The 66,058-nt window shown below is 45.6% G+C and overlaps 1 protein-coding gene across 1 annotated transcript; it reads right to left on the bottom strand.

The window, feature by feature from the left end:
* Positions 1-9,436: 9,436 nt before the first annotated feature.
* On the bottom strand, positions 9,437-36,881 carry YWHAZ (tyrosine 3-monooxygenase/tryptophan 5-monooxygenase activation protein zeta). The gene is made up of 6 exons (XM_084279830.1): positions 36,842-36,881; positions 34,003-34,306; positions 17,089-17,212; positions 13,752-13,915; positions 13,565-13,660; positions 9,437-10,492 (listed from the first exon to the last, which is right to left on the bottom strand). The coding sequence occupies exons 2-6, from the start codon at positions 34,294-34,296 to the stop codon at positions 10,433-10,435; spliced, it is 738 nt and encodes a 245-aa protein (XP_084135956.1). The 5' UTR covers positions 34,297-34,306; positions 36,842-36,881; the 3' UTR covers positions 9,437-10,432.
* Positions 36,882-66,058: the final 29,177 nt, after the last annotated feature.

The raw sequence follows: 66,058 nt of genomic DNA, 5'->3' as shown, positions 1-66,058 counted from the left end.
CCCTCCTGCCCCAGCCACATAATAGGCACACAAGCCAGACAAACCCGAAGGGTTCTGCAGGAGCTGCCTGGCATTTACTCTGCTGCTCAGCAGTGATGAGACTGGTTACAAAAACAAGGGGGTTCAGAGCCTGCCTGCTCCTGACATGGGCTTTGCCAGCCATGCAGGGGATGCCCTTTTTTTCGGGCACTGCTTGTGCACGTCAGCTCAGCAGTGCTGCCGGGGCTGCCTGCTCCTGGGGACACAGGCTTTTAAGCACATACAGTGTGGGTTTGACGGGGGGTGTGGTGTGGGGGGGGGGGAAGTGGGGAGGGGGGGCAGGGCCAGCAGACAAGGTTGCACACATGAAACAGTGGGCACGAGTCAGGATATGGAGGGGCAGCTCCTCTAACTTCAGCCATCAAAATCTGTGGTGCATCTGTCTGCCAAAGGAGAGACAGGCATCTCCAGGAGGTGCAGTTTGCCCCATGCCTGTTACAGGGAGGGGTCACTCGGCCATGGCAAAGGTCCCTTGCTTTTCTGCTGGCTTTAGAGGGGGTGGCAGGGATTACCTCCAGCCCGTGCACCAGTGCCTGCTCCTGAAGGCAGGCAGAGGGGGCACTCCCACTCTGTCTCCTCTGTCAAAGGGTTAGATGCTTTATGGTTCAGCACCTTGCCCTCTTTAATGGCTTGATGTTGAGGGATACTGTCCATGCTCCATTAGGCTGGATGCAGTATTGAATTTGGGGAGCCCAGCGTCTTTCTCCTCCTGTGCCACACCCGATCATGCTGTCATGAGATGGGACAGCGATGCTGTCCTGTGAGCCAGGCAAAAAGAAAGATTGCAGGTATCTCTGGACAGAAAACACACACATTGCTGCTCTGCTAAGAGAGGGCAGGTCATTCTGTACTGCACAGAACGGTGTTTCAGTGTGGACTGCCAGCAGCACTTACTTGCAGGTGCCAAGGTTTAGTACTCGGGTCTCTGGCCATTCTCTGCTGAGGTTACACAGCAGCTGGAGCTGCCAGGCAGCCACAGACAGAGACACGAGCTCCATCATCGCATCCAGCCGCCACAGGGAACCTGTAGGTGCCCTGCACAACAGCTGAGAGCATAAGCCCCCCCGGACATGCATTTTGGATGCCTCTCTAGAGCCCAGGCAGGTTTTGTTGCCATTATCAACAGCACAAACATCTCCTAAGAGATTTCCCTCTTCTCTCAGGTAATTCTCTCTCTTCTGGCAATTCAGAGCAGAAACAAACCCTTCTCCTTGTGCTCCCTCCTCAGCTACAGAACCACCAGACGTCTACACAGCATCCTCAGGCTCTGTCAGAGAAGCAGCTGAAGGTGGCTGCCAGATACTTTCAACAGTAGCTCCTAAGTAACTGCAGAAACACTTGTTTTTCCATCAACAACAGAAGCAACATCTCCACTCTTTGAAAGGCAGATTTCACTTCCTGCTCACTGAGTGGCTGAAATGGCACCAGCGTATCTGATGGCTTCTCAATCTGCTTTGCTTTTTGGTTTTTGTTTTCTAATTCAGTTTTATCTTCAGCTGCACATGGTCTTAGCACAAGGAGTTGAAGTCTATGACACAACTGGAAACCTTAGCACATGCTACATGAAAGAAGAGACATAATTAATGAGAATCTAATATCACAAAAAATAGTATTACAGCACATTCTGTAGGGTTAACAACTGAAAATAAAATCATCAGAGTGTAACAGACATTTCTTGCATGGAGAAAAGGTCATCTGGCTTGTCCCTCCTGGACATCTTATTTCCTCATGAAAGATACTGAAATTGATTCTTTAAGTTGTCCTGGAACCTTGTTAGGGAGAGTGTGATGTAGCTTTTGCTCAGGATGTGGCATGAAGCCTGCTCCAAATTCATCTTACATTTCCTCAAAAACATCTGTGATTTCCTGTCAGAAGTTTCTTGCTTGAATAATAAATGTTTTAAGAAACTTTTTCAATTAAAATATCCCTTATATGAATGTCAAACCTGCCAGCTCTGCAGACTGAAATCCATCCTTTATCCAGGGAACAGGAGCAGGAGCAAGGCGGGCAGCCACCTTCAATCTGCTCACCAATGTCTCCACTGCGACCTTCAGGGACGGCTTTTAGGGACAGAGGAGAGAGTTCAGGCTTCCTCTTTATCCTCCCAAGAACATGTCATTTTCTATTCCTGCACCACAAAACTGGAGCACACCTGCTCCAGGTGTGCCTGCAGCAGAGCAGAGCTGGCCTGTTTGGCTGACCTCTGATGGGTGAACTTTGTCATCACCAGTCTGCGCTGGATGTTCGCAGCCGATCCATCCACCTCGGAGGTTTGTCACCCGCGCTGCCTTCGCAAGGAGAGGAGGAGCTGACAGGCAGGTGAAGGAGGTTGGTCCCATCACCCTCCAGGCTCAAACAAGCTGAATTTCTGGGGAATCATTTTGGAATATCCCATAAGTGACTGAGGCCATAAACACGTGCTCTGCCAGCGGCTCTGGACTGGCTCTTCAGCTCACCCACTGACTCGTCACTCATACTGTCACCTCAGACAGGGTTGTCTTGCTCCAAAGCTTCAGTGGCCATAATGTGTTAACTGACTAATCTGCAAAAATGGCTCAGGTGCCCATTGCACCCGCCCACAGGGACCTTCAGGGCCTCGTCCCCAAAACCAGCCTGTGCCGTGCTTCAGAGAAGCGAGTGGCAGGGGAGATGCATCCCTCAGAGCACAACTATGTTCAGCAACAGCTGCTGAACACGCCTATTGCCCGGTCAAGATGCTCCTTAGAGACAGGGAAGCAGCACAGCCTGAAAATCAGGTGTCACATAGGACAGGGACACCGAACTCTTGAACGTCTCTGGGCAAGAAGAGCATTCCTCTTCGTTTTGCAACCAAATACCATAGCTGCAGTGTCACCAGAAGAGAGTGAACAGACAATTCAGTAATTTGCTATCTTGTTTCATCACCTTGATAGGGCAAAAGAAAAATCTGGGAATTCAGAGACAGAGAAATCCATTTTTTTTAAAATTTTGACTTAAATTTCTTTTTAAGAAAACTTTGTGGCTGAAACCAGCACAGCAACTTCTTTTTCACTTCCTTTTGTTATCAGTCCCTACGTATCAGTAGGATAAAGGAGCGGGTGACTCATGGATCACTGTGGCTCTTTTACACTTATGAGGCACAACCTGGTGAGGCTGCAAACTTCATTGTGGTGATCATTCAAAGCCACCCTTGCTCCCCACACATACCAGTTTCCTGCCACCACCAAATATTCCCCATGGCATCAGTTTTAGCCTTTCACTTCACCTCCAGGTGGCATCCCAAATTAAACCCGCTTTGACTGAAGGCATCTTGGACCCACCCTTTCTATTTCCATGGGTTTGGAACAAGAAGTACTACCAAAAGTATCACCAAGGGACTTCTGTGAAGATTCCCCCCCCCCATTATTAATACATTTATCCCACCATAAGAAGACTCTCTGCTACATGCCACCCTATTTCCTTTCCCCCCATTGAAAATCCATCAGCCCCCTTTCCCCTTCTGCTTGCCAATTCCACACCTCTCTCCCAATCTGCTTCCCAGGGCTTCCTTCAGTGGTTTGTCCATCCTGGCAGTTGCTCCAGATAGCAGGAGCTGTGGAAGGCAGAGAACTGCCTCTGCTCTGCAGCTGGGACACGGGTGGTAGGTGACAGGTGGGTAGCTCTGGTGTGATGGCTGGAGGTTGTCCTTGGCTTGTACACACTGCGATCGGGACCATCAAGGCTGATTTTGGTTTTCTTTTGCAAGCATGTTCAAAGCCTTGGCCATGCTGCAGATTCAAGAGCAGGGAGGAATTATTTCTGGTGCATGTTCTATCACTGCAATGGGCACCGAAGCAAAAGGTCCCTTTGCTGACCCCTCAGAGTACTGGTTTTAAGCTCCTGCAGTAATGGAAAAGGAGAGGCTGTTGAGTCTGTGTGACACGCTCCAGAGCTCATCGGGGTTTTGATAAGAAAAGTAAAAATCTGTATTACACACTTCCTTTAAAACCCCTATCTGTGCAGCACGCCGTACCTTCACGCTGGTGATGTCATTTTACAGGTTCCCTTATAACCTCATGACCTGAACAGCAGGGTGTAGCAGCAAAACCAAGCCCAAATTTTAACCGAAATCCCATCACAGTTCTGTAAGCAACACGGGCCTGGAGTATGCTTAACACAGACTCTTCATTTAGAAAAAGGCAGGGTTGGGGGGAGAGGAAGAGCTCTGCTTCTCTCTGCAGGTCACAGTTGCCGAAGTCCAGGCCATTTCTCTACATCACATTCCATCTATAAATTCTCCTTTATCAAGCCCATGTGCGAACAGTTTGTGAAACGCTTCTCAGTCCTACAACCCCCCACTGACTGGGCTACTCTGTCCTCACTGAAGTGCCCGGGGGCTGGCTCAGAAGCTGGGTTGTGTAACCTCCTAGTGCTCTGAGGTTAGATTCTTGCAGCCTCACTTCCCTATCTCTCTCAACACGCAGTCCCTCGTCTTCTTGGTGTAGGGTTGTTACTGGCATTTCCTTCACCCGCCAAAGCTGCCGTTTGCATTTGTCTTAAAATGAACAGTCACCCTCCCGACCGCGTAACAGCACCCTTGTGTTCCCCAACCTTTAACACCAAGCTGTGTCCCTAGCCCCAGCTCTGCCACCTTCTCTGGCACTGCTTGGCACACCATGGACTTCAAAGCCTGACAGAACAGACTGGGGGTAAGACGGACAAAGTTCGCCATGCAAAAGTTCAGACTTCTTTAATAGCACCGATGGGCAGCAGGAAGAAAAACCCATCCTTCTGCCTTGGTAGGTCAGGACTAAAGTTTAAGCTGAGCTAGAATTTCAGACTGACCATCAACCTGCTTCGTCTTGGAGGAAATCACTCATGGCTGTTTGTCACTCAAGGTAACGGACTTAGACTCCTGTGAAGAGGTAAGCACTTTGCTGTGGGAACAGAGTCATTTTCCACTCCAGTGTGAGAACCTGTCACCCCTTCATGGCCACTGCTCATGGACAGGTGGCAGGATGAGAAGACAGGAGGGGAACGGTCTGGATTCACACTGAAATGCCTGACATCGCCCAGCCCAGGTGAAACCTCATCTGTAAGCATCAAGGAACCAGCCTTCTCTGCCTCGAACAGAACTGTGGAACTGAGTACAGAAACGCTGCCAGGTCTCAGAATGCACACACAGACCGTTTGCTGAAACTCAGAGGTTTCCCTACAAACCCTGCAGCCCCACAGCCTCTGGTCACCCACGGTAAGCAACTAACTGAGGCCACGGTACATCCTTGTCTTCGCTCAGAAACGCTCTCATTCATGGAATGCCACTGGCTGGTAATCCAGAGACAAACTCACTGACCTAGAAGGGTTCTCTGGTTCCTTTTGGCAGTAGGAGTTGGAATTAGATATGCTGATGCTAAACAGCTTAGCATTAACAGCAAAACAGCTTAACTACCCTGTCCCAGAAGGTTGAACTATAATGAGCCTCTTAAAAAATGCTCATTGCGATGGACGAGCACCAGGCTCTGTGGCACAAGGTTGGGGATCAGTCTTCCTCTCTGCTCGGTGTGAGGAGAAGGTAAAAAAGAATCTGACCCACAATTTGAACAACTAACGACAGTGAGAAGTGCTGATCCTGGTAAAACCACACCAACCCGACAGGTCCCTCAGTCCCAAACCCAGAGAGCAGCCTCAGCTTTTCTGCTTTGAGCCAGAGACTGGCTCACCCGGGACAGGAAATCTTTGGAGCACTTTCCTGTCACTCGTCCATCAAAAGCAGAGCTTGGGGACAGCTTCATTTTCTGGATTCACATCGAAGTTGTCTTTTGTCATGCATATTTCAGGTTTTTTTAAAGACCAGGTAATTGTTATGGCAATTAGCACCTGGCAGATTTAAATTGGGTCTTTTTTTTGTTATTTCAGACTAGGCTACAATAGGGAAAAAGCAAAGAACCCTTAAGGCAAATGATTTTGTTACATTAAAACAAAGGAATAAATGAATCAAGCAACCTTTACTGTACAATTAGTAACCTCAAGGGTCAAAAAGCACGTTTGGATCTGACTCATGGCAACCAGCAGCCCCTACAGCTGTAGCTGACAGGTAATACTCATTCTGTCCGAGGGTGGGGTGGGCAAAAAGCTTCTTTTCAGTTATATCCCCAAGATGAATGCCACACCCTTGATTCCAGCTCAAAGGCTGCAGAGATTGTGCTGAGTATTTTTTACTTTCAGCATGTTTCTTACTCAAGTGTTGAGGCACCTCAAGGCCACACCAGTGGGACAGGTATTTGGGTAACCACTGGTTCAGCCCTGGAAGCAGCTGCAAGCAGCACAGAGCCCTTTGCTGACCCTCCCAGAGCAACGGGGGAGAGAGTGAGAAAGGTAAAACTCACCTTGAGATAAAAGCAGTTTGATAGGGCAGCAAAAGAAGAAAGTAAGGTAAGTGATAAAAGAACATACCAAAGAAGGGACGTACATCTCACTGCCTCCTGAATAATACTCATTCCTGAGCCAAACTGCCTCCTGGCCAACTCCCTGGTTTTACATGGAGCATGATGTATATGCTATGGAAATACCTCTTTGGGCAGTTTGAGTCAGCTGTCCTGGCTGTGCCTCCTTCCAGCTTCATTAGGGGAGCAGCATGAGAAGCTGAAAAGTCCCTGACTGCTTGGCCCCAACTAAATCCATCCGTGTGTTATGGGCGCAGCTTTCATCCTACCTCCAAACCACAGCACTACACCAGCTGCAAGAACAACATGACTTTATCCCTGCTGAAACCAGGGCAGGGGTCTCCAAAAGGCTTCTTCCAACAACCTTTAGCTGTCCCTCAGAAGAAAATAAAGCTACTTACCATAAAAAAAGATCCCATCTTGGGAAGAGAGGCTAAATCTTGACTTCCAATACATTTCCTTATCCACAGAGCTGTCCTTCCTTCCCTCCTCCATTTAGAATCTGGAAACACCAGCCTGCCAGGATCCCTCTGAGACAGAAAGTACTGGAATAAGGAAGCATTCCCAGTCACACAGACAGTGCTTACCAACAGCAGGTGCAGCTCCCAGCCACCTGCCTTCCAAAGGACCCGAAGCAGAAGGCGGGTGCGAGGCTGCGCCCGGCCCCACAGCCGGTTCGGTTTGACGCCCCCTCCCACCTTTGGCTGCCCGGCCCCTCAGCCTGCGCCTGCGCCGCCTGGTGCGCAGCTCCCAAGGGCCACGCGGCTGCCGCAGGAATCGCGTCACGCACGGCGGCGTCACCACAGCGCCCACGGCTCCGGGAGCTCGAGGCCGCTCTGAGCCTTTTCTGCTCAACAAAGCCGGAGGTCCCACTGCAGACTGGGGTACGAGCTGCATGTCAAGCAGCAGCCACAGAGCTCTGGAGGGTCTTCAGTGTCAGCACGAAGACTAAAGCTGTGCACGGGTGGTGCCTGTGATCCTGGGGGAGGGGGGCTGACCACACAGTCCAGGGTTATTCTGTTCCCGTGATCAAGCATGTGGGTCACTCGAGCGGAGGGACCGAGGACATGAAGACTCAGAGGTGAACCTTCTGACCTTTAAAAGACCCACTTCAGTACTGAAGTTAAAGAAAGCGGCTCCTAACAAACACCCACACCAAACCCCAAAACCCACAGAAAACCCATACACCCCCAAAACCAACCTCCCCACCAAAAAAGCCCCACTGACCTCCTATGCAAGGTACATTCATATTCTGTGCTTAAAGGCACAAGAGCACGGTGTTTCTTCGGCTGTATTCCACCAGTCCTTATTTCATTATGAGCTTTTTAATTAAGGCCTTGATTTCTCCAGGTACGTGAAATAACTTTACAGAACCCTGCTAAATCAAAACTTTATCCAACTCATTTTGAATAAAGTTTAAAAAAACAAACCGAAAAGAAACAAAACTCAAACCCACACAAACAAAAATACTAAACCCCCCAAAAGGCACTTCCAGGTCATGTTGTTTTGTACAGCTTCAATTTAAATGCTCAGAGCAAAGTCACGATGAGGCTGGAAAGCCCAGCCCTTTCAGTGAGGGAAGCAGGCAGCATCTCCATTAAAGCCTTTCCAAGAGACATGGCTCACATTTGCTGCAGTGAGCGTGGCCTTTCCTTTCTAAAAGTGGATCCAACATCCCCAAAGGAATTTTTTAGTCATGGTTTGCCAGCTTGCCTTGCTTACAGCCTGGAATGTGGCCTTGTTTTGTAAATGTATTTGATTACTGCTTTTTCCTTTTGGCAAGCTCATTCATATATTAAAGTCATTGTTATTTTTTTCAGTGGTAATTGAGGGATATACTGAATTCTCCCTTAGCAAGCCTCATTAACCTTTGCCCTCCGCGTTCTTCCCTTCTTCCTGTTCTTAATCAGATTCTAATTTTTATTACCCATTATAACAGATTATTAGCTTTCAATTCTAGAAAAGGTGACTAGCGTGCCAACTACTTTAAGATTATCCTACCCACCTTTTCTACTGATCTCGACCCTCAAATTCTGGGACAACGGGCTCAGCTGCATCTAGAAATGGCACATCCCATCCTGAATACAACCATCAAATGTATTTAACTTTTTTTAATACAAAAGAAACTCTACACTGAACTTCTTAGAAGTCAGACCTGTGCCTTGCTGAAGTCCTCTGCATGTGCAAAAGGGTGAAGTGATGGTGCTCATGTTCAGTGACTTGGCTCATCTATTCTTCCAGGTATCAGGTTAGCCTGGTGACCCCAGGATAACTGTTACTTGGGTGAAGATTATCTAGAACTAGAAGATACTTACACTATGCAGGTGCAGCTCAATCGAGAGAAAGGCCACTCAAGCTTCCCTTATGTTGACTACATAAATACAACAAGAATATTTTAATACAGTTCAATTATTTTCCAGTAGTCTCAAGTTCTTGACAGAGATGTGACACTAAAAATTTCCCTGTAATTATTCCCGTTTCAAACCAAATACCCACATATGCCACAGTTATTCAGACCTCAGTGGGGATGAGGGAAGAGAGCACACTGTTACTCAGGGGAGCCTTTCCACAAGCTGAGGTGCAGTGTCTGAACCCTCTGAACTCGGTGGAGGCTCCTGCTCAGTTCTCTTTGGAAGAGCTACCAGCAGTGAGCTATGGGTGTCCATATAATGAGACCTATTCCAAAGGTCAGCTCTTAAAGAGCTTCGTATGCCTTTTGCTTCTTAGGCCCAGGGACCGTACACTTGTTAAAGTACCCCCAGAGCACCAGCTGGACAGTCAGGAAGCTGTAGGTATCTGAAAATTGAAATTAGAGCAATCTTAAAATCGGGTATAAAGTACTCAGTCTTGACTTCCTGGAATTAACTAAATGCCTAAATGTGTATTAAGATTTTCCACAATAAAAATACCTCCCTATTGAATTTGTGTGCAATACTACCATTGCTCTAAAATGTGTGGGAAGACAGATCACATGAAAGCTACACCAAAGGTAGTTGAAAAGTCCATTCATAAAACTTTTATTCCACTTACATCAACTTAATACACATGTTCTGAACAGTTATGCTTGGATTGTTCATGAAAATTTCGTAAGACATTAAACAAAGCTAGCCATCATCTCAAGTTATTTCCCTGTTAACTATTTTTACAGCACATGCATGTTAGGCAAGTATCAAAAAAAAATCACAAAAGCAAAAAACCTAAAAAAGTTAAATACATGGGCTTTTGTTTTACTGCTGTGCTCGATATACAGTGTCATTATGGATATCAAGCGATTCATTTTTTACTGCATCTTTACTTGTACATTTGTTCTTAGGTTGCTTAAACCATTTAAATACAAATAAAATGTGTAGCAAAAATAATGAAAGCAACAGCAGGTAACTTTACAAATAATGGAATGTGAACCGTTTCTCTGTCCTCCTCTAGAGAAAGTCGAGCGGGTTATCAAACTGCCTAAGGAACGCGTCAGCCGCAATCAGAGATGCACACGCCACCGCGACACCCCACAGGCTTCACGTGCTGGCGTGACACGCGGTACCTGTGGCACATCAGCTTCCCCACAGCCGTGTGTGTGTGTGCTCCAGCCCCACCACTCACCCCAACTACACCTGTGGCTGCAACTGATGATCCCTTTTTTCCATCATGACAGACCAATATGCAAGCAGTCGCCTTTGCTTGACATAGAAAGCTGTTTTAACACTGGCCTTGTGGGAAGCCACAATGTACCAAAAGTACTATGCCAAACATGTAAAACTCGTATAAAAATTTCACAACCCTATATTGGCCATCTCAGATGAAAACAGATAAATTCCCCAAATGTTAACTGGCTCTATTCCCCTAATATTAAACAAAACCACATGGGAAATATAGAAATCCAAATAGAAGTAACATAAACCTGTCAAATCGTAAACAAAAACTATTTGTGGGACAGCATGGATGACAAATGGTCTACTGTGTAAATTTCAGAATGAGGCAGACGGAAATTGGAAGGCTGGTTAATTCTCCCCTCCTTCTCCTGCTTCGGCTTCGTCTCCTTGGGTATCCGATGTCCACAACTGTTTGGGAAAGAAAAACGAGCAGAATACATAAGATGTTGACATTTATGAATAATAATTAGCGAGGAATTATTAAATGGAAAGCCTACTTAATTTCACAAGAGGTCCTACAAAGCACCACAGGGAAAAGCACACGTTAGTGTTAGTATTTTCTGCTCTCTTGTAAAGAGAAATAGGGAAACTGCTGTTACTTCTACACACCAGGGAACTGGAAATGCAGTCTTAGGTGAGTCAGCCCCACACTGCATTTCTTGAGGAAGTTCATGAGCAGTCCAAACCAAAGCCTCCCATCCACATGGCTCACTAAAATACAGTTAAGAGCAGGTAAGAATGAGACCTACACAGCAGAGACAAGAATCTGGAGCTAAGACCACTTGGCTTCCTGTGGATTTGTACTTTTTCCTCCAGAGAGCTTTATGCTTCTTTCTGAAGGAGCAGAGTTTGGAACACAGAGTTTCCAAATTTGAAGGGTGGGGCAAGGAGGGAAGAAATCATGCTAAACATGCAGTGTGCACAACGTTTCATTTTCAGCTCCATTAAAAAAATAATCCTACTAAGGATTCATATATCAAGATTCAGTACCAGCTAAGGAAACTGAGCATCAGTTCCAGAGCAACACGCAGGCCACAGAAATCAGTCTGTAACTACTTCTCCACACTCACTGCTGCCAAACGATTACCAGCCCCGTGTGATTTGTAATCTCTTCTCACTTTATGGAGTTACAGCAGCATTAACTGAATCCTCCACGCTCTATAGCATAAGGTGGCAAAACCCAAGAATAACTCATTCTCTATGCACAGCCTACTCTCTACCCACGCTAAGGTCTCACAAGATGCTAAAAAATAAAATAATAAAAAAATCTGTCATCAGAAACACTTTATCCTTTCCAGGAGTACAAGATAACAGAGAAACCTGCACAAGTAGCTTTGTTCTTGCTCTGAATGTAACACACGGTATCTGCACTGCATGTTCCTTGCTGAAGGCATTAAGCAACAAGCTCATTTACTGGAGACTGCAGCATATGTGCCAGTTTCTAGCCCCTGCACTACATTCAATACCACGTTGTTAGAATATTACGGTATTCTCCAGTGCTATCCTTGTAAGGAACAGTTAGTAAGAATGCTTCTAATTAGATTTTTATCAGGTGCTTCTATCCTAAATCCTCATCTCTGGAGTACCTAGGGATATGCACGCCTTTATTCGTTAAATAAAAAAGGCCTGATGGGTATGAAAGGAAAATTACCAATTAAAAGCACAGTTTAACACCATTTGCTGAGGAAAGAAACCCAACAAACCCTTAGGAGGAAGGGATGCCCTTTTTGTGTGTTTTGTTTTTTGAAGAAAACAAAGAAGGGATTATGTAGCAGTCCCAGTAAAACTGATTCTGACCCGATGCGTTAAACCCTCCGAACGCTTCCTCGCCCTCAGTCCACAATGAAAGTGAACAGAGACCGTTCCTCAGCTGTGCAAGACTCAGCGTAGGAAGAGTCAACAACTGAGGAAACCACTCCTGTCCACAACTGATCAGTGCACTGAATCACTCTCAAAAGCCTTTCTAACAGACCTGCCTGACTAGCGAAATGGACCTTCTTTACAGTTAGAGTTCACTGCAGTCTTTGTCAGCCCCCCCATACAGCCAAACTTCATTTTCTACCTTGAGAAGCTGTGTAAAAACATGGAATCCACAAGCTTGTACAGGTCACACTAAGGGCTTAAGGCAAAACACATCATTCACTCAAGAATATAGAATCCTGCAGCTGTCTGCAGCTTTGTCCCTTATAGTGGAAAGCTCACGTCACTTATCAGGCCTAGCACCGTAACTCTCACACTATGGGAGCTCAGTCCAGCTTTTGCTCTTACATGAAACAATTTGTTATGACAAGCTTTACATTATTTTTACTGGGAGGCCAGCAATTAAAGTCAGCTTCTATTCACTATTTCAATGCCACTCATTCAGAGGGCAGCTCTTGAGCGATCTCACAAAGGGTACAGTACACACATTGAGAGTGATGCCAACCCTGTATCTGTCTCCAATACAGAGGTTGAGAAATCTCTTCCATTTGTTTTGTAAGCAACAGCTGGAACAATCACAAGGAGTTTTCTTCAGTAGCGTTTAGTTGCCATTGTAGTGGAAAGGGCTCCCAGGAGCAGGGAAATAAGGTGTCAGAAACAGAAGCGGAAAATACAGCAGCTCTGATTTTATGCAACTGCACAACTTTGCTTCTACCATGTTAAAAGAAGCCCAACTCTTCTGTGAACGTCTGATGCCGTTGCCAGATGTAAACCCTCTTCAGACCTTGCTTGCAGCTCTCCCCTCCCTGCCCCCCCACCCCAGTGACGACCGGGGAGTGAACTGTGCCATTAATTACACTGTTGCATGTTTGCTTGCATTTACTGTTTCATTTGCTTTAGATGTTTATCTTTGCCAGTTTTAAAGGTCAAAGTAGATTAAAAAGGTCCCCCCCCAAGATGAAGATTTCGATTACTGACAGAGCAACTCAACCCAGCCCCATAATTTACACCACAGACAGCTGAGTCCAAGGAAAAGACAACAATTAAGCCAGTTGTTTTATGACTGCCATGGAAATAGCCTGGCTAGCACTGATTCCAATTTCAGCTTTCCCCAAATTAAAACCAAGCAAAAAATCCCAAACGACAGGCCCTTAAAAGGACTTGTGGCTCTGTGATTTTCATGCAGGATCTGTTCCTTGCACATGCAATCACACAGACTAAGCCATGGGGAATTGGACATAAGTTTTGAAGAGGCAAATGCAAGGGTATTCTCAAATGCTGCTTAACAAAAGATAATAGCTTTGCTAGTCACAGCCAACACTGCAGCTCCTCAACATCCTAGATTCCTTGAATAAAAAAATCATCTGAAGAGTTTGGTCATTTGTCATGTCAGAAACCCGCGTTAATTAGCATGCAGCAAAAAAGAAAGACCAGGCAGGAGAAAGATGTAAGCCCATCTGTAAGTAAATGACAGCTCCACAGCCAAGAGCGAACAGGACAAGGGAGTGCCACAAAGACATACCCCCTTATTAACAATAGGCATATTTTAACGATACTCACTGTCAAGTTGTCTCTCAGTAACTGCATTATTAGCGTGCTGTCTTTGTATGACTCTTCACTTAATGTATCAAGTTCAGCAATTGCTTCATCAAAAGCCTAGTGTTATAAAAACAAACAACTCCATTGGCCATGCGACAAAAGGTTATGCAAACAGCAGAAATGGGTTTTCTCTCCCCCTTAGACTTACCGTTTTTGCAAGGGAACAGGCTTTCTCCGGGGAATTAAGAATCTCATAATAAAACACGGAGAAGTTTAGAGCCAGACCTAATCTGATAGGATGTGTTGGCTGCATCTCCTTTTTACTGATTTCAAAAGCTTCTTGATATGCTTGTTGTGATTGCTCCACTATCCCTTTGGGGAAAAAACAAACACACAAAACCCACAACAAGTAATTAATTCACATACTGTATTCAGACACACAATCGGGACTGTGTTCACGCTTGCATGAACCAAGTATGTTGAGAGTGAACGCCTGTCAATGAGCACTTTGCCTAACAAACTGCTATTTTATGAAGATTTTACTAAATTACATTTGATTTTTTTTAAAAAAAGAAGTTGTCACTGCCCAAATCACAGGTTTGAGTCTCTCCCTGCCACCTGGTAACTACTTGCCTCTACAAATGTTTGCAGCAGCTCTGTAGCACTTCAGGAATATAAACCCCACAGCCTACATATAGAGGAACAAAACGGGTTTTAACTACACACAGGTCTGAGGCAATACTGTCATTTCAATGGCTTTAAATACCACAAAGTGTTACAGATCACATTTTGGTCACAGAAAACACTGATGAGCTTTGCCTATCATGCTGAACCCTTTCAGTAACAGTCACCTGTGAATTCCCATTCAAAATGTTTGGGAAATAACATGTGGCATACCTCAACCCCAATTAAGTACATATTTTTAAAAACTTCCAACAAAGTTCCATTTCCAGTGGAGATACAGAAAGCATTTTCACCTAACTTAAAACATTCCACTACCTGTAAACTTTGAAGTAAGTGAGAAAAATTAACAACAGGTCTCGTTTTCAGAGATTAACGTCCTGCCATTCTCTTAGTTGGTTCGACCATACATGTTGTGAATGCTTGGTGAACAAACCCTCCTCTATTGTGTCTACCAAGATCGAAGAGCTCAACAGTTCCCATGCTCACTGAACACACATGAACTTCGAGCAGATTGTGCCTGCGCAGGTCAGAGACCACAGCCCGCACAGCCCGCAGGCTGGACTATGCCCCTGGTGACTGCAGGAGGCAGGAGACACTGAGCACAAAGGGACCATTGTTCCTGCGCTCCCCGAAGCTCTTCACAGCATCTGAGGAAAAGGTGGGCAGGAAGTCACTCAATTCAGATGCGAAAGGATTCCAACCCCAACATTTGAACTAGAGAAGCTGCCAAGAGCAGCCAGTCACATGTCATCAAAAGTAAAGGAATGTCTGGTGAAGAACTCAAAACCAAATCAGTATCCAAGTCAGAAGCACCTGAACTCCGCATAAATAATTTTTAAAAGAGCTTTTTTTCCCCACCCCCCTCCTTATTTGAGAAAATACAATTAACTTTTGAACAGTGATTCTGGGAATTTAGTACAAAATATGATGTATTCTGTTAATTTTAAAATCAGTCACCCAGCTTAAAAAACAAAGTGGCTAGATTTTAACCCTGAATTCTTTAGCAAGTATACAGTTCCAAAGTTCAAGACTAAAATAGCAGGGTGAGGTACCTGCTTGACATTCCTCTCCACCAGACTGCAGTAAGAAAACCCCAGTGGAGAAAAGAAATCATCTGGTATATGAAGACAGAAATCCAGTTCCTAGAGTCTGAAGCTTTACTGTTGCTGTTATATACTGCAAAAGGCCAAAAGAATACTATCCAACTAAACAGGCATTATTTTGTAAACAATAATTAATTATCAACTGCTCTTCTTCAAGGTCACAAACAGCATACAGGAAAAGCCTGTGAGATGGAACACTTAAAGGGGAAAAAATAAAAATAGTATCTTAAGCTTCGGAGCCATAGCAACTATGAGCTAGATGGGCTTTCAAAAAAACTCCCTTCATCTGGAAACCCACTAGAAACTGCTCAGCCAGGAGACTTGGTTAAATAAAAATGAACTTCAAAGCCACTTTAAACATAGAATTTCACCATCTAATTTCAGAGCCTGCAAACTTAATTCTCAACAGAAAAAGAAACTTTGGGACTCAAAATATTGTACCTTCTACACATGTGAACTGAAAGGAAAATATAATTAGTCTCTGTACGGTAACAGAGCTAAAGTACTGGTAACACATAATTCTCCAGTCACCAAGTCACCAGGTCAGTTGGCACACAGTAAAAGCAGAGTCAAATAAAGTCCTATTATACTAAGACTCAGCATCTTTAACTCCCCTTTATCCGGCATCCCAGGGAAACTGGGCTACCCTACATAACGTGGCTGAAACTGACACCTCTGTCCCCCTGAAATTACTCCAAGTCTGTTTCACCTCTACACCCAACTCAGGGTAGCTTCTGTGAAGGTGTGCAGGCATCCCTCTGTATGGTACTGGGAGAACTAACCAGTTTGAGAGCAGCACAAGGCCACAGGGCCACCGCATGTTTAACCCTGACAATCCTAGGAAAAGGCTGAGTGCTGCTGAGCATTAGCTCAGTAATCCCAGAGGGTCCCAAGTACAAGCATTCAGATTTGTCTGTGCACTCTAAAGCATCCCATAATTCCACAGACTGAGCGCAGACTAAACTGAGACTGCAAGAAACAGCTCAGGGCTGGCAGAAACTACTGGACGGGGCTCTATGCTGAAGCATGCTGCTCTTCATGGCCACCAGTCCTAAACTGGTTCCAGGAGACAATGCTTTGCAACGTGCTGTACCTACACAGGATGTATAGTTCTGAACTGGAGCATGTTGTTAGAGTTTCTCCAACTGCAGCAGTTAAGACGCCCAATATATTAAGTGCCACCTTATATTAACTTTTCTAGGTAAATTTAGGGTGAAAGCAACTTACCTGCAATTATGTCAAGCTGCTTATGCAGGGATACAAGCAACTTAAAAACCAATTGTTAAGGCATCCATGGTTATGGAAGGAATTATCCTAGCAGTAAGGTTAATTTTATCAACCCTTTTCTTCTCCAGGTGGTTTATAGTCTCGCTGCTCACTGAACCTACAGACTTTTTGTATTCTGCAGAAATGCAGAAGTGGCACAAACAGGACTTCAGGAAGCTACAAGGCTTTGTCCCCCTGTAAAGAAGCGAATCAGTAACACTCGGCCAGGCTCCTGCATAAACCTTGACTTCAGTGATAAACCAGATGTGTGCATGCATAAACTGGAGATGGTTTCAAGGTTTCATGACTGAACACCTGTTCCCTCCTTACAACAGCACAGGCAAGTGGAAAATTCTGCAACTAATTTGAAAGCTAACAACCTATGTTTTCTGAAGAAAACAGAAGCCCATTACTAGAGAGATTTACATTATTCCAAGACTGGCAAAAGCAATCCTATGTGCCAGTATTTCTCCTCAAGCTGACATACGGTACCTTTCTTGTCATCTCCAGCAGCCACCTCAGCCAAGTAGCGGTAGTAGTCGCCTTTCATTTTCAAATAGAAAACTTTACTTTCTGCTTGCGAAGCATTAGGGATCAAGAACTTTTCCAACAGAGACTGAAAGAGAAACAAAGAACACTGTTTTCAACACACAAGACTTTTACAGCAGGTTGAACTAACAATGCAATCACACTGCAGTCTGTTTCAAAGTCAAGACAGCTTTGCTTTTTGCCCGTTTTCTACATACATATACAGGTAAGGAGAACATGTCCTGGATCACAGTTCTAGGTACAGAAAGGTATGCTAGATGCTGGGACTCCTCGGGGGTAGAAGGCTTTGTTAATCTAGCCATGAGCCCTGTGTGACCAAAGGAAGGGTTTTGATAAGCTGATATACAGCACCCTCACAGAACTAAGGCAACCCAAAGGTCCAGGCAGAGGGCATGCAATGCGAGAAAGTCTGCATCCACAGAAGATAATAAAAGGATTTGAAGGATCAGCTGTCAAATCAGAATCCCAAATATCTTACACACACAAGCACTAAATAAGCCTTGTTAACCTTGTTCCTATTACCTGGAATGCTGTACTGGCATGGCCAGCAAGAAACTCCAAGGTGAACCTGGATTCTTGCATTTCCAGACAGCCTGACGACTGCCAGCTGCATAGCACTGAAAAGGATCATCTATTTGACTTTATGTGCTGCCCTAAGAGGTGTTTCCTATACCTTCCAAAGCAAAACTCTGGAGTTATTCCACCAAATCCTCCCTGTGGGCTGCCAGTTAAGACCAGGTTTTTCTAGATTATTCTAACTGCTTATTAAATTAACATAGCAAGCTCCCAGCTGAGGCAGCCATATAATTTAGCAAAAGCTCTACTAGGATGAAAAGAAGAAAGTTAAAAAAAAATGAAATCACTAGCTCCAACACATTTAGTCAAATTAAGGTACAAGCTTGTCAAACTTCTTGATAATCAAGTGCTTAAATTCAGACTTTGAAAGAAAAGCCAGTTATTTAAAGCCAGAAAGAGTGCAGGAGAGCTCTTGAATACTCAAATCAGAAGCTGTTACATGTACTTTGCTAAGGCTATGGAGCAAATATTTTTTAAAAAAGAGGCTTTACTAAGAGTTTTTGGGTGTTTTTTCCTCCCCTGTAAATCAGATGACTGACATTTCAGTTCTGCCTGGCTTTAGCTGCTATTTCCAATGAGACCACAGAGCAATGGCTGCTTTACAGGACCTTCCCCTAGGCAGCACCCTGTGGGTTAAGCAACTACCTCACACAATGTACTCTCAGGCAGGCATACCCTGAACAGGGCAGGCTGTAACCACTGTACTGTGACCCAGGTACCCACGGTACCTGTGCTGCTTCACGGGCCAAATGACTTAAAGCTACAGAAAACCGTCTGTAATTCACAGAAAGAGCAAGAAGAGTGAGCAAGTTTGACTGAGTTGGTTGGTTTGAGTTCACTTTGGGGTTTTTGTTGTTTATTTTTAATTCAAGTACTGCTAATTAATTTAAATAAATAACGACTATTTAGCCTGGTAGTCTCAACTTGTGTGAAACCTTTCAAAAATGAAGTGACCTAATGATGGCTGCTCTCTCCCATCTCTACCCCAGCAGACAAGGTAACACAGAAGTCTAGCTGCCAGAAACAAACCAAAACACAACAGAAACCAGTGAAGGTTCAGCTATGCCTGTGCTCCAGTAAGACAGAAACCCGTTAGTAGACTTCCTTTATTAGTTTCAACATAACAGAAGGTGTTTATTCAATCATCTTTAATATACAGATACTTCCAGTACCAGGGGATTTGGTATACAGCTTCATTTTATAAGTCCACTGAAAGACATCAAAACATTACTGTGTGTCCTTGCTTCCCAGCAGAGAAAACCCTATGGCAACAAAGGAAACACCAGACAAGCACGTCGGCGGCAGCAGCATTTTTATGGAGCCAGTGAAACCCGCTGTGGAGCTGCCTCCTGCCAAGGGCACCCTTCTGGAGGGCATACTGCTGTGCAAGGAGAAGGGCTGAAAGCCACCTCTGTCCCCATGCAGCTGGCACGAAGCAGGAGGCTGTAAGGTAGATGGGTCACACGCTTCAGCTCTCTAACAACATACACACTCTGTTCTCACCACCAGAGTGCTTCAAGATTCACAGCTATGAGATGTTTTCATCAGTGCCAAGAAACTCTGACTTCAATGACAGCTGAAGGTTCCCAGCTAATGAGGAGAATAAGGCTCCTCATTAGTTTTCCTCTGTAGGACTGCAATTACACAGTGTGTCAGCCTGCACCCACCCTTCTGGCACCACGGGGAATTGCCCTCCATTAACTGGTCAGACCAAGATATTCTCAGTGGCTCTAGTAACAGGAATCATTCACCACCCAAACAGAAGGTTGTTTGATTAAGCTGTACAGCTCTGCTCACTCCCATAGCAGCAACCAAACTTCCAGATACAAGCTTCACTTGGGCAACAAATGAAGTAGAATTGTTTGCAAATCAATTAAACCCACAGTCAGAGAAGAGGAAAGATTAGCAATTTAGGAAGTCTTCCTAATCAGATAGATACTAGCACAGCAACAGCAGCTCGGACAGCACACAAACCTCATACCAAAAAAAAAGGTTTAAACCAATGTCACATTTAGAAGGCTGACAAAGAAAGTTCTTTTGAACAGCTATTCACAGCATACAGCCTATGCAAAGAGGCTCTGACTCTGAGCCTGCCCTGGTAGCATGCTCATATCTGGATGAAAGACACTATTCTAAACAAGCAACACGTAGGACTGGTAGGCCACATATCTTTGGGAGAATTTTATTTATGCCAAATTCTTCATAAACAGCAACAAAACCTGAAAGCAGATTAACACTTAAAAGCTAGCATGTGAAATTACTGAAAGGAGATCTCACTCCTATTATTTATCTAGTACTATATATTCAGCTTCTACTGTTTGTACCAGTCTTTTTATTTCAGGGTCTATTTTCTTTTACTGGCATAAGTAAACATCAAACACTCCTTTGAAACGAGCCTGAAGATTCAGAGTAGACTGATTTATCCTAGAGAGTGGCTGTGAAAGCTGCAGCCTGCATTAAGATGGTGGGGCTACAGAAAGTCGTATAGATGAGACCAATAAAACTACTGACCTTTTAGAGTTCAATAACAAAAAAGAACATAAAACGTTGGGCATAACAAAAGGCATAACCAATCTAACACTCTGCTATCTGCCAAACATCTGCTTATGGGGAATACTTGTTGGGGTGGTTTTTTTTGGGTTTTTTTTGTTTTGTTTTTTTAAACAGCTTTAACTGCAAGGCTTTCCTGGAGGATACATTTTCTTCAACAATGAGGAATATCTTACATTTTAAGTCCTGTTGATGTGTTCTGTTTGTCCATAACAGAAGAAACAGAAACAAGAACGATTTTGCTAGTACCACCAGTAAGTGCCTACCTTCTTTCTCCTTCACCAGGTGACATGATAATGTTTATCAGCACAGAGCTGATCACCATACTGGCCACTGAAGTGCTTGCAGCTAGTCCGAGACCGGACCCATAAGCTGATGTGTATTTACCAAGTTCACTAGGTGATCCTCATCATTGCAATGCATACAAACACTCTGACAACTGAAGCCCATACAGCACAGGTATATTATAGCTACATGGCATGTGGCTAAGCCCTCATGCTCGTTCAGGATGTTTGTGCTGTGGTGCCAAATGCTCATCCATTTTTGATATATACTAATGCGAACTAACTACAATTCCATGGGCAGTTAAATACAGTGCTTCAATCAGAATCTGGTTTAAGAAGCTGTTTCTACAAAACCAAATCACCACTCCCTGCCTCCCAAACCCCACAACTACTCAGCTGTAATTGTCAGAGCTTTTAATTTGATGGCAAGAATCTGAGAGCTGTGAAACAAACCATAGCACTGTAGCCGATCAGGCAGATGCAGCAGCATCTTAGAGCACTTCTCAGCCAAAACCTGCAACAGCTTGTACAAGTGCTTCTAATACTTTTCTAAGCAAAGTCATACACAGTCTTTCCAGAAAGACTTCATGGAAAATTAGCACTTCATTAAAAAAGCAGGAAAACAAAGACGCACGTACTAAGTCCGAATATCGACTCTTACCAACGTGCTGGCAGTTGAAAGATCAGGCTTCAACACCTCACATCTGCAGCTGTGATTACAACCAAGTTAAAAGCTTTCTGGTACTCTGGACTGGGCCAGACAGCACATTTGAACTCAGCAGATGACAGCTACGCTCAAACACACCACAAACAAGACGTCTGGTAAGTTTGGTATGTGCCACCGCTCTCAGCAAGTGCGCACTGAAGAAAAGTCTTTGTCTCCGAAGACATGACAGGGGCTCCATGCACACAGCTTCTCTGCTCTGCTGGAAAACTCCAATCCTGGCCAATTTTAAACGCTGAACTGGTAAGAGAGCCACCTTCTTCATTCTTACACAAGTTCTTTTGCCAGAGCAGGACAGTCAACGAACAGTAACACTAAACAAAATGCGTTGTGAGCCTGTTTGATGAAAGGCCCCAGGGACTTGTCCCTGTGGTTTTGCAAGACAAAAGGTAAGAGTTACCAGACTGGGGAGTGTGAAGGAAGCACAACAAGTAGTAATTCTCTGTAACCGGAAAGAAACCCCCACGCCCAACCCTCTACAAAAGGTCTGCCTGGTTCTTACTCAAGTAGACATGCTTCACTATGTCAAGTTGTGGTGAGAACTTCAGTTGAAGACAGGAAGCCACCCCGTAAAGACTTGAATAGTCCTTTCCTGACACTTGAAGCCTAAAACTAACCTTCTTTTAAAAGCATCTGCTTACATCTTTGACTTGTGTAGCCAGAATACTATGCCCAAATTCATCATAAGAGCATTAGAATCAATGCCTCAGTTTTGTCTTGATGTTCTGTGCATATTTCCATTTAATTAAGTCTTGGTCTTAGTACACGTTATTGTCTGGGAACTTTAGATAGTTATTAATGCACCCCAGGGTTGCACTAACTGCTCCATTTCTTATTCAAGGTATTTCACTCCTGACAAGCAGGAGAGTAAGAATAAAATCACCAGACTCTAGAAAAGTACAGTTGTAAACGAGCGGGTAATATATACTTAAAATACTTAATTTTTAAATACTAAAAATTAAGATATACTGTTGAATGAAAACTCTAGAACTGTTGGAGAATGCAGTGGGCTGGCCCTGGCTGGAGGCCAGGTGCCCCCAAAGCTGCTTTGTCACTGTCCATCCTCAGCTGGACAGGGGAGAGAAGATATAATGACAGGCTTGCGGGTTGAGATAAGGACAGGGAGAGATCACTCAGCTGTTACTATCATGGGGAACACAGATTTGACTTGGGGAAACTAATTAATTACCAAACAAATCAGAGTCACATAATAATAAATAAGGCTAAATCTTAAAACCTTTCCCCCCCACCTCCAACTTCTTCCCAGGCTTAACTTTACTCCTGATTTTCTGAACCTCCTCCCACAGAGTGGCATAGGGGGATGGGGAATGGGGATTGCAGTCAATTCATCATGTAATTTCACTGCCACTCCTTCCACTCCACATTCTTCCCTTGCTTCAGCCTAGGGTCCCTCCCACTGGACAGTCCTCCACCAACACCTCTACTGTGGATCCTCCATAGGGTGGCATGTCATAGGATCATTTTGGCTGGTAAAGACCTTTAGGGTCATCAAGTCCAACCATTAACCTACTACTGCCAAGTCCCTAGTACTAAACCATGTCCCTAAGCACCACATACATGGCTTTTCAGTACTTCCAGGGATGGCAACTCAACCATTTCCCTGGGAAGCCTGTTCCAGTGCTTGACAACACTTCTGTTGAAGACATTTTTCCTAATGCCCAATCTAAACCTCTCTGGCACAATTGGAGGCCATTTCCTCTCATGCTATCACTTGTTACTTGGGAGAACAGACCAACCTCCACCTGGCTACAACCTCCTTTCAGGGAGTTGTACAGAGTGGTGAGGTCTCCCCTCAGCCTCCTCTTCTACAGGCTAAACCACCCCAGTTCCCTCAGACGCTCCTCATCAGATTTTGCTCTCTAGACCTTTAACTAGTTCCGTTGCCCTTTTCTGGACATGCTCCAGCACCTCAATCAGCTCTATCAGACTTAGAGGAAGCTTCTAGCAGCTTCTCACTGAAGCCACCCATGTAGCACCCCAGCTACTAATAACAAAACCTTGCCATGCAAACCCAATACCTTGAAACAAAGAGATACTGCTCTCACACTGTTGTGCTGACTGAAACCAGGACACACACAAAAAAGCCAAGCCAGAGGACAGCCAAAATCCAAAAGAATACGCTGATAAACATTACCCAATTTAAACAGTATCAATTTTGGTCAGAGCTGACAAGACAGGCCTTGTCCTGCAATACTGAAAGACACCTGACATAGTTAAGACATTATTTCAATTTTGAAGATATATTACACAGAAGTATTAGCTGAATGTTAATTCATTTGTCAGCCACCTGTGATATATGGCATAGGGATGAAGACAAGACATGGAAGAACTCTTTGTTTCTTTAAATTCATGGAAGACATGAAGGAAGGGTATTTTTTAAGTTCAGCCTGAAACGTATTTCAAACTAAATGACAACGGCCTAATATTTTCATGATGTAAGCAGCACACCACTATCTTTCTCCAAGACATTGCAAGAACACAAGAAGGATTATAGTAGCTAAAAGGACTCTTGTGTCTTCTAACCTGCCTGTAACATTGCCCAAAAGAGGATGCCATTAAAAAAAAAAAACCACAAAGAAAGTATGAAAACGTCATGTTTCCGTTAGCTTCCATCAATGCCCAGGAACTTCCTGAGCCACATGTGGTTTCTCTGACTGTAGTAACCTCCAACAGGCTTCTCATCTGCACTCCACAGTCATGTCCAAACTCCCCTTACATCAACATAACCTTAATACCCACAATAGACCATGGAGAAGATGTTGGGTTTACTATCTGCACATGAGAAAGCAGTTCTTTTGTCTTAAACCTACTTCCCAGTTTCACTTAAAAAAAAAAAAAAAAAGAGTTTAGCTTATAAAAGCACTGCTATTCAAGTCTGCATTTCTTTTAGACTACCAGATTAACTTCCTATTTCAAACAGGAATCAAAAGCCCTCACTGCGCTTTCACACTATCCAGGTAGGTATTTATTTTTTTTCTTAAAGAAAGAAAGTGAGCAAGGGAGGAGGGGAAAAAAGCACAAAGATGTGATGGATATTAAGAAAAAGGACATCCAGCTGAAGCACAGAGCTAGAACAAGAAATAAAATTACAGTCTACTGAATCTCAACATTTAGCTTTCCAGGTGCATCGAGATTCACTTACTACCTGCAGCCCAGCGCACCAAGCTCCCTTCAGCTCCTACGGGCAACCACCTTTCCCTCCATGGCAGGAGACACAAACCTATCTGGACTATTGTTACAGTGCTGACTGTACAAGAGCTGACCTGCTCTTTTCTGACTACCTGCACAGCAGAGCAGCAGTATGTTAGAGAATCACACCTACGAAGCACCAGGTGTACTGAGGCAGGCATTCGACAACACCGGTCGGTGTTTCCAGGTACACACTTTGTGAGAAGAGGTACATGTCCTTGGTTCCATCCAGCACAGTAACTGTAGCACACCTTTGTTAAGCTTTTTACAGGCTTGTATTTTGATGACAAAGTGAAAGTAGCCCTGTGTCACACAAGTTAAAGACACCTACCGTTCCCACAAAAGCCTGGCACGTGATTTTCCAGGCACATGCTTTCTGCCTCAGCAACAGTTCAGAAAGCTACTCTGGCTGTGAAGCAACACGTGGAATCATCAGCACTGCACAGACTGGTGCACACACCACAAAGGGTTTAAACAAGCCATCCATGGCCAGCAGTTTTATTTACACACATCTACCTGAACTGTTGGGAGAAAAATGACAAATCCTTGTATTTGTAAGGGGGGTATTTTTTAGACAACCCCTTTGCAATCCCAGGCTGTTCTGAGACAGGCTCATTACACTGCTCCCGATGACCCAGAGCTTAGGATGAGGGCTCTGCAACTGCTGCCTCATGGGCAACCTCCAATCCTCTCAGGTAAAACCAAAAGGACTGTTCTGCTGTCAGCCTTCTACTCCAGCCAAAAGCAAAGCCTCTCGTGCTTAAAGTTAGCTACAGATTCCTATCTACTAAATTGCTGACTAGAAAAGGAATTCAAGAAAACCTGTCACGTACTGGCAGCTGCTGTGGCACTGGAGATCTCTCTGATACAACATTTGCTGAAGAAGGAAAGAAGCCTGCTGCTTGTTCTCAGTACCAGTTATTCTCCCCTCCCATCAAACTGGCTGCTCACACAGACAGACAGCAGCAGAAGTTCGAAAAAGGTTAGAAGACAAGGCTGGCTGGAAGAAATGAGGTGAGAATGATGAGCCTCAGCAGGGGAAGAATTCAGAATTTGGGACAAAGGACCTTCAGGGGGCAGGGAGGAAGAATTTGATTGCAGAGTTCATGCAGCGGTGGGAGATGTGACATGCGTAAGGACACTGGGATTGCTAAGAGCTGGAAAAAGGTACACCTGATTAGCAGCTTTGTTGTAGTCCATCTGGTGAAGATCTAGGAAGGAAAAAAAGTGGAAGAAACGAGTCTGGAGTAATACAAGGGTAAATGAAAAAGAACTAGGGGACTAATGGAGATAAAAGGGAATCCTGTATGGCAGAAAGAACGGCAAGAAATTTTAGCTTATGCAAAAAAAATACTACTAAAGCAGTCTAAACGTGTTTCTTTAGAAAAGAGAACAAAAGCAGTGTCACATATGGGCAGGCAGAAGAAAATATGGAGGAAGTAGGACACCCTGAAAAATCATCTTTGTGCCCACACACATGCTGGGGGATAGAACTAAGTCAGTAAGAAACAGGTATATGCACCAAAATGCTCAGAGGGAAGGAAGGTACAACACTTACAGACAAGACACATCACTGGTCTGCATAAAAAGACAGGGAAGGGAACGGAGGCAACGAGGAGGAGCATCTTGGTTCACACTTCCGCAGCCATACACATAACTCTCCTTGCAGATCTACCTTACCCAACTTAGGGAGTGTTGTGCCTTTACCAGCTTGTTCCTTCTACCACTTTGCTTTCCAATTAGTATTTATGGCAAGGAAAGCAAACGTGCTTCATCTCGGGGTGTACTCTTCAAGATTATTCAAAACACTTTTACAGTCCTTCATGCCAATCATCCCAGGTGTTTTACCAGTGTGCTTAACACACCACAGCGAAAGAACCGAATTCTGAAGCACATGCAAAAACACATCTCCAGTTAGTAACCACCTCATACAAAAGACAGCAGTCAGGAAGACACTCAATAGACAAATAAATAAGATTGAAGTATTTAACTCATTGAAGCATCAATAGACAAAACAGTCTCTACTGAGGATCAAAGCCAGTGTACAATTTTTACCATTTTCTTTTCTGCATCACCTCATTAATTTGTTTTCTAAATACTGGGAGCTTGCAACAAAGATGAATGATGCCAACCACACACATCGATCATTATTCTTTGAAGAAATAGAACATCTGAGAAACCTGAGATAATGCAACATCGAAAGCAACTGAATTGGATGAAAATTTCTGCAAGACAGGTAGGTCTAAGCGATAGCTATTGTGGCTGGACTCCAAACCAGAACACGTTCTGGCTTGTTTAAGACTATATGGCTTCAGTCTCTGAAGAAATAGTGCTAAAAAAGCCCATAAACATGACGTAACACTTCTTACCCTTGATAAGAAACAGAAGTATGAACCATTTATCTTTAGCAGTTTGCATCCCGAGCAGATCCAATACCTCCTGGGTAGACTATGCATCTATCAGGGGTTCGTGATAGCATACAATAGTAACAAAATCATTTTATTAGCAAAAATGCCACTTCAGCTCTGTAAGCCTACTCTGCACTGGGAGAATCTCGTCAGCTAGGATCAGACTCCTGTTTCTAAATATTTTGTTAACTACATAGACACAAAGGGTAACAACATCAACTTTAACAGCACAAGCTTTCTCTAACTGTTTCAAAATGGTAGTCATCTACCGCCTGAATGGACCACCAGCTTCAGGTTCAGAGCCAGCAGTCACTGCAAAGCACAAGCAGAGTGCCTGAGAACCTGTTTCAGAGATGTATTGCTGTTAAGTACGTGGTAACACGACAGAAGTTTCCAGATGAAACCAGAGATAGCACAGCATCTGTTTATACCGATGCAGAGATAATGCACCAATTCTGACAATCCTCTAAATTCTGCATTTCTACCACTCAAGGCTTTCACAGGCACAGTAGCAGTTGGTGTATCTACAAGCCAGTGTTTCTACCCTCAGCCTTCTAAGTAACCAACCAGTCAAACACACTTAGCAGCTTCACGAAGTTACAAGCACACTCAAATAAGGTCTTGTCTCAAGAGCAGGGAAGAAGGAGGAGGAGAGTATTCTGTCATCTCTCCTACATGACTGAACTGATCAACTAAATTTGTTTTGCTGCTTAGAACTGCTGATGAGCAATACATGCATGAAATACTTGAATACTGGAAGCTGCTGTCATATAAAGCAAGTTTTTACTTTTCAAAAGCATACAAGTACGAGCACTATGCACTTGTTTTTTAATCAAAGCCAATTACTAAGTGATAATGCCCAGTGGAATTAGTAAAGCAGACTATTGGTTATAGTAAAGATTTAATCTACTTCCAATAAATGCAATAGGATATAGCTACATGTATATATGTGTATACACACGTGTACACAGTTAATCTAAAAATCAGAGGTAACCGCATGTTTCAATTTTGTTTTTGCATTTCTACAGAGCACATTAGCAGATTTTTCTACACATTAAGGACACGTATCAACATCATGGATGCACTTCTTGCTAGGACTAGTAAGTACTAGCTCACCTTTGCTCCTGCAGCCCAACCACCAGTAAATTACTTCTTTGTGCTGGAATCTAAAATCCTTTCAAGCGGAGCTAACTGTCATGCATTTACAAACAATTACATGAATAATGCAGAATAAGTAAAAAGCACAAGTCATCTCACATCTGAACTGAGCCATGAATGATGTTTTAATTCTCGAAGATTCAACGTTTTTTCAACATTTTAATTTGCTTACAAAAATAAAGACCATTTGCTTTAAAAAAACCAATCAGGAAATTGCTCTAGTTTGGGCAGTGCTTTCACTGCTGGGAAAAAAAACCAAACCAAAACAAACCCCTAAACAAGAAAAAAAAACCCCAAGCCAACCCAAACTGAAAACCCAACAGCAAAAACCCAAAAAACCCTGAAGGGGTGCAGCTACAGCCAGGGAAACAATTAAAGGACTAACCAAGAGAAACCATGAAGTTAATGCAAATTGTCTCAGCCTCCTACCGTCAATATATGTGAGCAATTATACCAGCCAAAACTTAACTGAAAAAAAGCTATGCTCGGAGAGTTCATCAAAAGCTTAAATGATGACAGTCATCCTGGGAAGACAGCAAGCCCTGGCTACCTTTTGCTCAGCAGTATATAGAAGTTCATTCACAGAAGCATTTGTGAACCAGGAGCACTCACACATTTCAACATTCACTACTAGCATGTTACCAATTACCATCTTTTAATACAAATTTTAACACTGAGGTGACATCTTGAGCTCTACGTCCAGGTTTGGGCTCCATAGGACAAGAGACCTGGATATACTGAAGCGAGTCCAGTGGAGGCCATCCGCATGATTACGGGGCTGGAGCACGTGATGTACAAGGCAAGGCTGAGACACTTGGGTTTCTTCAGCCTGGAGAAGATCAGTAGATCTTACTGCTGTGTACAGCTGCCTTGAGAAGAGGGAGCCAGACTCTTCCTGGAAGTCTACACTGAAATGAGGAGAGGCAGCAGACCATTTGGAACATGAGAAGTTCTGAGAACATGGGATTTTTTTTGCCGTTTGACCATGAGTATAACTAAGTGTTATGACAGCCTGTCCAGAGAGGTTGTAGGCTCTCGACCCTTGAAGATACTTAAAATTTGACTGACAAGGCCTTGAGCGATGTGATCTAACTGGATCTGTTCTGAGCAGAGTTGAACTAAATGACCTCCCCTTCCAATCTAAATTATTCAATCAAAACAACTTAAAATAATAACTGTTTTTCAAAGCAAGTATTTTTTGGCACTGAACTCCTAACTTAACAGCCCTCTTCTGTGACTGACAATCTGCAAAAAGAAGTTTCTACAAATGCCTCCCGTTCTCTTCCAAAAACATCAGATGAAGGACACAGATCTCAAAGACAGAAACTAAGCACAGCCAAAACCAAAAAATTAACCAAGCCTGAAGGAGTCACAGAGCCTAAAGTAACTGAAGGTAGCAATTTTCAGTCAGAACTTTGAGTTTTCCTTAGTATCAAGTATCTTCAAAGGATAGAAGGTTGCATGCTATAATCATTTCACTCCAGCTCATAAGCAACCTACTCATCTGCTAGTCAGCACCACCCCATAGGTTAGCTGTGCTCTTTGACCATCAGGACACTTTGAACGTACAGTGGTTGACTAATAAAAAAAAATACATATCTGCATGTCAAAAAACATATGGCTTCCTGGAGACAGGAGTAAATTTCCTAATCCTGTCATTAAGAATTAGTACAGAAACGGGCTTTATAGATGTTAACATAGTAACTTATTAGATATTTGCAGTAATAGTCCCACAGTAATTTGAATATGATGGCAATGGGCATTAATTCTGTGGTATGCTCTTTAAAAAGCCATTTAAACACATTCTGAATGGAATTATCCTCCCTTCCTCCAGGGAACTGCAGCCCCATGACAGGTTACTAAACCTGCTCCTACACACCCCCAAAACCCAATACATATATGAAAGAATCACAAGCCTAAAGTCACTTAGTTGAGATTTAACCGCATCTTCTCACAACAATTACCACTTCTAAAAAGTGAAGAATCAATTAACAAATGCAAAGAAGCTTAAATCATAGAAGGACCCAAGGAGCACCATTTTACACTTTTGAGTATGAAGTTTGAAACAAGTAACAGTGAATAAAGCCAACAATTCCATCTTATTGACAGAGACCTGGACACCACCACTGACCTGCAGCTTTTCTGGCACGGAGGGAGTGGGGGAAAAGCCCACAGGGTTACAGTGTCATGCAGGGGACTACTGAGCTGCTGCTGCAAGTGCCAGCCCAGGGAAGAGAGCTAACTGCCTAGAATTACACTCACAGTGAAGATAGCCAGTCATGTTTTAAATGGTTAGTTTACATTTAGCTCATGCTGGAGACTGCCTTAAAGCTACTAGTGTTCAGAGCTCCCGAGAGCTTCTGACATGCAAGCAGTATTCAACATTAGCTATTCAAAGACCTCTCCACACATTCTGCTCCATACTTCAGAATCCTTATTAGCTGAAAAATTCATCTTACTATAGATTTAATTTGGACCACTCCAGCAGTTTGAGCTCAGTTTCCAATTAGAACTGTTTCCCATTAGCGGCAAAAAGCATTTTGAATACAATTTGGACCTGTTAGATTAGTAACAGTTTCTATTATGGAAACGATAAATAAAAGATTGTTATACTGGTATTTTAGACAGACCCTTCCCTTCTACTACAGAAAGTAAAACAGGATATAAAGCACACAGTTAACATGAGGAAAAGTACTTAACAGAAAGCTTAATTTCCTGTATCAATACACATTTTCTGAGGCTGGAAATTTTTCTATAATATTCAAGTACATTTAAGATGCCCAAGTATGGCCATGTACTTCCTCACACACACACTCACTCTACATTATTCTTGAAGAATTTGGAAATTCAGTTTTTATTGTTAAAGCACAACAAACTGCTACTAAGCACAACGTGTCACACTTATTTGCAGTTTATCAGCACTACCAGGCTCCAAATTAGAGTCAGTTATACCACACCTGAATATACTCCACTGTGTATCTGACAGAATTGGTGCTGGACCAACAAATTTTAGGTGTCTCTTCTTTGCAGAGCAGCACTGAGGCTGCAGCAAACAAGGGGAGTTGAGCTGCTTGTAGAGCTGCAGAGGTACTCTGCGGAGAGCTCAAGCGAGGGAGGATTGAGGAAGTGGCAAGGATGTAGATGCCGGCTTTCCCTGCTGCAAGGTCAGCGCAGAGGAGAAAAAGAAACAGTGGGACTGGCCCCGTGTAACTGCTGACATTTTTATCACCGAGTCTAGTAATTACAAAGCAAGAAGGAAGTCCAGCATTAATTGCTCTTATTCGCTCCATAAGCCAGTAGAAGAGCTGTGAACAGAACCCAGGCACAGTTCCGTACACGCTGCGTCTACTGCATCAGAGGAGCTGTTTCTTCCAATCCACCAGTAATTTGATTCCAGCAAATGAGGGAAGAGAGGAGAAGCTGCAGAGGAGCCAGCTTTGGCTACGTTCTCCTAGTCACAAACACATTCTCTTAATTGGCTTCCTCCCTTCAACACTGAAGTTAGGACACCAGTCACTTCCATGCTCAGCTGTGATGTAACACCCCAGGGTATTAAACATTACTTAAGAGCCTAGCAGCCAACTGAAGACACAACAACAACTCAAACAGATTCACAGTCTTAATAAAGGATAGAAAAGTTTCCAAGCTGCTCTTGTACTGTAATTGATAAGGCTCGTGACAGAAAACTTTGCAAGTTTGTTAACACTTCAGGTCTTATTAATGGCCTACTTCACACTGAGAGAGACCTGGTAAGCCTTGCTTTTCACTTCTGAACAGCTACAGGCTAGATCATGCTGTACAAAAATTGCAGAGGATCTTCTGTGGAAAAAAACCAACCCAACAAACCAACCCTAGTTACATATGTTTGCCTGTAGCACTGTGCAGACTCCTGTTCAGGAAAACCAAGTATGTTTCCACAGTTCATTTTTCCTCTGTCAAGCAAAGCGGATGTCAAATACAGCAACACGGTCAGTCTTCCTAGGCAAGCAGGCAGGGATGTGAACAGGATATTCCAGCAAAGAAACACGAGTACGTGTGCAAATATGAATCCAATTCAGTGCAATTAGCAACGTCATTTCAAAGCGTTTTAAAATCCTATCCCTTGAATTTTAAAAAAGTTTATCTTTCTTTTTAAATTTAAGTCTAAAAAAAGTAGTTTTATTACTGCTAATCACTGCCTAAGGCATTGTTTCTTCTGGAGAGTAATTTTTTCTTTATGAAAAAAAAATTGTACTGGCAACACTAAAGATTAGTAAGACATGAGCTGTCTAAAAGTAGTAACATGTCAAAGAATAATAATTTCTTTGAATAATCTATGTATTTCATTAAATATAAAGAGAAAAATCAAGTCCATTTTGAGATTCAGAAGATTTAACCAGATTCCCCACCAATGTGCACCCTCCCCCCCAGATACTTCAGCTGCTGCAGCAAACTGGAAAGCTGGGGCTTTGTTTTTGTGTATCATGTGTACAACAAAAGCCAGTTTCACCTCAATCTGGTTTCCATTATCAGGAAAAAAAAAGTAATAATTGCAAACACCAAGTTCTTCTAAAAGGAGGTTTCTAAGCCCACCAACTTAAAGTGATTTCTTTAAACCCAACGTGGTTTACAAAATGATTTCAGATCACTCTGAACAGAAAGCATCCACTCATGAGGACTTTTCTAGTAATAAACTCATTAGTTTGAAAAAGAAATAACAAGAAATTAGAACACCCAATTTGGACCCTTATTTCCCTGGCTCAGGCACTTAACACAAGAACTAGCAAATCAGCTTTTTTCCTAAGTGCAAGTTGGCATTCTCATTTTCATAGTGGAAGTTTAAGAGTTATCCTTACACAAATAACCACACACACGAAACTGGGTGTGGTAGAACAACCATGGAAGCCAGCCTAAGCTGGAAGCCAAGGTTTGGAGTTACCCATACTGACTTTCACACACCCTTGGAGAACCAGTCTTCTAGAAGCAATCATTGCCCATGCCATTTGGTTATCTGACACAGCAAGCAAAATTTATGCTACTCCTTGATCTTAATTTTCGTTTGGCATCAGATCTTCGAGCCCATACTTGGTTATTTAACACTTCCCTCGTATCACATGTCATTCTGTCACCTCCAGGTATGCGATCCTTCGTCACATATGGGATGACACAGCAGCAGGGTCTACAGTCCAGAGGACAATTCTATTGCTGACAGTAGCACCTACCTCACAAGCGGTCCCAGGCCTGGATATCTATTAACTGTGTGCTCACTGAGGCACCACAGGCAGATGCAGTTGAAAAAAACCCCCTGACAATCTGGAATATGCATTTGTAAAAGGTTTGGAAATTCACCAGCCAGTCTCACAATAAAAATACAGGGTTGTCTGCTGGGTACATGCTCGTTTTGCCATAGCTACAAGCCACAGGCAACACCCAACTTGAACACCCCTTTTAGTTTGCTACTAAAATTCTGAAGTTTAAGAGGGTCTCCCAGCGTTTCTACTGTCTCTTCCTGCAGACAGTTTTCTGCATGGCTGAGTCATAACTAACATTACATCATCTTGCCCAGGGAGGGGCACAATTTCCGTAGAGTAAGAACTACCTCTTACAACTAGAGCAGCACATTTAAACTGCAGAAATCAAAGCGGCCTAGGATGAAAACATACTGCACTCTGGGAGGAGGAGAAAACCCCAAACTAAACCTGCATCTAACTCAGTCTTGATTAAATATGTTGACTTTTCATGCCTATTACTTTGTATACGGTAATGTTTCAACAGCTCTCCAAATTCACTAGCATTCCTAACTATAATGAGTTGTATATAAATAATCAATACATTAGAAGGAAAGAAAAGTCAGGAGTTTTTTAAAATAGCTAGATGACAGCTTTACAGACAGGCTAGAAGCAGTCCCAGCACCATTTACCCTGCAACTCTTAAGTAAAAATGGATCAACAGTTTCATTATTTCTCACCAGCACATCATTGCAGATGTCTCTTAGCTCAGTCTCAATTTTCTCTCTGTATTCTCGAGCCATCTGCTGTTTTTTCTCAGCGCCTTCCGTCTTTTGTTCAATACTTGAGACGACTCTCCAAGATGACCTACGGGCTCCTACAACATTTTTATAGGCAACAGAGAGAAGATTCCTCTCTTCGTTGGACAACTCAGCTCCTTGCTCGGTCACAGACTTCATGCAAGTTGCCATGTCATCATATCTTTCAGCCTGCTCAGCCAGTTTGGCCTTCTGCACCAGCTCATTTTTATCCATGCTGATATTTCTAAAAAGGAAAAATAGTGAAGCATTATTCAGACATCAACCAAAGCCAAAGGTGTTTTAACTTCACAGGCAGAGCAATGACTCTCTTAAGGAGTGTGGAAATGTAAGAAGGACAACTGTAATCCAGAATGCAAGGCATAAAACAAGCACGCAATGCCTAAACACATGGATAGGTGGATTGAAGAGTTAAAGTCACCACTTCCTCCTGGAAAACTGTTAACTTGAAATTATGTTATTAAAATAAATGCAAACCAAACCATCCAAAGGTGAAGTGAAAGCAAGTCATTCCTATTTTATGCACACAAATGATACCCATTGTTTGCCATCACACTCATCAGGCTACGTTTAAGCTGCAGCATCAACTGCATCCAGTTATCAATATAACGGAATTGACAATAGCAAGTTTTTCCCAAGAATAAAGGCTAGACAGACTGTAACACCAAGCAAACTCCACATGCCTTAACAGAATCTTAGTTACATGCAGTAAGACTTAGCATAGGGATCTGCAAATCAAATCCCATGCTGGGCATTACAGAGCACATGAAATACTGAAATTTCAAGCCGCACATCCTTCAGTAACGTTAATCATTTCCTATCCCAAAATGGGATACAGTAGACAGCCTGAGCTGGGTGCTGCTGCTCAGCCTGAGAGGTTATGCTTTCAGAGACAAAAGGAAAATTTACTATTTAAGAAATACTCCTTCTAAATCATAATTTCAGGTAGCATAACCTGGCTGAGGTGCTTCATAATCAGCACTGAGAAAAATAAATTCAAAAACCAGCTCTGCTAAACAGAGGTATCGGGGTTTGGATTTTTTTGTACATCAGGAAAGATGTACAGCTCCTCCCTCACTCCCCATTCTTTTACATCTCTTGACTCGATCATTCTGAGGCCCTGGCAGTGTGCTCTGGGACACGCCATCCTTTGAAGTTTGACTGGATTATTAAAGCAGGAAGCAATTTTGGTCATTGTAGGCTCTATGTGCTTCTAAACAAGCCACACACAACAGTCCAGCCCTTCACCATGTAAAGAAAAAGACAAAAAGGCTCACGGTTAAAGAAGTCGCCGCAGACAATAGCGGCACTGCCATCCATGTGGGGACAAACTGGGCATTTTTTAACATTCCAGTCACCCGAAAGGCAGAGTTTCCGTAGCTCTTACCCCCAGCATCGGGGCGCAAACTCAGCGCGCTCGGCAGCGCCCGCCAACGTGCGCCTAAAACTTGACCGCGCCGCGAACGGCGGGGTTAAGGAGCCATTTTAAGGCACCGTTTTGGCTGCGGCTATTTACCACCCGGCGCGATCGGGACCAAGCGGGGTCACAACGCCGGCCCCGACGCCAATCTGCAGGGGCACCGGGACGCCCGCAAGCTGCCACAGCCGCATCCCGCCCCGGCGGCCGGGCCTCCCGCCGTTCCCGGCGGCCGAAGGGGACCGCCCGCGGCGCGGGCTGGGCGCTGCCCGCGGTTACCCCGCCCGCGAGGTGACAGCAGAAAATGGAGCGGCCCCGGGGGGGGGGGGGGAGGAGCGGGCGGCGCGGCCCCCCGGGGCGAGGAGGCGCACCCCGGGCCGCCCCTCCCCGCGCTGCGTCCGCCGCATCCGCCCGCCGCGGGGACACCGAGCGCCTCGCCGGCCGCCTTTGTCATGGCGGATCGGCGCCGGAGCCCTGCCCACTTCAGCGCGCGTTAATCCCGCTCACCTCCGCCCAGCGCCGGGGGCGGCGGCGGGGGAGGATGCCGCGTCCCCGCCCTGGCAGCGGCTGGACGAGGGGAAGCCCGCGGGCCCAGCCCCAGGGGACCGGGGTGGGGGAGGGAAGGAGGGGCGGCGAAGGAGGAGCCCGCTCCCGTCCCAGGGGAGCCGCCGCTATCACCCAGACCCCTCTGCCGGCGCGGAGGGGGGTGGGGGGGGAAAAGGATGGGCGGAGGCGGGGAGGTGGGGGGCCGGGCAGAGGGGAGGGAAAGCGAGCCCGACCGAGGGGGGCGGCCGCTGCGGCTCTTCCGCGCCCGGGCACCGCTCCCGGCGGGAGACCACACCCAGCGGCGGCCGCCCGCGCCCGGCGCGCCGGCCCCCCGCCCCCGCTCGGCGGAGGCGGCGTCCCCCCCCCCCGCCCCACTGCTCCCGCTCCCCCCCACGGGCGCAGGGTCGCCCCCGCCCGGCGCGCCACGGGCGAGGCCCTCACCTGCCGCCCCCTCCCTCGCCCCGCCGCCCCCAGCCGCTCTTTTCTCCCGCACTCTCTCCTCGCCGGCGGGGAGGGGCAGCCGCGGCCTCACCTGCGCGGCCCCCGCTGCCCTCCGCGGCGGCCCCCACGAGGCGGGCTGCCCCCGCCGCCCCACTCCCTCCCCACGGAGCCGACCCGCAGCTGCCGGCGAGGCTGGAGGAGGGGGCGGGGGGCTCTTCAGGAAGGGCTCGGCGCTGCCCGCCGGCCGCCTCGTTCGCCGCCCCCTCCCCCCGAGCCCCCGGGGGCGGGGGGCAGGGTCCCCGGGGCGGCCGCCCGGCGCGGGGGCTGGAGGCGGGGCGGCGCGGCGGGCCCCGTTACCTGTGCGCGGCGGGAGCGCGGCGGCGGGTGTCTCGGGGCGGGCGGCCGGCGCGGACTGTGCCTGTCTCGCGGCTCGCTGCGCTGCAGCCTCTCTCCCAGCGCCACACACGGCGTCTCCGCCAATCACCGCGCCGCAACGCACGAGCAGCGCACCGCCCGTGACGTCAAGCGGGGCCATGGCAACGGCGAAGGCGCGAGCACGAGCCCGCGCCTCCCCCGGCGCGCCACAGGGTGGAGGCCTCGCCAACCGCCGCGGGCGCCGGCGGCGCGCGGGCCGGGGGGACACGCCTAGAGCCGGCGGCCCCGCCCGCGGGCGCGCGCCTGTGCCCCCGCCCCTTTCCCGACTGCGGAGGAGAGCGGGGAAGGTGCGGGGGGGGGGGAGGGGAAAGGGGTGTCCGCGCTGCGGGGCTGCTGCAGGGCCGGGCCGGGCCGGGCCGGGCCGGGCCGGGCGAGGCGGCGTCCCGCCCCTCTCAGCCTTGGCTTCTGACACTACATCCGCCGCCTCGCCCGGCCAGGCCCGCCGCTGCTCGGCTGGGAGCCCCCGCCTTCCCCGCTGGCCGGTCGAGCAGTGCCCGGGCCCGCGGCACAGGGCGCCCTGTGGAGACGGGGGGTGCGGGGGGCGGCACCGCCTAACGCGGCCTCCCACCGGGGCCGAGCTTTTCCGATCACCCGCCTCGCCTCTTCCCTCCCCACCCCCCCCCCGGGGCCTGGTCGTGCGCCGGGCACCCTGCTTGTTGCGGGGCCGCAACACGGGGCGCCCGTGCCGGAGCGGGGTTTGGTGGGTGAGCTCCGGGCTAGCCAAGGGACGGGGACCGGCTGCTGGGCGGCCAGCTCCGGCATCGAGCCGCGGCCCCAGTTCCCAGTCCTTCCAGGGGTGGGAGGGAGCTTGTGTGTTGGACAGGAAGGATTCAGAAGGAGCCTGGGCAGCGGCACCCCAGAGCCTGGAAGGAGCCCGGGGAGCGGCAGGGTGGCCAGAGGTACCTGCCCGGGACTGGTGGAGTGGGCGCCCAGCCGGGCTCTGCAGATGTACAACGGCCCTCTTGTCAGCCTCTGCCTTGGAAAGGCATCTGGGCCAGCACCATGCAAGCGCTGATGAGAACATGCTGGTAGGAGTAGGGCAGCTATGAAAAAAAAAAAAAACCCATCGCTGTTATTGGAAATGATTCTTTTTTTTACTAAAGAGTGTTTCCCAAAGGTGTGCAGAGCCTGTGCTCGCTTGTCCCCTCTTTGAACAGCACGCCCCAGCTTGAATTCCTGTCTCAAGTATGCAGTGTCCTGACCTCTCGGATGCTTTCTCTTGGCCTCTGGGATCAGCACTGTCTTAACAGGATTAGAAAAGAAAATGGAGAATAAGAAAACAGAAGGAGGAAGCACCTCGCTGTGCTTTTTGAAAAGCGTCAGGTAGGATAGAGGGCGTTGGGAGATCTTCACGTCATAGCTGGCAGTGCCAGGGAACAGGAGTGTCTCCAGCAGGAAAGGGACGTCCCTGCCCAGGGGTTTTGCTCCAGGCTCTGGTGCCTCTGGGACACCCCGGGGAGCACTCTGCCCCATCCCTTTTCAACACCAGGCCTGGTACGAAACCTTGGGCTCGGTCAGGCAGTTGGTTACTGTATCCCGGCTGTGGGCCTGTAACTGGAAATGAAGTGGCCGTGGCTTTCTGAGCGACTCCCACTCGGATCACAAATACTTGCTTGACTAATCGTTCAAATCTACTCATGCAGAAACAGCCCCAGCACAGGGCGGACATGTATTCATGTAAACAGAGCCACAGAAATCTCTTGGTAGGGCAGGATGGGGGAATGGTATAGGAAGAGCGAGGTGCCTGCTTCCCAGAAAGCAAGAGGAAGTTACGAATCTATTTATGTTCTTGACAAGAGGCTGACCAGGACCAGGTTGGTACGGTACCAGAGAAAACAGCATCAACAGGTTCTTCTGCAGACGTGCTGCCTCGTGCCTCCGAGCCTTGCCTGCGTGCCTCTCCCTGTCTTTTCCAGGTGCTTCTGCGATAATGTTCCTTGTTCCTCCTGCCCTGCAGCGACGAAGTGACTGTAGACCTGACAGTGCGATGGAGTGACCAGAACGGGGGGTTGTTTCTGAATCTTCCAAACGCAACCCTGTGTTTTGACTCAGTTATCAGAGATGTGCTATTTTAAGCTCTGTGTGACACAGTTGACTTCTTAAGAAGAAGGCTTTTTTCCATTTACCCTTACAATTGTATCACATAAAGAACAGCTAGGTTTTCCGTGGTGGCTTTATACCTACAGGGTTTGTTTATGGATCTCTTACTACCTTTTCTCATGGCCTAACTTGTATTTTGTTACAATGTACGTTTTTTTGCTGTGTAAGTTTTGTCCAGCAACTTGTTACCTTAGGCACTGATGTCTAAGTGGGGTATTTATTTCTCTCTATTTTTAATTTCTGGTCAGTTCTAGTGCCTTCCAGTTACTTCAAGTTTTAATGAATTTCACTCAGGTTCTTGTGGAATGTTGCTGGAACACTTGTGAAGAGAGCTAAAAAAAAAGCAAAGTGGGCAATATTGGGTGGAGCAGAATTTACTAGCTGAGCCAGGTGAGAACATCGCCGTCACTTAATTTAAATGTGAAGAAGAATATAACCTTCCCTCTTACCTTTCTCTTACTTCAACCTTCCCTTCATTGGGGTATATGGATGCAGAGGAGTTAATTTCTGAAACAGGCATCGTAAGACTCAAGTTCGTAATGTGTTCCAATACACAATGCTGCTTCATCTTATCTGCCTTTATTTTATGTTTTTTACCATTATTTTCCACTTTAGGAAGCGATAGGAGGAGAGCTTGAGAGCTGTACTTGAACACAGATGGTATGATGGCACAGCATTTGCTGCAACTTGCCTCAAGTTATGTTACAGGGTTCATTTTTAACATAAGCTTTAAACCTTTATTTTGTAGAAAAGTCTCACTGAAATGGCAGCCACCCAAAACCAGACTATACATTTTCAGAGGTGCTTGAATGGTTTTGCCGTAACACGATGAAAAATTAACTGAAATAATAATCTTTAAAAGTGCACAAAGAATCCCGATGGGGGCACAGGTTAGATGAAGCACAGGTATGTGCTGCTTTTTGATTCTCCAGGAAATACTGGGGGAACCCCTCATGAAGTGGGGTTCTGCAGAACTGTAGGCAGCCTTGGTAGTTTTGTGGAAGGAGAACATCAGCCTTTCCACTCAGTCCTTTCCTTTATTCCTGGTTTTGGAGTGAATGGAAGGTCTCCCCCGGCAACCCTACCTGCCACTAACCATAGTTTGTGTTTGCTGGCAGCCCCGTGTGTCAATAGACGCTGCACTCGTTCCCCTTTAAGGGAGCTGTTTCTGCCAAACACCATTTCCACTCCTCTGGATTTCAAGAATGCTGCCATTTGAAATGGATCCAAGGAATTAGACATTACTCACCTTTGCATATGCCATCTCTTGAACAGATACTGTCCTGCTGTCTTCTATTCTTATATTTCCTGCACTTTTCCCCCAGTGTGGAATGTTTTGTTTTGTCTTGCTTACTGCAGTTTTGACCAGGGAAGTTGGTCTCTTAAAAAGACGGGCTTTGAGCACTTTCCCTTTTCTCCAAATGTATTCTCCCTGCTGCTCTCCACACAGCTTTTTGTTTGATGACTTGCACTTTCACTATCTCAGGCTGCCAGGCACACTTGTCAGCAGCGAGGAGCAAAAACTCATTTCTGGAGTTAGGCACATTTGCATATAAAAGTACATATATGTGTGTTTATTTACAGTCATTCTTTCTCATATGAAAGGAAGAAATGGAGGGACTGGGGGGAGGGAATGACCTCAAATATCTTTTATCCTCTAACACAGCATTTAATTCTTCTTCCCTCCCATCCTCTCTCCCATACATGCTTTGTTATTCTTCTCTGTGCTTAACCATGTTTAATTAAAAACAGAGCAAGGCAGGGCTATCTGCATGCTAGAAGAGGACAGCAGGGGTTTTGGGGGGTTACCCTTGCTCAGGCCAGGGGGTCTGTAGGAACAGCTCTTACAGGTCGGCAGATGCTGTCAGGACTGGAAGGCACAGGACACGCTTGGTGCTAACCAGGCTGCTGCTAGAAAATGGAGATGTTCTGACTGACCGGGTTTTTGGTTGGTTTTTTTCTCTCCTGGGAACAGGAAAATGAGGGAAGACAGCCTAGCAAAGGGCATTTCTCCAGAGACCAGGAGATGATTCTGCAAATCTACGGCCTGCGGGGGGAAAGAGGAGTTGGCAGCTCTGTTGTGTGCTCTCCTGCGGTTCCCAAAGCTGCTTGCTCAAAACCCTGACTGATGTGACTTTGTTACATCCCTTTCTGTGCCCATTCTTAGACTCCATGGTCATGCTGTCTATAGGAATATCCAGTATCTGTGCTTCTGTAGGGCTTTCAGCTTCTTGCCCTCCACTTAGCGAAAGGAAGATGGTTGGAGTATTACCACCTTTCTGGAATAAAACATTCATTAACACTTTTAGGAATCTATCCAAGCTATCTTTATTCCTTTCCTTGGCCACAGCCTGGGATTTACAGGCCAAACTTCACGCCTTGCAGGAGGGACTGAGATCTTTCATTCCTCTCCTTTGGAGCCGGATGGTGCTTTTGGATCAACTGATACCCTTCATCCCAGGGGCACTCTTGTAGGCTGACCCAGCAGAGACACTTTAGTGATTGATGGATGCATTTTAGACTTTTCTTTTTGTTTCTTTCCTTCTCCACTCCCACCCCACCCCTCCAAAAGGTCTAAAATGTGTCAGATTCTGGCTCCCTGCCAGGTGCCTGTGGTAAAACCTACGAAGGGTGGGTAAGGCTGCTATTGTCCATCACTGAGTGGAAAGTAGTTAGAGCTGCTGGATCTCACTCGGCCTTTCTGCCCCATTGAAAGTGCCCTCAGAACGTTCTCTAGCCTTCTCACCTGCCTGTCCATAGTCTAGTTTTATAAAAAACGTCACATTTAGCTGAAGAACCAAATTACCAGTGGATCCTGCATAAGAAATCCTGTACCTTGGATTAAAATCCTCAAATGATTTTGTATATGGACTGCTTTAAGTACATATATTAGAGAATTGGTGCATGGTTGGATGTGTCCCCAAGGATGATTCCTCAGATTGGACTGTCAGTAAAATGCAAAGGTCATTTTCACAAAAATAATTGAAAAACTTTCTGCAAGCATCTTGTCACCAAAGTGACAAGTGTCCAAAAAGGATGTCAGGATACCCACCAAATAAATGGCATATAAATGATGAATTGTAACTTACCATGTTCCCTGATTCTGAAAAAGAGAAGGTAAAATGGCAGCTTCCTTCACAGAACTTCCCACCAAATGATGGAGATAAATCAGCACTGCTTTTTACTTCCTACTGACCTTTCTGAGAAAGGAAGCTAGATGCTGTTCTGCCTGGTTTAGAAAGAGCTCCTGCAAGGTATGAAAGGCTGTAAGTTTGTGCAGGGGTCACTAAGAGCTGAATTTGATCTAAAGCGCTTTTATTTCTGACATTTAGTGCATGAGATGGGGAGAACATCAGGGCCTGGCCAAATGTGAAGGGCTGCAATAACTTTCAGGGACCAGTTGCTAGAAGGAGGGTTTGAGAGGTCTGGGTGGCGAGCCTGTCATGGACACTGTAGGTCCATATACGGCTCTGAGCTGGTTCCTTTCGTTGTCACGTTTGAGTGTGTTAGTGACACACTGAATGTAGAAGTGTGCAAATTCTGAAACTGCTGAGAGCCCATTTGAACCCTGGCACCTCGGCATTCCTTCGGGTGCGTCAGCTCTCCCAGAAAAGTCAGCTTGTGTCTGTGCCCGAGTTGGCTCCACAGTGTTCGGCAGTGTCACGTAAAGGGTGTGAGTCTGACGTGTGACACACTGAGGGGGCCCTCCTGCTGAGTCACAAGGTTCAGGAGGGACCCCCTTGCTTTCTCAACTCCTTCTCAGAGAGGAGCCTGGGTGTGGGTGGGTCCAGTTTTAGTCCCAGACTTGGCCAATGGTTTATGTCTAAAGGATTTTTATGTAAAACCACGTATCGGTCAATGTTTGCCCATCAGAGCCCCCAAAGGACTTTCACTGAGGCAGCTTTGCAAAGCTGAAACCCACAGAAAGTTTATTCAAGCAACAGATACAAAGAGTTCAGAATTGCCATTGTTAAACACACTCACTGCAATGCAATATATGACTCTGATTGTAAGGAAAGTGCTATCCTGGGGACTCTTCACGGAAAAGGTGAAGTCGCAATGTGTCCCTGTCTTGGGTGGAGGAGTAGGAGCACAGCCCTCGACTGCCTCTTTGGGGTCTTCAATGTCTTCTCTCCCCCCTGGGAGTAACTTCTTCAATACACTTTATACCCTGACCTTAGCTGTCCCGTCCCTGGAGTGACATTTAACGTGATGGAGAGTTGAGTAGTGTAGTCATACATGTTTAGCATGTGCTTGTATTTGATCATTACCGTATTTAGGGGTATGAACTTTAATACTCATTTCATGGATAACGAATCAAAAGGTCTCACTCTGGTCACCGTGGCCTTCAGAATCCTGTGTAGAAACCATCTGTCTGTTTATCCTGCAGTCTGTAGCCAAAACAGGGCTGTCCTGCTGCCATAAGACTCCCTCCTTCAGCTGCTTCTCACACCAACATTGCAGATCTCCATCCAAAATATTTGCATAAGAGATAAGTGGACATTGGTGTTTTTAACCTCCTAGGTGCATTTCTCCCAGGTGCAAACTCAAAAGCAGCATGGGAGAACCGAGTTCATCACTCCTGAATAAGGTTGATTAATCAGGCTATTTTGAGATGCAGCTAAGGAGTGTTTTAGGAATGCTGCTGCAGTCATCAGAACCGTGGAGAAATCAAATGAAATATCCCCAACATCAGCAACAGACAGGAGATTTAACATGGGTGTTTGAAAACCCTTGGCTAGGCAGAGGCCTGCAAGTGCAATGGTTTTCCACTTAGACATTATGACTTTATTATCTTCTCCTACCTGATTGCCTAGTGATACATGAAAACACTGTATTCCCACGTGTTTTCTTCTCCATTTCTCTCTACAGGAAGCAAGACTGATGGTGGTGAAATGGGCGTGCTTTGCCCTGGGATGTGTGAAGGCAGCTGGCCACCCGCTCCGCTGGGCACACCCACTGAATGCTGGAAGTACGAGTCTGAGTGAATTTAATGTGGTGTGGGTACATTCACTACCTTATCCCAATGTTCCACACAGGATACAATTACACCCCGAAATACGGAATCCAGAGTAATTCTGTTGGTTTATAGATGGAAATAGTTATTTTCTCTTTGCAAGCAACAGCCACTGGGATTTGGGAACTTGGAAATCTTTTTAACTTGTTTTCATTTCCGTTATGTCTAACTGCTCTTGAATGAGCAAGATAATACTTAAAAGGTGTTACCAGAAGAGACAGGATGTCTTGAAGCAAACTTGACACTAACATCATTCTGCTACACCTACTTTGATTTATTTGTGAACTTATTTTTTATTTATTTACACTTACTAGCTAATGTTATTTTAATGTTGATTGTCAGGAAAAAGGTTCAATAATGTCTTGTTTCAAATCAGTCCTGCCACTTAATTCCAGAGCATCTTGTCTTGTGTGCATTAATCCTGAGGCTGTCTCTTATTTTTCACATGATCAATTATGTATTCTCTTTACATTCTGTAGAAATACACCAGGGCTGCTAGAGTCGAAGGCATCAGAAAAAATGCTGAGGTGCAAGGTACCAGTCCCACAGGGTAGGCCCTGGGTATTTCTGGAGGACCTTAAAAATCACAGATTCACAGAATCATAGAATTACAAGGTTGGAAAAGGCCTTTAAGATCATCAAGTCCAACCGTTCCCGTCCTATGCTAAACCATATCCCTAAGTACCTCATCTACCCTTTTTTTAAACACATCCAGGGAAGGTGACTCAACCCCCTCCCTGGGCAGCCTGTTCCAGGCCCTGGTGATTCTTTCAATGAAAAATTTTTTACCTAACATCTAATCTGACCCTGCCCTGGTGCAGCCTCATGCCATTTCCCCTTGTCCTATCACCTGTCACCTGGCTGAAGAGACCATCGCCCACCTCTCTGCAACCTCCCTTCAGGTAGTTGTAGGTGGTGATAAGGTCTCCCCTCAGCCTCCTCTTCTCCAGGCTAAACAGTCCCAGCTCCCTCAGCCGCTCCTCGTAGGATTTGCCCTCCAGCCCCTTCCCCAGCCTGGTTGCCCTTCTCTGGACTCACTCCAGGACCCCAATGTCCTTCTTATGATGAGGAGCCCAGAACTGGACACAGCACTTGAGGTGTGGCCTCACCAGTGCCGAGTGCAGGGGAACAATCACTTCCCCAGACCTACTGGCCACACTGTTTTTGACACAAGCCAGGATGCCATTGGCTTTCCAGGCCGCCTGGGCACACTGCTGGCTCATATTCAGTCAACAGTCACCCAACACCCCCAGGTCCTTCTCTGCCTGACAGCTCTTCAGCCAGTCTCCCCCAAGCCTGTAGCGCTGCATGGGGTTGTTATGTCCCATGTCCCCCTCTAGACTTGGCATTGTTAAACCTCATCCCATTGGTCACAGCAAATGAAACAGTGTAGTTGCTACAGGATACAGGGAAGCTCTCACTGTAAACATTTGCCAATAAAAGCATCATTGGGTAACGTATCAAACCTGTGTTTTTATAAAGTAATCCAAGGAATTATTAATAAAGTGAATTGTGTATTTGGTGATCATTCATAGTTAAAAATGGCACGATACAGCACCTCAGTGGTCATTTTACGAGGTGGCCTAGGGCAGAAGAATTTCCTTAATCTCTTAGTGGTATCTGAATGGTTCAATAGAGGTATGGAGGAAAGAGAACTTAATGTATTTTATTTAGATTTTCACAAGCCCTTGGTAAAATGATCAAATTGGGCTACTAAAGAAATTCAAGCTGTAGTTTTACAGGGGCAGCTTAGGTCCCTGAATATGTATGTAAGTAATTTTGTTCAAGTGATGGGCCTTAATAGCATTTATAATCTCAAAGGTTTGCTTAATGCAGTAGGAACTTAAAATCCCCACTGGTAAAATCGCTCAGTTCCCTTGTTTTTGCTGCTGAGCATGTGCAAAACCATCTTGGCAGCTCCAGGCTGCTAAGCCCCAAAGAAATACATAAAATAAGCATTTTCTTGCAAGTTTCCTCACAACTGCCTGTCAACTTCAGTTTTGCATCCCAGCAACCAATTTCAACCCATTTTATTTTATACTGACTACATTTATCACAATTTATTTTATATTCTTGATAGGATATTGAAAGAGACTCTCAGGGCCACAGATTGCTGCTGAAATGTTAGACAACATTTGGCATGAGCGGGATCAGAAATTGAAACCTGGCATTATTTTTTTTTTTAGCCTGGTTGCCTCTGAAATGAGGTTTATGAGATTGTGTTGTTTATCTCTCTGTACATTCAGCAATTCCCCTTAAAAAAAAAACTTTGGGACCCAATTTCAACCAAATTTGAAAGATGAGCTGAAATCTCAAGATAAATAAGGTCTGTGAAAAACTGCAGCTGTACGGAGGACAAAGCGCGTAATTAGATGCCTGGGCTGTGGCAAAGGCAGGTGGGAGCCAGCCTTTATATAGCCGTTGAGAGCCGCCAGCCTGCCTGGGTGTGCTCAGAGGTTTTTGATTGAGCATAGCACATCACATGTGCCCTGTGTGGAGAGTGGGTTTCGGAAGAGAACCTGAGGCTGTTGGTAGAGGAGATTTTCAGAGACAAGGAACACAAGTCCATGAAAACAATCAATCAGACCCCACCTCGCGTGTTGTATTTCTTGCAGAGCAATTCAGTTCTCTTTCCCTGCCTCTTCTTCCTCTTTCCCACCCTTAACACCTTTTCCCCTCCCAGAATACTATCTTTGTATACCCCTTGTTCTCCTGGCTCAGCATCAATTCCTGTAACTTAACCGGCCTAAGGGTTCTGTCTGATTTAGTAATGAGGTCTCAGGTGTACCCTGGTGGGAGCCCGTTAATGGCTGTTCTTCATCCAAAAAGTTCAACCAGGGTCTTCGGATTTGCTCATGTAGAGCGTTGTAACAAAACTAACTGGCACTGACCCCTTCCTTTCCATCTCACTGGAGGATCTCTTGCTTTGGAATTTAGACTCATGAAACATTTGTGGATTCTTACTGTGTCCCCCAGCCAGCTACCTGACATTTCAAAGACCCAGCTGTTGTGTAGTGGGACTGATTAATCTAGCTTAAAAGAAGCTAACTAAAATTAAACAAATTATATATATATATATATAAATATAAAATTTACTATATATATATATATTAAATTTATACACACATTTCAAATAGTATATAGAACCCAACATCACAACAATTTTAGAATATTCCTGTAAGGTATGGAGCCTCATGACTGTCCCGCAGGGTCTGCATTGCCCTAAAAAATTGTGTGAGTTGTGTATTTTACAAATTAGCTTAGCTAGAGAAACAAAGAAAAATGCCTTGTCTCCTTTTTGTCTTTTCTGTCAGGTTCTTCCTCAAGATGGATAACTTATCTAGCATGGAAAGTTTTTGTAGCTCTTCTCTGGTCAATTATCTAAACAGGACACAATTGAGCTGATGCCAAAACAAAGAATAGACACATGCACAGTACGGGGCTGCAATAAACGCTGCTCTTCTGCACAACTTCCCAGCTTGTGAAACCTGCCTGGTTTTGCATAATAGATAAGCCCCAGGAAGTATAAAATTAGTGGGAGTGCTTGCAGCGTGGCCAAGTTACAGTTTCACAGTCGTTTAAAGGTCAGCAGCAAACTGACATCTACACCCAGTCCCACAGGATAAGCCCCTGCAGGGACAAAGCTCAGACACAGGGCCGCATGATTCGCCTGTGGCCCTATGGAAAACCTGTAGGCTGAAGAAGGGGCTCAGATCCCACCCTGTCACTTGCAAGTCAGGGCCAGCGTTACCAAGCCAATCTTGCTCATCCTTTATTGGGGACAGACTTTCAAACCCAAGCTTTGAGGAAGGATTTTTGAAGCAAAAACTCCAGGCTTAAGGTCTCACAGGGCAGGTATTCTCCCCCCACACCCCCTCTCCAAAATATCTGGATTTTCTTTTTCTTACTACTTCACTTGAAAATGAGGTTTCAATGACAGGAAGGTTAAACTGCTGGAGGAGGCTACCGAGCTACAATGGTTATTATCTCTCAAATAGTTAAAGTCTCACTTTCTCAGTTAAATTTTTTTCTTTTTTTCCCCTAAACTTGGCAGGCTTCTGGCTGGGCTAATGAAGAGTGCGGCGAGGCTGCAACCAAACGATCTCTGATATGATAAGCAGCACGAGAGCAGCGATAATAGCAGTAGACTAACTTCAGAATGCTGTGAGTTCCTCTGAGCTTCACTAACAGATTTGTTGATCAGCTCCAGATTTTACAATGTCATTTTTCTTCTTCTTTAACAGAAAAAACTGTCACCAGAGCTGGTTGCAGCTCACGCCTGCAAATGCAGAAAGTTGTATGGAGACAACAGCGTGCAGGAAGACTTGCTAGGCCACAGATTAAGAGGCGTACCAGTGCAAATTTTCAGAGAAGATGATCTAGGGAAGGATCAGAACTCAAAAGTGATGACTGAGTGCTCTTCTACAGAGAATAGATGGAGGGACAAGACTTGAGGGAAAAAAAATAAACCCCCAAAAAAACAGTGTAGAAAATGTTCCACCTGCTGTGAAAATAAAAAGAGTATTAAGTCTGAGGCATGTCCAGTTTCAGAATTTGGCTGAAGAAGCAATAAAAATCACTACTGCAGCTGAAATCCATAGATGGTCTTAAAGAATGGAAAGAGAGAATGGTAAGGTGCTGGCACGGGCTGCCCAGAGAGGTGGTGGATGCCCCATCCCCGGTGGTGTTCAAGGCCAGGTTGGATGGGGCCCTGGGCAACCTAGTGTAGATCCAGGACTGGAGGTTGGTGGCCCTTCCTGTGGCAGGAGGGTTGGAACTCTCTGATCCTTAGGGGCCCTTCCAGCCCAGACCTCACACCCTATGATTCTATGAGTCTATGATCTGTACTGCATCCTGTGACTATCAGAAAAGCAATGCTGGGGGATGTTGATAAGCAGGTTGAGCTTTGACAAGGTGGAGCTTTGGAAATGTCCAGCTAGAGCTCTGGTTGATGTTCAGGCAGGAAATTCTCCAAATGTCCTGAGAGCATGCTTACATCCCTAAGTCAGTGCAGTGCAGTATATGCTACTGCTACTTGACACAGTCCAAGAAGCATTCCAAATTATTTATTTTCTTAATCTGCTACAAATGGCTGGCAATATGGCAACATGGTTAGGAGTTCTGTTTCTGATGACTTTTTCAAGCTCTTGGTGCACAGGTGCTTGATCTACAATACCAAACCTACCCCTCAAACAGCTGGATGCGGACTCGGCAAGGACTCTTCCTGCAAGTCCTTGGGTAAGAAGCCAGGCTGACAGACGGGTACCTCAGCTGCAAATCCAGAAGCCTCTCCTGGCACTGGCATAGTGTGCCACTCCCAGGAAGATCTGGGAGTTTGCTAAGCATGTCCTGCCTCCGGCTCACACTCCCTGGCACCGCTCCAACATTCACAGAACAACTTACATCCCCAGCGTATCACCTCTCCAAGTAAATAAAGCACAGCAGCTCAAAAGGCCTCTTCATTCCATTGGATATATGTGGGCCTAAAGTGCTCTTTTTCTATGCCACCATGCTTTGCTCCCAACCAAAAATCCCCACCATGATCTTCCTCCCACAGACCAGCCTTGCTGGTGATTTTGGCCTGCTCCTCCCTTCCACAGTGCTCCACAGCAAGCTTCTTACTCTGACAAATTCTCCCTTGGCAACAATATCTCCTGCTGGGTCCCTCCCAGTCTGTGGTCATGGCTACTGGGGCGTGGAGTGTTCTGCCCACCTGAGTCAGAAACGCTTCCCAACTCTGCTGAGAGGGTAAGGAAGAGCGTGGCTGCTGAATCGTACCCGGGCACCGGGACAGTGGCAGCAGAACGGGCAGGATGTGAGAATACCTGGCCCCAACACCGCAAACTCTCACATTAGTTTTTCAGCTCTAACAGCCTGCAAACTGCTTCAGATTTCTGAAGCCGTTCTGCACGTTCATTTAAAAGCACACCTTCTGCAGTTAAAAATCAAAGCAAAAATAAAACTGCTTCTTTACAAAAAGATGAGCCCCCTGTTATGTTTCTGGGGTGGAAAAGAATCCCCAAACCAGATCAGAAGAGTACACAGTATATTGATTACAGTTGTTTGGATATTTTTACAGATCTGAAAATGTTTGAATGCATTTCAAAACAAAGGAAGCACTTTTTTCTTTTTTCTTTTTTTTTTTTATTTGCTCCGAGGGCTTTAAAATCTAAATTCTATCTTCATGTTTGCTGGATGAGCCTCTTCTCTGCGTCTTGTATACCGAGCGTCCTCAATAAGATACTCTTTCTCTTGGGGTTTTTTTGTGGAGGGTCTTCATTAGTCAGAATGAAACACTTTCAGTGAGTGGCTGGCTGCTGAAACCACAGAATCATCAGCACTGCAAACCCAGTGTTCATGGGAGGTGCAGTACCAGTGGGGGCTTGCTCTGTAACTGGGGGTGGGGAGGCATCTCTGCTGGACCAAGTGCATGTGCTCTTTTCCAGTCACCCCAGTTGCATCTTCCTCAGGGCACGTGCTGATAACCGTCAAGTTAACGACCCTGTGCAGTCGGCTGCCTGCAGTGCTGAAGGGAATGCTTTTATCAGGTTGGGGGGCGTTAACACATGGTTTCCTTGTGAAGATGAGAGCAGCAGGTTTCTGTGGATATTTGTTTCTTCCCATCTTGCTTTTATGATGAGGTAAGTCAAGGCCTGATTTGTTATCTCCAGGGTGGTTTCAGTCTTTCACCATCCTGCTTACTGCTGTGAGGAAGGTGCTCGGGAACCCTGATACTCCTCAGAAAGGGAAGCTGAGTTTGTTTTACATGGTAAGAATCACCAAATGCGACACAGAAGAAGTCCTTGGGGCACAACGAACCAGATCTCCTCGCCTTGGCTGTGAACTCTGGCCAGCAGATGAGCAAGTTGTATTTGCTCTCAGGATCAATGTTCTATCACTAATTTTTGGACAAGTATGATAGTTTTAGCAGGGCCTAAAGTTCCTCTTTTGGAGTCTGCTAGCAAAGTTGTGTTCTGAAGAAAGGGGTTTGTCTTCTCTCAAATGGAGGACTGAATTTAATCTGAATCCCCTGTGTCCTGCGTGAATGCTCTTCCCACTGAAGTCTGGGGTTAAGGTAGTGGGGAAGAGAAGGTAGGCCACTTCATTCACTGTTTGAAAGGAAAACGTGATACCTGCTTGTTCTTGTCCCAGTTCCATCTTAAGGAGATGCAACTGGCTCTTAACCCCTGGCAGAGAGAGATCCTTCTCTGCAATCCAGGTGCAAGCACAGTGAAGATGTCCCATTAGAGACATGGTGTCGGGTATCTGGAGGCCAGGCCTACAGCAGTTGGATTTCAGGACATGACTGTCACCGCTCCATTGGGACTGCATCATGCACAGTGAGTGGAAGGCATCCCTCTACATAGGCAGAGAGACTGTCCTCTGGGAATTACCAAAATCTCGCCAGAACTTGCTATGAGGTAGGTGGAGAGGAAATGGAGGTTTCCATGTTTCAGGCTGAAACAACATGCTTATATACAGGCCTCTGTTCGCCATCTTTCTTCCTGTGCTCTGTATAAACAGGAATCAGTCCCAGTTAGAAGGCAGCAGCGTCTGGAATGGGCTGCACATTGTTATTGTTATTTCCATAACAATTCCCTGTAAAGATGTCAACCTGTGCTGAGACCTAGTTAGGTTATAAACACAGCAAGCTGGAATCCGTTGGAGAAACAGAAAGATAGATGACTTGCCTGCAGTCAAACATAAGTCAGAGGCAAAAATAGTACCTTGTCTCTGGACTGAAAAACCAGCATGGAATCAGCCTGGTGGGTCTGGTGCCTCCCGCAGCTCACAGGCGGACATGAATATTTTGGGCTGAATTGGGATCTGATAGATCTAATTGAGCCTTAGTTATAATACATTAAACAATTAAAATAATGAAGATCAGGTGCAATCACATTTCAAAACAAAGAGATTTAGCAAGATTAGACTATTAAAACTGTACAGATGATGCCATTAATCTTGGAGGAGGTCCAACATAAACGATACAACATCTAGCCAGCTGGGAAAGATGGTAAAAGGGGGGGCTAATCGCAGGTTCCCAGTATAAAATGCAGGGGAGTAAATGGATTTTCCCCTTCCGTTTTGCATCTTTATTTTTACACAAGAGCAAAATACTGAACATAGCAAAACATGTATATGCGTGCACATGTAATACAGGTGTGATGGCTGTGAGTCATGCACATTTGTGGGCTTCAAGGAGGCAGGGAGCTCACAGCTTGCAACGTGTGCTGAATGGTATATACTACTGTACTTCCCATTTATGTTTTTAAGAGTTATTCTGTTATTTATAGCAGCTTTAGCACTGATGAAGCTGGGTTTGACAGACAGCTGTGGGAGCAGAAGTTGTTCTTCGTCCATTAAACAGGTACAGAACTTTGGGAGATGAGAGGGGGCTTCGGGCCCCACGCTCATTCCTTTCCTGGCCTCTCCAGGGATCTCATCCTTACAGTTATCAGCAGTAATGCGTTTATGACACTTTGTCACTTGTGAGAAGAACCCGCTGGGTTGTTTGTGGGCAGGCATTTGTGAAGGCAGGCTCTCCCCAAGAAACCCAGAGCTGGTGGAAGGTCCTGGAGCCCGGGCGCAAAGCCATAGGGAGGGAGTGCTGCAAAACACCCCGAAGCTGTTTGTGGGAGGCAGAGCACGAGGAAGAACGATATGTAACAGTTGATAATGGAAAAGCAGGTAAATGTGACCAAAAGCCTGGCCTGTGGTTCACAGGTAAAATGATTTTACCAGAAAAGGAAATTCTTTTTAAAAAGCCAAGGAACAAAGACATTTGAGGCCTCCTCTGGGAAATAAGGATGAGCAATCTAAACTGCAGCTTTTCTTTGTATAATCGAACACTGTATTCCTGGAGGGATCTTTTTATTTGGTTCTTTGCTCTCTCTGATTCCTCTCGACAATGTACACAAGCTGCAGTACAGAAAATAGAGATAGTTGGGGAGAGAGAACACTGCGCCGAGAGAATTTAATTAATAAGTCCTTGTGGGACTGTGGGTGACTGTGGAAGGAACGGAGGAACATGAGCAAAAAGAAACCCTCCTAATGTCTGAGTTTATTAAATATTTCATTGAAAGAAAGCAAAAGAGCTACCAAAAGGGGTTTATAATTCTCAGAAAACCTAAAAAAGAGTGTTAGGCAATGGATTCTCTTTTCTCTTTCAATTTTCCTTTAGACAATCTTAGTACCGCACCACTTTCAAGGAGGAGAGTTTGGGCCAAGGATTTAGCAACAGACATCTGAAGACCTCTGAAAAAGTGAGGGACTGAGGAAATGGAGCAGAAGGAAAGACTCGCTCTCTTTTTCAATGACCGCCACCTTTTCCAGGTTTTCAGGGGACACGTCTGAAGTCCTGTGTGGGTGGGTGCCATGCACGGCCAGAGCCAAATGCTAGACACCCCCTGCTCTACAGCAGACGGCGGACAGACAACAGCAACACTGCTTTATCTCAGGCTGACCCAGGAATGAGAGATTTTTGGCATACCGATCTTGACCTCTCTCTTCTGCTGTCAGCTGTTACCTCACAGTGCCCTTGGGCTGGCTGAATGTGCTCTCACTGACACTTTTAGTATTGTCCCCTGCCCTGGGGCTTGTGTTGAAGCCTGGCTTTTAGGTCTTCGGGTAGGTCTTGGATCTGCAGATTAAAATCCTGTATCCCTTCTTTCATTAGAAGCTGCTTTGCTGAGGTCCGGAAGTTGCTGGAAGCCTGATACTCTCCACCATTTACTGGCTGTGAATTATGTAGATACTCATATTTTTAATTTCCTTTCATTTAGTCGTGTGTGCAGGACCTCTGTCATGACCAGCGGGGAACTCTCCCCTGGGTACAGAGAGGCAATTCAGCGTCTGTGCCAACCCTGGCTTGTAAAAGCCTGGCAGCTCTTGACAAACAAAGCCTAGAAATGTTGCTATTAAAAGCATTTATTGAATAAATCCATATGTGACAAAATGATAGCTGCAAAAAGCAGTGGAATTGTTTTTTAATGGATAAATCTTATTTGAAAGGTAAAGCTGAGCTGCGAAAGCTCTGAGAACAGTCACCTGAGGATAGAGCTTTGAGCAATGTGGGAAAAATTAGAACCACTATGAACAATATAGAGGATAATAGATTTGAGAACATGTCTGCTTTGAGTGGGAGCTTTTATGTAAAGAAAAGAGAGGATAAGCCTGGATTTAACTCCTGTATTTGAACATTCTCACAAACAGAGGTAGAAGAACAAACCCTCATTCCCTTTAGCAAGCCCGCAGCACCTAGAAACAAGAGGATCCCTGTTCTTTGACACAGGGGCCAGGAGGCTGCAAAGGGGTACATCGGGTGGGCTCTGACCTCCCAGCAAGCCCCGCCACTCAGCTGCAAGCCCCCTGGTCTGCTTTTGCACCTTGGCTGCCAGTCACAGCAGCCTTCCGTTCTGCACGCTGCCTTTGTGTTCAAGGGAGGCAGGATGCTGAGCTGGGCTGGTCAAAGTCTCCCTACAGGCTGGGGGGAGAGCAAAGGAGAAGCGGCTGTGTAAAGGTTGTCGTAACAGCTGAAGAGCAGCTCTGCTGGAAATCCCAAATCCCCACGGGAGAGGGTCCTATTTTAGTGTCTCGCTGCTTAAAGTGTCTTTGCTTTGGCCTGGTTGGGTGATCAGAACTTGTTCTGGACACCAAAAAAGAAAAAAAAATAAAGCAACAATGAAAAGCTCATTTTACAAAAAGAGCACCTAGGAGGGATTTAGCCATAAAAATATCCGAGATTGGCTGAGCTGTTTCTGAGGATGCTGAAAAGGATCCGTCATGATGGGTTTGGGGCAGGTGATTGCTGGGGGTGGGTGTTTCCTGGTGAGGGATGGGAGCCCATTACTGGAACTGGCAGAGGCAGATGTGGCAGTGACCTGGAGGTGCAAAATAGCCTCTCTGGGAATGAGTGGTCCTCAGTGAGGACAGGCAGCTCCCATGGCTGCTGCTGCCATATGTGAATACAGCATGGAAACACTCAAACTGATTCTGGAATTTCTTGACACACATGATGTCCACATTAGAGAAATGTTTTACATCATTTGAGGGATGGTCTAGCTTGTCCAGTCTCTTCAAAGAGATTATTGGGGAAAGTATGAAAACAGAATATCAAGATTATGAAGGTTTACTGGGAGAGGAGATAGAAATGAAAGGGAGGACAGAAAAATGTTATGGGACAAGGATAACAGAAAGCATCCAAAAACATAACATCAGAACTGATCCTGCAGAGGACTCTGGGATGAATATCACATGCAAACTCGTATCTAAGAAGACATTTGGGAGGTAACGAGTTCAATCCAGCACAGAACAGATTTTTCAAAATCAGACATAGCAAAACAGTCAGAAGCACCTACTATGTTTGGAATATTACACATGCAGGTGCAAGTGCCCAATTTAGAAATGAGTCTTTGACATTCCTGCTCACAGTCGAGGAGCAAGTGAATGTTTGTGTGCACCTATTGCTGTAAGTCAGTCTCATCACATATGAGTATCTTGCTTTTGGAAATGTCAATATTTTCTGGGGAAAAGAAAAAAGTAGACTTCTCTTCAGTTTCTTCCTGAAATAGGATGCCTAATGTTGGTAAAATTGTAGGCCTTTTATTTCAAGATAGAACTACTCTGGCTTTTCTGTAATAGCAGTTTTCCCCATCTACTGTTTCCCAAAGTGGTTGTGGTAGAGCTGTGATACACCGTCAAAGAATATAATGTGCTCAGTGCTTGCAAACCACCTTTTTATTAGAAAACATCCAAGTGAAAAAGAACCATTATCCAAAATTTGGGATATTTAAACTTTCAGAAGTGCCTAGGAGCCTTAATTTCTACCTTAATCTTGGAAAAAAAAAAGGAAAACAGAAGCACACTGCAATTCATTCACATGTAAAACTCTCCCTTCGTATTACAAGTAAGCCAGGGTGCTACTGCTGTACTCCAGTCCCCTAGTAAAGTAACTGAAATCCCATGTAAATAAAGCCCAGCTCTGCTGTCAGATCTTTCCTCCTTTGCCATGTGGTTCGATTGCTCCAGGGATGAACAGGAGATGCTCTGCTTGCTACCAACCCTGGCCTCCCCATGATGGTTTCGCTCGCTGGAGGAGAGGCTTTAACTCCAGACATCTTGCGAAATGCCTGTTGTGTGGGATCCCACCACTGGGAAGAGTAGGATGGCACTGAGAGTGGAGTAGAGTAAGTAGAGTAGAGTAGAGTAGAGTAGAGTAGAGTAGAGTAGAGTAGAACCCGACAGGACAGGACAGGACTGGACAGGCTAGATGAGGAGAGGAGAGGAGAGGAGAGGAGAGGAGAGGAGAGGAGAGGAGAGGAGAGGAGAGGAGAGGAGAGGAGAGGAGAGGAGAGGAGAGGAGAGGAGAGGAGAGGAGAGGAGAGGAGAGGAGAGGAGAGGAGAGGAGAGGAGAGGAGAGGAGAGGAAGTAGCTCGGGGTGAAGGGATTTACAACTGTGGTTAACTAGTTGTTAGATACTGACCAAGCTGCAGAGGCAGACCCACAACTCCCCAGGGGAACGTGGACTGCCACACGCACCCCAGTTGCTGGATGCAGGCAGCATAGGCCGTCACAGCAACACGATGCATCAGCTGTAGGAAACCAGGCTCACAGCTGCAACAACTGGCAGAGGAGCACAGACAGCCAGGGCAGCAGTGGCTGTTGGGGACAAAGGAGGGCCCCATCCTGCAACAGCACTTCTGTCTTCACCCTTCCTATCTCTGCAGCGGAGGCAGCAGTAACAAGCCTGGTTTTCTGTCACAGTACTGCTCTTCCTTCCCCTTTCCTGTGGCAGGAGCAACCCAGCCCTGGCCCCTTGTCCTCAGGATGGCAATGTTCAGTGCCACCAGCTCTTCTGAGGAGCTTTTGGGTGGCTCTGCCTTGAAGGAGCTACATTTGAAGCTGGGGACTCACAGCAGCCTGTGGTCCTAGGCAGTCCACAGGAAAGGTACGAGCGTGTCCCTTGTGAGTTCTTAGGGAAAAGTCAGATGCTTCAGCTAAATTAGGATTCAGAGCTTGCCATCAGGTTTTGCACCAGCAGAATAACCTCACGGTTAAGGCAAGGTCAGTGAAACTGAAGAGCTCAACCTGTCTCAGCCTAATGGGATCTAAATGCACACATCCCCTGGGAATACCCTAACCACCAAACTGCACTGCTGCCCATCTAGCAGAACCAGAACTTATCGCCGCAGGGCCTGCTGAGGAGCTGCTGCCTCGTCCTCCCGGCCCTTTGCTGCCTGTTCCTGAGGGAATTTAGGCAATCTCCTCCAGCCTTGAACCTGTACTGTGAACTAGAGAAAACCCTGGACTCAGATGCCTTTGAAGTCACTTTGAGCCTTGCATTGCTCCATTTCTCCCAACAATTCCCATTTGTGTACTGTGACATTTAAGTCTCCCAGACCCTGGAAGCAGAACAGCTGGCCAATTATAAACTGCATTTGCTGTTCAGCCTGCGCCCGGCTCCTGTGGACCACACCGAGAGACCGCAGCTCACACCAGCTCTGCGCCTGTGTCCAGGCAGCACCACTTACAAAGAGCTGGGATGAGGCTTTGTGGCTCACCTGCAGTGATGGAGGCACAACTCCTGCAGGTGGACAAGGCTTGATATTCAAATAGTCAACCCTATCTCCAGATTTTTCCTTCCACAGAGCTGAAAAAGCTTCTCAGCAGAGAAGGGCTGAGCTGAATTGCCCATCCAAACCCTCTCCTTGGATCTCTGCAGGCTCCCTTTCTTCTTGGCCTCTTCACTTGCTGGCCTCTGGACCGTGCTGCATAAATGTTATTTATTATCAACCTCCCTGAGAATGGAGCGTGGCAGGTTACAATAATCCCTTGCATTTCTTAAATACATGGTTTCCTAGTCCTTGGCAAACGCTAGGACTTCAGCCTTGCAGTGTCTGGTCAGAAAGGTAAGCGCTGTTATCTGTGGGATATGGGCAGGAAACTGAGGCCCGAAGGTTTTGAATGGCCACTGGGGTCTCTGGGAGCCAGATGCAAGGCATTCCCTGCCCTCGAATAACAGGGCCAGCAGGAAAAGATGTGTACGAAGTATTCTGCCATCCCAATATTAGCACAATTTGCTGGCTTTTTTTCCTCTAAACATGACTGATGAGTCACAGGGGCTGGGGCCTGTGTCACCACCTTCCATCACAGTCACTCTGGGGCAGAGACTGCTGGCAGAGCTGGGTGCTCATGTGGGGACAAACGATACAACCAGCCATTGCCTGGTGTTGTCTGTCAAGAGACCTCAGCATGACCCAGAAGATAGATTTCTGAGAGAGCCAATTCCTTTTCAACCACAGAGGCATCCTTCCTTCCCCATGCCTCTCTGTCTCTCGTTCCGATAGCTGTGGTATTTTCCAACATGAAATAAGCACGTGTAATACAACTTTCCCCCCCCCCAGCTCTCAAGTTTATCTCACCCAAACATTTTTAGGAGCTGGATAATAGAGCAGAATGCCAGCCTCAAAATTATAACTTTTAAAGTTGGGTGAAAAAATTAAAGCAAATTAAAAATAGATACTAAATTTGAGAGAGGCTGAAAAAGTTCTGTTGGAACTTGGAGGAGTTTCAAATGTTATTTTTAACCATAGACATTTAGCTCTTATGGGAAACAAAACTTAGAAGGACAGATATAATTAGGTCAGATATTGAGAAACTTATTACGCTTTGCTCCGGATGATCCCAGGAGAATGTAACTCAAGCCCTTTTTTTTGTGTTAAGATTCAATCCTGGTTCTTCACTTTTTTAATGTAGAGTTCTGTTTAAAGAATAAAATAAAGTAGGATAGAAATATGCTTTGTATTACTAACTGCTTCAGCATGTGAAGCAGTGAATGTTTGACAAGAAATCTGAGGACAGAAGGCAAGGTTTTTATTTAATTTTGTACCAAAATACATAACATTATGCTAGCATCTGTGCCTGCCTTTGTTCACGGCGTTGATACAATTGATATACTGAGGATACTGGCATCTCCTGGGACTATCTGATGCTCGGCATCTCCAAAGCACCACCGTGCGAACACCAGCTACGCCTCGCAGCGTGACTACAACACAGACATCAATCCTACTGCAAGCAGGGAAACTGAGGCAAAGACCGACGGTTGTTTGATGAGTGCTGAGCCTGTTGCGCTGCTGCAGTCAGGAGCTTCTGCCTTCTGCTCCCACTGCTGCTGCAGAGATCCACCTTCATAGAAGTGTGCATTTCATGCATAACCAGAGGAGAAAAGCCTTTATCAAAAGAGAAATGAGCCAGTAGGTGGCTGATAGAGAGTACTGTTAACGCGTGGATCTGTCATTACTCATAGCACTTATCATGTCTGTTACTGTGAGGCACACTGTTCTTTCAAGTAGGTGTCTAATTTGAGGATACTGGTTTTCCTAGCAGCTACAGCGATCTGGGGAGGGAGTCTTGGTGAGCTGCCCGAAGTGAGATATCACACATCATTCATTGTAAACTCTGCTCAGAGAGAGGTGGAAGTGGACTGGAGTCATGCTAGGCAAGTCCTGGATACAGTGTTTTCCTGGCATGGCCCCGCTGGCTCAGGAGTAGGAAAAACAATATTCTCACTGACAAAGATTTGCCGGCACCTCTCCTGCAACCCACAGCCAAAGCAGACGCAACACATACAGGCAAAAGAGCCTCTTGGCTAGATAGATAACTTGAATTTTTCAGGGAGGTGGTTTAACTGTGTCAACAACAGGTCTCCACTGCTGGTGCAAAATCACAGAATCACAAAATCACTAGGTTGGGAAAGACCTTTGAGATCATCAAGTCCAACCATACCTGTCCTCTACTAAACCATATCTCTGAGCACCTCATCTACCCTTCTCTTAAAGACGTCCAGGGTTGGTGACTCAACCACCTCCCTGGGCAGCCTGTTCCAATGTTTCTGTGTATATTTATTAGCAAAACTTCTCTAGCATATAGTTATTAGCAAAACTTCATCTAGACAGATGTCTACTGTGATGGAAGTATGTGGATTTGGAGTTTGGGATGGACCCTTCATTACAGGAGTCTTTTTTACTGCTAGACCATGTTCAGGCCAGGAGTGGAGATAAATCTGAACAACAGATTTGACTTGAATCCATCTTGAATCTGAAGTGAAGATTAACCAGATGCAGTGGCAGGACCATCTAGTCCTAAGTGTGTTCAAGACAAATTGTTCCAACTGGTGTTAATGTGGAGCAAGACTCCATACTTGATGTGGCGTTTGAAGAACATAAAATAAGCCAGGAGACAAAACACATTGATATTTCTTATACTAGGTTTGAAAAACTTAGGTGAAAGGAAAGCATCTAAATTCCTATGGTAAGTAAAAATCTCGTGCTTGGCCTATGAGAAGTCTTCATCAAGACAAAGAGGAGGAACGTATCAGACTCCTGCGCTGTGTTAGAAAGCGTACCTCTGTGGCAATGTGAAAGTGCCGTCCATCCCACTGTTGCCAACATTCAGGAGCTTTTCTTGCTTTCTGTACTTGTAGACAGTAGAGATCGAAGTCAAAGTTTCCCTGTCTGCCACAGGAGGTATTAAGCTTGATGAGCCGTTCATAATTATTGCTAATGACTACAAGGTAGTGATATTGCGCTTCACCTTCAAGGTAATAAGTGGCATCAAGCTATGGCAATAATTTCCTGGAATAAACACTGTACTCTTAGTTTCCAATGTAAATTGCACTCTCAGTGATGCAATAAAAAAACCTGCGACTGTTTCTTCAGGCTGTGGAAAACTTCCAGTAAGTGATAAAAGCCTCAGTCGTGCAGTTGTGTTGGGTGCTCGTTCCACACCGCGCTTTGCCGGTGCTGAGCTTGCCGTAGGGGCCACCCAATCAAAGCACATTTCCTGCCTGCACCATCTGAACTGTACAGCAAGTTCGCCTTTTTCTGTGTGGCTCAAGCAGGCCTTGGGTGGTGTGTCTCAAACATCTTGCTCCCTACAGGCAACTGTAGCACCTCACGGCCCTGACAAACCAGAATCAGCTGAGTTGTAACTCAAAAAGCAGAAGTAGCTCTGAGATAGGGAGCTATCTTGGACAACCTGTTAGGGATAATGCTTCTTGCTATTGCCCAGGCAATAAATGGACTTAAATTAAAGCTTATTAAGATTAATAGTGTCTGACAATACATGCACCTTCTTATGCTGAGTAACTCTGCAGCCACATTTCTACAACAGCCCTTTCCTACCTGCTGCTTCTCTGCATCCCTGTTAAACTCTCAGTCATCTGTCAGGTCTATCTCAAGCCTTGTCAAGCCTTAGACAGTTCTGCCAGGAGAGTAATTTCCTTACTCACGGTACATTGGCTAAGGAAGTTCAGTTGGGTTTTTTCCTCTGTTGGTGTGGTTGGTTTTTTTGCTGAGGGAGTCGTTATAACTTTTCTCAGTCTAAAACTATCCCAAGAAGATCACATATTCACTTCTGTACCAGGAGTCCCCTTTTCCAAGCATACGGGCGTCATGCTGGTGTGTAATGCTGCAGGGTAACGGTGGGTGCTCTCCCCTGATACACTGGCTGAGCTCTGCATTTGACATCTGCGTGTTTGCTGCTGCAGGCAGCCGTGCCTGCATCTCTCTGGAGCAGCAGCAGGGGAGCAGACTGCAGAAAGCAAACTGCTTCAGGTTTGTAGGATGCTCACCTAAAAGATACTATCAGGCAAGCATGGAACTTCATCCTCGGGCTTTGACATGTGACATTATACTCCTTTTAATACTTGAAACATCATATTTCTGTTAGTATTCAAGGCAACCAGTAGGATGGCTACTTGCCTTTTCTATTTTTCAGAGGAAAGCAAAACCAAATTCTTCCTGGTTTAATACCAGAGAGACGCTGTCTACTTGAAGTAGAGCCAGCTTTTGAAAACGAGTTAAAAGTCATCTCCTTGCCAATTTTTGTGGGTGTTCATCCTGCCTGGGTAGCAAGAAAAATCCTGCAGGGTATCTCATGAATGTCAGCACAAGCAGGTAATGAAGAACTAAGCCCCTGCTAAATTTCTTTCTTCCTTCCTTTGAGGAGGAGGAGAAGAGGGGAAGGCAGATGGTAACTCTTCGCTGGAGCACTGTGCGTATGTCTGTTTTTGAAGCTTTACCTCTATAGAATTGATGTGTTTGACTAAAGAATTACAGATCTTTGCTGCAGAAAACAGGAGCAAGGCATCACCATGTTCCCTGACTGCATTCCTCTGAGCTGGGGAAGAATTACTAGTGGAAGCAGGGAGAGGAGAGGGTAGGAGCTGCTCACTGCAGAGAGCACTCCCAGCTGGAGGAGAAAATGTCAGGACTGCTGCCAACGCACCGAGTGAAAGGTGTTGGGGACTGTTGTTCAGATTTACCAAATTGATGTGATTTATTGTGCTTTTCTTTCATCCCCCTCCAAAGATGTTATGTCTGTTCAAATACATTTTTCACGTTATTGCTCACAGTTGGAGATGTTCCACACAATGAGGCCCAGGTAATATAATGCAGTTTCCCAGATTTCTCCATGGAAGCTCAAAATAATGCTTAAGTGCTTCTTTTTTGCAAAGACCCTCTAAAAATCGAACCCAGCCCCTGCTCCATCAGTCAGTTTATGGCAGAACAGTAGGAAAGCCTGTTTCAGCTTGGACTTCATAGCTACATGAAAATACTTTTTTTTTTTCACAATAAAGACATAGCCTAGGACTTCTCAGGGAAGAAGAAAAAAGAAAAAAAAAAGAAAAAAAGACTTAAAGCCACTGTTAATGTAATTTTTGTTCATTAGTCCTTGATGTGCTAGGGAAGACAAAGCAGTGCATCTGTTCAAATCCAAGGGAAATATTCCCTAAATTTGCGGGGGATAAAGTGATTCTGCTTCAGCCAGCTGGGGAGTTTGGAGTCCACTGCACTGGGGGGAGGAGAGGGTGTTAAAAACATATTTAAGTTTATGCTGAATACACTGAATTACGTTCGTTTCAGCAGTGACCATTCTGAAAACATTTTATTCCAACATAGTCAAAATGAAAGCTTTGGGATTTTCTCATATCTAAAAGACTTCTCAAGTTTTACCTACATTTAATTCAGTAAACATCAGTCTATCTCACAAAAAAACCCATAGCACCTTTCTCCCTCATGCCCCGTTCCCATATTTTGTTTCTTCTCTTGCTTTTCCACTTCAGCTGAGGGTTGACAACCTCTCAATCCAGACCAGCCACAGACCTTACAGACCTTCATTGCGTTGGGTGAACACGAAACATCATTTGCCTGTGAATTTGAGCAAAATGAAGAATTTTCAACATCTCTACCCTCTCTGGGAAAAACCACCCCCCCCACCCCCCCCCACACACACAGCCACACACCCCCGGAGTGAAGAGTTTGCTGTTAGGGAAGGCCTTGGGGAGCCCTAATTAGCACCTCACTTATGTACTGCCTAATTGGGTTAATTGGTGACCTGAGCCTCAAAGCCAAGCACCGAGGTGGGGCAGAGGCAGCTCCAGTTTCCATTGCCACCTCAGGGCAGGGTCCCACCGCCACCTTAGGGGAGTGCCGGTGGGCACCAGGACATGGCAGGCTGGTCTGGTGACAGAAGAGGCTCTACTAGGTGAGGGAAGAAACTCCTGGTGGGGTAGGAGGTGGCAGCCACCCTGTTTCTGGGAGGAGAAAGGGACCGAGCAGAGCGGATCAACACAGCTGGGCTGAGCAAGGCGAGAACCCCCAGGCTTTTTTTAGCAGAGACAGGAAGGACCTGGCGATGAGCAACCATGGGCTGCAGAGTCAGAGGGCTCTGAGGAACAGAGAAAAGCCAGTGCCTTGTTTGTTTAAATCACCCTGGCACGTGTGTGAGGACCTCTCCTTTGCAACTCCTCATAATGTACTGGAGCGAGGAGCAAAATGACCTTTTTCAAACTGCTGTCACGAGCATAGAGAAAACTAGATAGATGCTTCTTCCTCCTCCTTTCCTCTGTCTCGGGATGCATTACTGGTTTTGCCCTCTCCCTGCAGAAGTATTTGGAGTTTTCCAGCAAACTGTGGGCAGAAGTAGCTGGGGAAACCCACGGCATCCACAGAGCCAATCCAAGTCACCCCTACCCCCCACCTGTACAACATCTGCCATGTTGCTGTGGGGCGGCTGCCTCGATGTTTGCACATTGGGAACATGCAGAGGCTGTAACAAACCCACCAATTATCATCACCTCTGCCCCTCACGTGCTCCTGCGCTGGTTTAATGCCAAATAATGCCATCAGGTGTCACTTCCATGGGACACTCCATGAACATGTGGCAGAACCAAGCACCATGGAGTATAAGCACCAAGGAGAATGTTATCCTAAATAAGCAAGGAAGAGCCTAATAAGGAGTATGATCATTGTGCTTGTGTGCTACCATCATCAGATGAGGTGTATTAATGAGTGTCCAGGCAGTCACCAGAATCTAGTTTCAGAAAGAATCTGATGCCCACCACTGCAGAAGTGGTGGGCAACCAATTCTCTCAGGGTGGGGTTTATATCAGTTCGACTGCCCTGCTTCTGTCCTGCAGTGGACAGCAGGGAAGGATGGTGACAGAGTCCAGAGGTGTACTGCCAGGCTGGTCAAGGAAATGGTGGACATGAAGTCTCAGTTAAAGGTCATAAAGAATAACCTTTCCTTGTATGCCTGGGTATACTTAGGCATGCTTAGGGTATGCTTAGGGGTAATGTGGAATACTTGGGTGAAATCTGGCTACACCTATGCCAGGCAGTTTTCGATTGCATCTGTGCCGATGTGGAAAATGGAACAGATGTTTCTGTACTGGGAACCAGCTCTTGCACTGGAGTGTGCCTTTCAGGTGGTGAATGAGGAGCACCCATGGGTTTACCCTCCGCTGTGCTGGATCCGGGCATGATACAGCTGAAGGGATCACTGGCAGGGCTGAGCTATCTTAGGTATGAGATCCAGGAAGAACAAAATGTTCTGAAGCCACCTTTTCGTGCCTCTTTGCCTTGCTCTCTCATCCTGCTCTGAGCCAAGGACATGAAAGGTGAAGAAAAGAAGTCCAGAAGATGTCTCACGGCTTCAGTTTTATGACATGAGAAAAATAGGAATTCTTTATTTTATTCTGACTATTCCGCAATAGTTGACTTCTGCTTTTGTGTGTATTATACTGCAGACAAAGTCCCCATAAGCCTTGTCTCTCTTTCTGTTGGACACAGCTAAAGAAGACATGAGGAAGTCCCAGCAATCCAGTGAATCAACATGCAGCTACCTTGACCCATTCCTTGTGCTGGGATCTCAGCAATACACGCAGCTGTTGTGGAATGCCTATCCTGCTTTACATTCAACCTCTCGCTTATTCTGGGATAACTTTCATGTGTAGACAAGCCAGGACAAGGCTGCAGTGCTAACTACCCTGACTTTCTGTCTTCAGGAATTCTCCCATGGGAAGACAATGCTTCAGATTCTCTTTAAAGCAGTGATTTGACACAAAATCTTCCCCAGCTGCACAAAAAGAGGGGAGATTAGACACCAGGATTTGTGCAAAAGGAGATGGGCTGGAACAGGAGTAAGCAAATCAAACTCTCTCTGTGTGAAGATCCCACCTAACATTGTAAAATGGATCCAAACCAGAGCACTGAATGAGATTCCTCTCTAATGCCAGGGAAATTCAAATCCAGGTCCACTTTAGAACCTAGGAATGAGAGGTGAGGTAATATGACACTTCCCCTCAGGATGGCTGTGTAAGAATGTAGGAAGGAGAAATTAACCCTGTCTGCATGCAAACTGAGCCGCCTCCTTCCCTCGCTCAGACCCCCTGGCAAAGGCTCCCTTTGCTTGTTCAAGATTTGAACATTATTCCCGTGCCCCAGGCAAAGAAAGGGCACAGTACAGCTCTAATGACTGGGATCTAGGGGAGTGTGCAGTTCATTATGGATATTGCAGATTTTGCAGTGCTGATTGTGCTGGTGTGGAGGAAGCATAAAATAATAAGCTTTTTAGGAATGCCTGCTTTCCTTTGATACTAGAAAGATAGTTAGCAAATATGTTGCACTTGATATTTATTATGTATTTTATCAGTAAGCCTTAACTACACTGGAATATTTGGT

The sequence above is a fragment of the Gallinula chloropus genome (genome assembly GCF_964237585.1).
Source record: "Gallinula chloropus genome assembly, chromosome: 2".
NCBI classification, from domain to species: domain Eukaryota; kingdom Metazoa; phylum Chordata; class Aves; order Gruiformes; family Rallidae; genus Gallinula; species Gallinula chloropus.
The sequence above is the reverse complement of the archived record's forward strand: the minus strand, read 5'-3'. Positions and strand labels throughout refer to the sequence as shown.

Excerpts from the sequence above, each read along its gene's own strand:
- YWHAZ (XM_084279830.1), bottom strand. The coding sequence starts at position 34,296 with ATGGATAAAAATGAGCTGGTGCAGAAGGCCAAACTGGCTGAGCAGGCT. Across the intron at positions 17,213-34,002 it reads ACATCTGCAATGATGTGCTG|TCTCTGTTGGAAAAGTTCTT; the intron begins GTGAGAAATAAT and ends TTTCTCTTTCAG. Across the intron at positions 10,493-13,564 it reads TACTGAGAGACAACTTGACA|TTGTGGACATCGGATACCCA; the intron begins GTGAGTATCGTT and ends TTTCCCAAACAG.